Source organism: Mizuhopecten yessoensis, unplaced genomic scaffold (assembly GCF_002113885.1).
Source record: "Mizuhopecten yessoensis strain PY_sf001 unplaced genomic scaffold, ASM211388v2 scaffold4839, whole genome shotgun sequence".
Classification (NCBI taxonomy): Eukaryota; Metazoa; Mollusca; class Bivalvia; order Pectinida; family Pectinidae; genus Mizuhopecten; species Mizuhopecten yessoensis.
Window position 1 is genome coordinate 447248 of NW_018405747.1, and position 54792 is coordinate 502039.

General features: G+C 34.8%; 2 protein-coding genes across 4 annotated transcripts in view; one reads left to right on the forward strand and one right to left on the reverse strand.

Moving 5' to 3' along the window:
* The window catches only part of LOC110449904 (probable cytochrome P450 CYP44), a 16092-nt gene extending 3120 nt beyond the window's left edge, over positions 1–12972 (forward strand). Inside the window, exons 2-10 of the mRNA XM_021497059.1 lie at positions 3759–4000; positions 4217–4442; positions 5020–5198; positions 5431–5629; positions 5814–5973; positions 6319–6485; positions 7136–7217; positions 8169–8375; positions 11614–12972. Of these exons, the coding sequence (XP_021352734.1) occupies positions 3759–4000; positions 4217–4442; positions 5020–5198; positions 5431–5629; positions 5814–5973; positions 6319–6485; positions 7136–7217; positions 8169–8375; positions 11614–11727 (1576 nt within the window). The 3' untranslated portion in view covers positions 11728–12972. The remainder of the gene's footprint in view (positions 1–3758; positions 4001–4216; positions 4443–5019; positions 5199–5430; positions 5630–5813; positions 5974–6318; positions 6486–7135; positions 7218–8168; positions 8376–11613) is intronic.
* A 1397-nt stretch (positions 12973–14369) lies between these two features.
* LOC110449905 (probable cytochrome P450 49a1) lies at positions 14370–48102 on the reverse strand. 3 transcript variants are annotated; one of them, XM_021497060.1, is made up of 11 exons: positions 47847–48102; positions 30674–30717; positions 29844–30022; positions 27863–28091; positions 26618–26796; positions 23090–23282; positions 19573–19753; positions 18674–18843; positions 17200–17281; positions 15905–16123; positions 14370–15206 (listed from the first exon to the last, which is right to left on the reverse strand). In XM_021497060.1, exons 2-11 carry the CDS (start codon positions 30688–30690, stop codon positions 15084–15086), a joined length of 1572 nt encoding a protein of 523 aa, XP_021352735.1. In that variant the 5' UTR covers positions 30691–30717; positions 47847–48102; the 3' UTR covers positions 14370–15083. The 3 variants fall into 3 exon arrangements, with proteins under 3 accessions (XP_021352735.1, XP_021352736.1, XP_021352737.1); XM_021497061.1 differs by lacking the exon at positions 47847–48102 and adding an exon at positions 42250–42276; XM_021497062.1 differs by lacking the exon at positions 47847–48102 and adding an exon at positions 34282–34300.
* Between the last annotated feature and the right edge of the window lie 6690 nt (positions 48103–54792).

Below are 54792 nucleotides of genomic sequence, written 5' to 3' on the forward strand. Positions count from 1 at the left end.
TTTGATAGCAAAATTAAGATCGACGTCTATTACAGCTTTTATGCACTGATATCACAATAACAAAGCCAATATTATGATATAAATAGTACCGTTAAATACATAGAACAATTTCCAAGCTGTGTGCAAAATGTCCTCATATTTATTCATTTTCTTATGGATCATGGTCATATCAATGGAATGTTAATACAACAAATAAGACTTAGATTCAAACCTACAAAACAAGCTTTACAGTTCATTATAATAATTGAATAAATTGAAAAATATACTGTTAAAGGGACATCCCCGAGTGTACACAGGGCCGTAATGATAGATATCGTGTAAAATTGTGTACTTTAAAATATATATATAAAATTCCATGATAGGTGATCTAGATCTAATAACCAATGAAGTATTAAGAAGGATGCATTTATATATAATTTATAATTAAACGTTCAGAAAGAATGTATTGATTTCTAATAAAATAATTAGAAGGATGTATATATATATTAAACAGACCTGGTTACTCATTTTATAGCGGTAGAGCCAAAGCATAAATTCTTTTAAAATAACACATTCACATAGGTGTGAACTCCACGTTGAAGTTGGTTTATTTTTACAAGTCTACATATTGTGTTATAAACATTTATTACGAGACAATGTAACGACAAGGTTTAAGTAAGGTTATGTAAGCACATTGTTCCTACTCATGTTTTGAACTAATTATAGCTCTGTACCTCGGGAGATCTGTGGATCATTTTCAAACAATTCAAAATGAATACTTATTTTATAATTCGATAAAAGAATATATGTTGCTGTATTTTTTAATTAATCTCATTTACAAATTTAAGATTATGAACATGCAGGACTCTCAATTAGTATCACTTCTCAGAAAGATGACTCGGCAAAAATTGTTAAATAAGTAAAATACGATTAATATCTTCATAAAAAATCATTTTATTGTCAATTTTGTTAGATATTTCAAATCTTTACATCACTATCTAGATTTTATGATACCAACAACATCCAAAACACATTGAAAAAATATATGCGTTCCGGAAAAAATCGAATACACCAGCAATAGACAAAATGAAGACGCCAGTCGGGTAAAGGGGGTTGTGAGTTTAACTTATATATTTCACTCCATGAAACCGTGAACCTAGCTGACGAATAAGCTACGACCTGTGCAGGGCATAAGCAGAACCAATAGTGAGCACGTCGATAGTTATTTAATTCAAACAAATTTGAAGTCTTATTACTAGAACTTTGCATAATTGTATTGTCGGCAGCTAAACCCCAGACAACACATGATGTAAAGTTGTATATGTTTGGATGATAAAGACTATTAAACCTAAAACAATATTATTTTAACCCATTTATTTATATGTCCTTTGTAAGAAGGAAACAAAATGTGTCTATGTTAATATGATTATGTTGTTGTTTAATGCTGTAAGATTTTTCTTGTTGATTCTTAACAAAATGTATATCGGTAGATACTAAATCAAATGTAAGTCACGTGATAAAAATGTCTACTGTCATCGTGACATTCTTATGTGCTTCAACATACGTAGTTGCATATAATTATGCGTGATCTGTTTGTGGTCGACTCTGCCGGCGACTGTCATCTCCCGAGGTTGTGTTTAGTCTTATTGTAGCTGTAAGTAAAATCTGGCAGGGTTTGCATGAACAATTGGATTGATTATAACGTATCTGTTGAAGAAAAACGTTGTAAGTGTGCAACGTGACAAAGGGGTGTATTCTACACATAATTTCAACACTTCCTTCGGGCACGAAAATTGAATTCTTTAGACCTTTAATACAACTGATTATACCTAGTTGGACGACCCCTGAAAGTTTGGGGATGATATGCCTATTGTTTCCCACTGCTATCGTTAAAGACGGCAAGTAGGAACCCCTGCAGAATCGGGGGACTTGTATAAAACTAAAAATGTTTTGCTACCCCCATTGCAACATTTGGGGTCTTCATATATTACTCTCTGCTTTCTAACAACCTCTTCCTTTCTAGTGCCTTGCTTCATTCTACTTATAACTACTGTACCGTCCTTAGCTATATCTCACTTTTGTCTTTGATGTTGAACGCTCGCCAAGGTGGGGAAGGCAATTGGTTCGGGCCGATGGCCGGGACATACCAAATACCTGATGAAAATGGTAGTTGTTATTCCCTGCTTGAAGGTAATGGGAACAAACTGTTCACCAGTTGTCAGTATAATGTGACCGGGCGAGTACTGTGCCGAGTGCTTTCGGCATGGTATGTCAGTGAGGAAGCACTGTAAGTCGGCATCAGATCCGCGCTATCGCAAGGGGCAATTACACGAACATACCCTATTTCCGGCATAGATACATTGCACACATGGAGTAGCGTCCTTGTTTACCTTAGCTGTTAATTGGAAGTTAAACTCTAAATTAAATCAAACCCTGCTTAACAGTCAGCACATGGGATAATGGCAACAACTGGTTCACCCATTGTCAGTATCATGCGACCGGGCGGAATGCTGTGCTGGGTGCATTTGACATAGTATTTTATTCAGGCAGCACTTTAATGTCAACATAAGCTACACGCTGTCACAAGGAGGTAATACATCAACATAACATGCCTCAGGCACACATGCACGCATACCAAACACTCGTGGAGGCACGTCATTTAATGACCATAGCTGTTGACAGGACGTTAAACAAATACAAACAATCAATTTGTGTTGAGCGGTCGCCAAAGAGTGGTAGGAAATGGGTTCTGATATTTTCCGATCAGACTCCATTCCAAATTTTGAAATGTGTAAGATTCTTTTTGCACAAACAATTAAAGTAGAGAAGTTTATTGCGATGAAAAATAAATCTCTATTGCCCTTCCAAAATAAATGGGGTCCATTCGAACATTTTTCTAATAATAACGACCTTAATTAATTATTATTTTAAATATTACTGAGATTGCTTTTTTGTTTTTTAAAGAAGTTCTCTCCTTATTGATTTGAAATGATTGCTACCCTCGCATGCTCATTAGTGATGTATCCGGTGCCTAGCTAGCCAATCAGGGGGCTCCCTCCTTCCTGCCTCTTTTGTGTCATGCCTCAGTACATTTACCAAGTATTATATAGTATCTTTGTATATATAATGAATGGGAAAACTTCAAAACTTATGAATGAATAGATGAAATGAGTGAATGAGTGTAAACAAAGAAAGAATTAATGGAGATAATAAATGTATGAATGAATGTAAACAAGGAATAAATGTAAAAGGACGGATGTAATGAAAAGAAATGAATGAATGAATAAGTTAACAATTGAATGAATAATTAAACGACTGAATGAAAGAATGAATGAGAGCCCTCTTGCATGAGGATTTTTTTTGTAAGGATATTGAATCCAGGGCCCCAACCCTGGCAGTATTCCAAAAATGTTGTGGGGCAATAAAACAAACAAAAAAGGAAAAAGAAATGGGTTTTGTCCTTAGGGACGTAACATACCAACGTCCTCAAAATTGGTATTTGCTATTCTGTGCATAAAGTTCAGCATTTAGGGTTATTGCAACAACTAATATTGATATGCTCTTGTTTTTATACCATCTACAATATCAAAACAAGAATTATGGGATTGCAGTATACATGTATATAGTGGTATCAAGATAGGTGTGATATAAATCGCACGAACATAGCCGAATACATTCATTTGCATGAGTGCAACGTTCTGTATTAAAGATAAAAGGTTACATCAAGTTTATATTATTTCAATTGTAAAAATGTAATAAAATATCTAATATTTTCGCAGAAAAATTGCACGTGTACCATCGTCATTGATGTCACACACACGTAAAAGTTCAGCAGCGTCTGTTGTACAGCCTAATACAGCAAAATGCCCATTTGCCGCTGCTCTACCCATTCACGATCCAGATATTGCCTTCCCTTCCATGGCCAGCGACAGTGCTATCAAGCCTTTTGAGGAAATGCCTAGTCCAAGAGGCATTTATGGTATCCCCTATTTAGGAACAGCTCTACAACAATATCCATTCAGTAAGTCTTCTGTAAGGATCCATTCTGTGATATAATTGTCAATGTTGAAATGTTATTACATTATACTTCAACTTTTAGTATTTCTGAAGTAATATTTTACTAGAATTATTTGGTTTACGAAAAGTAATTGAGGTCTTTCAAATCGATATATCATCATAAGTGCTGCGTTGAAATTAACACGGAATAACGTGTTGTCAACTCTGTGTATCATTACAGCTAAGTACCGTACAGAACGTTTTGACGAGAGGGCGGAAGAATGGCGCAGGGAATTTGGCGATATTTGTAGAGTTCGATTGCCAAGCGAGTGGAACGTGTTCGTATTTGATCCCTGTGACGTTGAAACAACTTTTAGGGCCGACAGCAAGTACCCCTTCCGTCGGTCATTGCCGCTGTTTGATGTTTACAACAACAGCAGGAACAGAGAATCTACCATAGGAGAACGGTATGTTCTACAATGTGTGTCAATCTTTTATTTGTTTTTTTTTTATTGAAAAGCGTTGCACATTATTATATGACCCGCAGGTGGACCTTATGGTTTTGGGCGTTCCTAATGCGAAGTTCGGTTTTTTCAGAACATTATTTTCCTTTTTAAACACGAAAAGAATATTAATGTTAACCATCATGCCAAAACCATAATGCACGAACAACAAATAATTCCCCAATATCATTCGAAAAGACCAAGAAATGAAAAAAACGGTTGCGAGATAACACTAGTTACCAATTTTAGACGACGCCTGCTAGCATAACTTTATCTCGTTAATGATATATTTGTAATATGTTCCTTCTTTGTACGTTTTGATAAAAAAAAAATGCAATGACAATAGAATAGCACAGCCATCTGGCGTTGTTGCTGTTTGATCTCTTACATTTTACTAGGGAGTTATAGGTCCTTTCAATAACAAATGATAAAAATGCCGTGGTTCTCGGTACGGCATCTACACTGCGTAGGTTTATACAGTACTAGTTTTAGTTCATCGTATAGTCGTGCTGATTCTGTTTTACTTATTTTTTTAATACAGTAACGGCAAGAATTGGTGGGAGTTGAGGAGTCCAGCTCAGAAGGGCATCGGTCGGCCTAAAACCCTGTCAAAACTTTTACCCAAACTGAGTGTGGTAGCAGATGACTTTGTAAATAACTGTAGAGAGACAGGCAGACTCGAAAACCTTCCATACCCATTCTTTGAGTACGCATCAGAGGGTAAGATGATTATTAACATGTAACTAAAACGCTTTCGTTACTAATAGGTAATACTCATAACGGTGTTAGTATTAGTGTTATTCATTGAGCAATTTTCTTTTTCTTTCTTGAAAATCACTCGATTCTGACATTTAATCCTACGTTTTTTATACTTTGGTTTTGGTTAATGAACGTGTATTCAAATAATGTGATTAAATTAACTCCTTATCTTATCTGCCCTTTTATCTTGCAGGAGCAGGATTACTGTGCTTCAACAAAAGACTTGGTATCGTATCATCGCCAGGTTCACCAGTTAACAGAGAGTTTATGGAGTTTGTGGATAACTACTTTGACTACTTCGGAGAACAACTGCTAGCGCCAATTCACTGGTTCAAATGGTTCAGAACCCCTGGCTATCGCAAATTCGAAAATGCGTCTGATATTTTAATGAGGTGAACATAAAATATCTTTATTTATTAACTAAGACGAAATATTCATGTTCTCTGTTACCAGTGTTGAAATATAGAAAATATAGAAATGCATTATAAGCATGGCCATCCACGTTGGTGGTGATTTGTTTTGTCGGTGTTACATAAGGTTTTATCAATGCAATTGAAATGTATCCTTTTATCACAGTTACACAGACAAGCATACAGAAATAGCAGTAAAAAATCTAAAAAAAACACCGGACTCGAATGAATTCAACCTACTTCACTTCCTACTAACGACTCCGGGTATGACACCAGCTAAGGTATCGTCCCTAATCGTCGACGTTTTCCGGGGAGGTATTGATTCCGTAAGTCATTTTCATTTACATTGACATTTTTGGCTTGAACAGTATTGCAATAAATTCAATAACATGATTGACATCAACTCTTTTGTATCTGTTTTAAACATATATTTTTTTATTTAGCATTATGTTTGCATGGAAAACAGTAATATTGTATGATCACAGACACTGTACCAGTTAAATCAAGCACAAAAATGAATGGTGATAAAGGATCATTACTGCATTATTAAAAATATATATATACAAGAACACAATGACACAATGACATTGCCAATTTCCTAATCTGGCGTTTTCAACATTGTAACGCTTCAAAACAGAGCATATTTTAATACTTATGTATGTTACTTTCAGACGGCAAATGCAATGACCTTCATGCTTTATCACCTTGCAAAATATCCTGATATACAAGAAAAATTGTATGAGGAGTTAGCTCCACGGATACCGGCAGAAGGCCCTATTGGTCAGGATGGCTTCAAGGATCTGCATTACCTGAAGGCTTGTCTTAAGGAATCATTCAGGTGTTCAATCAATACCTCAGTAACAAATATGAATACTAATTACTATTTTGTTTTCAATAAATTACTCTTTTCTATCTACTTTCTCTTCCTGGTGGTGTTTTCCTTGGCGCCCGTTCTTACTTGACCCAGGGTGTTGTGAGTACGTTAAACCTCAAACAAACAAGAAAACCATCTGTGATATGAGACGCGGTAAACTAGTGGTAGGACGCCGGGCTTGTGACCGAAGGGTTGCGGGTTCGAGTCACGCCACGGCACTGTGTTGTTGTATCTTTGAGCAAGATACTCTACTCCGCTTGTTCCAGTCTACTCAGCTGTACATGAGTACTTGGCTGGGTAGTGCTAGAATTGTTGAATGCTAGCTGTGAGCGCCGAAATGGCAGCACCGACTGAATGCTCCCCAGGGAGTTTAGAAAGATATTGGCTGGTTGCAAAGGCCCTATAACCACGGATAATAATTTGTGAACTGCTTTGAGACGACCTAAGCGGTTGTGATAAAGCGGTATATAAGAACCTGGAATTATTATTATTAAAATATGAACAATATATCGATATATATATATATAAATTAAAAAAACTCAGAACTCACGCAAATATAGGTGTCATACCTTTATAGAAATTTAGAAATTAAACATTTGTATCTTTTTGTTCAGATTCGTTTATCCCGTGATCATGGGTACCCAGAGAGTGTTGGACAGAGATGTTGTGCTTTCTAACTACGCAGTTCCGGCGGGGGTATGTATACCATATATAGAATCTAGGGGGCAGGAAACACTCTTAGATATTAGTCCAACTTTCAAAATATCAATTGTATAACAAAAAGCAATACCGAGTTGGTAACATATTTCATGAACATGACGTTTTGATATTGCAATGGAGAATATTAAACATTGGTGCGCATTATCATATTCCATAGAAGTGGTATATATATAGATCATACGGATCACAAATATGGATACGAGAATAAAATGCTACACTGCACTTTACCAAGTGTTATTAGAGATTTGCACTTGTTATCTTCCTGTACATTTAAATATAAGCATGTCCTAAAGAGTCTTCATAGCTTGACTTAACGTGGTACTTTTGATATGTAAAGAAATGCCAAAATGACGTCATCCAAGACATTATACGTGTATGTTGAATTAGAAGTAAAAGATAAGTAGGTTGTGGGTAGTTAGCATGTCTCCTTCACAACATGTTGGTTCAATATCATATTCCAAGGAAGCGGTGACTACAGATCATACCTTTACAAATTTCGTCAAATGGTGTCTCATTAATCTAGGATTTAATTCAGCTTTTTATATCATACAGACTATATCGAGACACAAGTAAAAGAGTATCACAGCGTGTTTCGTTGTACCCAAGTAGGTTCGGGAAAGAATTAGCCTGCTGCATCTCATTGTAAGTAATTGCTGGAGATTTCGGGGTTTTCTCGCTGTCTTATGCTAAGCGAGCAGGGAAGAAAGCCTAAATGATATGCTGTCGATATAATAGCACTCATACGTCGGCATTAGACCTGGACTATTACAAGCAGACAATTTCAACATCATACCGCGCACACACAAACAAATACTAGTAAACAGACTAATTTATTGCATGCAAAATGGTCTGTATCACTATTACAGTAAGGTTACATGAACGGAAATGACACAAAAAACACCGATGCTTATCTTTATTTCTTTTCAGACAACAATCAATCTGTGTATAACTTCAATGTGCAAAAATGAAAAGTATTTCGCTAATCCGGACAAGTTCTTGCCTGAACGTTGGTTGAGGAGTAACCCATACCGGGAAAAATCCCATCCATTCGCACACATTCCATTTGGATACGGAACACGGAACTGTGTAGGACAGAGATTCGCGGAGCAGGAGATATACGTCAGTGTTTCTAAAGTGAGTTCGTTTTAACCATATACAGTATATAAAATATATTATCTAGATCCGGTTATGTCAGTCGAGGGTTAAGATTCTGTAACAAAATCCCAACCGCGGATGAATACATCGCAGTGTAAAATGTCCGCGAATTCCACGTAAAGGTGCCAGACAGATCGGACGAGATAGAAAATTTAGCATAGGGTATGACGTGGGATATCCCTGTCTGAGGTGCGAGAATATTTTAGTAGGTTACTGCGTTAGTTGCGTTACACTCGATATACTTGTTTGTTACGTTTTATACACTAGTTGTATACTTCGGAAACAAAAGCAATTTGTGTTGCACTGGTTATGCTAAGTGTTACATTGAAGACGATATCTAGCTGTGTTAAGCTCAGTATGCTTAATGTTTCGCGTAGAAGTTTTCTCCTCAATTCCCTAGATGATTTGCCGGAAAAAAATTCTAGCTGTGTTAATCTATATAATATGCTACAAAATGTGATGCATGCAACAGTTGTGTTATACTGTCTGTGGTAGATTATTTGTTATATGCAATGATTATTGATTTTCTACCAATATTATAGTCAAGGTATCTTACATACCTTGGACCAGTTAACTGCATCTACACCGCACGTGTCAGAGGTAGGGCTCGAGCAAAGGGTCATTAGTAATGTTGATCGAAAGGTCATTTGATAATGGAAACTATAGAGGATAAAAACAAGGCCAAATAATTTCACATTTTTCAGCTTTCAATAACAAATGTGAACGTCGGTAGGTCATGGCCTGGATATTGATTGGTCAATAGTATGAAATGCTTGACCTTTCCTTTTGCGTTGACCATGAGTGTACTTAATGACATGAAACATGTATACATATCAAGTTGATCGAATTTAGAAACTGATAAGAAGTATTCCTATCAATGACGCGTAAACATGTATCATTTGTTTGTTTGGCCATTCCTGTAATAGTACTTATTTTTTGGTGGGGTTTCAGCTTTATATAAATTAATTTTACTGACTCTCAACACGATATTTCACCATGCAACATCAGTTAACATGTATTTAGATCGTGTACCCATGTGCAACTATTTCAGGTGCTTATTCTTATGCACTTTTGTTGCAAACATGCTTACAGCTAGAAAGTTCACGAATTCGGCTATTTAGTGGAATAGTGATCCCGGGGCTGTATATATGTGTAAATCTTAACTCGGATACATTCATCGTTTCGAATTCCCGATTTCGACATATCGTGAGTCGATTGTACATTAACATTATGACAACTTGACCTTATGATATAAGTCACAACTCACTATTCTAGTCTTTCAGTATGTTATAGATAACGACAAATGTAGAATCATTTATTTTCGTGGGATAAAAAAATCGTGGTTTTCATTTACTAGCCTGTTTCAGGACATTATATTTCGCTGATATTTATTTTCCCCTATCATACCATATATATCTTTTCGTGGGGATTTAATTTCCTGGTTTTTTGCTATTCACGAAATAAACGAAATTTAATGTCCCATGAACATTCCTGATTTTATAGTAAAAACCATTTATACATGTAATCGATGACTATTCTATTGCTTTCTTTTTATATTACGCATTCATATATTTATAGTTTACTTAAAATGTTTTACCCTCAGTAAATTATGAATTATTTCTAGATATTCTTTCAATCATGTCTTTATACCGTGTCCTTCTTCTATCCCAATTTCTCTCTAAAACGTACAAAGACAAGGCCTGATAAGTTAACATATTAAAAAATTCAATAAAACGTTCACTCCGTGTTATGTTGTTGAATAATTTAGTACAAACGGTGTGGGTTTCTTAGCGAAGTAGTTTAATTGTCAAATCTTTTTGTGGTATAATTAAATACCCTAACAGTTTATAATATCTACATATCAAGTATATCATTATCACATTTTTATCTTCTCCCTACATATCCCCTAAATACGATACAGTGAGTCGGCAACTATTCCTTTTGTTCTGCCGTCCGTTTCTCGGTTCCTATATTTTGTCTGCCTACTAACCTCTCCAGCACATGCCGGTTATCCTGTAATCAATAATAAGTAGGTGGACTGTGTGCTAATATTGTATCCGTTACTACCATCAAGATAACTTGTCGGACGATGTAGCGCGTGTGACTGACAGGCCAGTAAACAATTAAAGTACACACTCATAGCTGATAGATATTTGTCAGGTCAGTGATTTAATGTATCCCTTCCTCACACTTTACTTATTTTATTTTCTCGTACAGCTTATTAAAAACATGAGAATCTTAACTGTTAACAAAACTAGGGCAAAATATGAGACAGAAAGGATGTCATGGAAACGTTAAGGGTAAAAAATACTAGTTTTTCGAAAGAATAAATGTTTTTTGCTTACCATAAAAATAGGTTTACTCATATAGCTCACCATACAATGTCAAACGATGTCTTTGTCTGTTTTGTTCGTCGGATGATCCTTTAAACTTCCCTTCCTTGAATTTTTTTTTTTTTTTTTTTATCTTATTTTGGTTTGAAGCATACATCGTGTAAATGAATACGATATTCTTTCAATAATGATTATGCTTTCAAGGATGCCATAAATTAAAAACAATAACAAATTGACGTAAACCACCCAGATCACACACAAATCGACGATTGTTGACATCAATGCAAAGAGGAAACGACAAAGTCCATGAAACTGTAGTGATTATGGTTGGTTTCTAATTGGATTTAATGTTCGATTATGAGTACATAACAAAAACAGTTTTCCGGGTTTTTTTTATATTTCAATTTCATAAAAAATAAGAATATTTTATCTGAACTCAGTATTTATTCTTTAAATGCAATGACCGTGTATGTTGGTTAAAAAAAATTGAAACGATTGTGTCAAGAATCCAACCATGACAGTCATAACTTAAGACATTTGATGTTCATAAACGATTCGTTTTAAAAGCAAGTAACCGAGTAAGATGATAGGGTTTTTTCGTACCGTTACTCGATCTTCAAGATTTTTATGACGGTGTGTATTAAAACATGCACCGTTACACATTCGTATAAAACAAATTACATTTAAGGAAATGACTTCTAAGCTATGGTAATTCATATATCCAAAATCGATAAAATGGAGTCAATGAATTTCCGTTAATAAGCGCGTGTAAGTTTGTAATATATTAGTTAGGCCAGACACAGATAAGTAAGCACCATTTATGCAGGAAAGAAATGTTAAATATACTAATAAGATGATGCATTTTTTTCCTTTCTATATTTTAGATTGTAAAAAACTTCAAGATATCCCTTCCGAAGGGTCAGGATGATGTGCAATTTGTCTACTCAACCTTCGCTACTCCTAAACATAAGTTCACACTGAATTTGAAGCCCCGATGAGCCGGCGATTGCAATGATAGATTGTCCAACCGTTCAGGAATTGCCTGTCACGAGAGATGCCGATGTCAGGTCAGGGATACCTTCAATAGGTGGTGTCTAAGGTGTTAGAACTGGAAACTGGACAGCGACCGTACTATTGATTATTGTAGTTATGTCAGTTGTTTGAATGATATTTACTGATGCGTTTTTGTGATAATTTGTATCTATTAGCGACGCTGACGTCAGTAGTAATATTGATCAACTGTGTGACGTGCCTAATCAGTGTACATGGAAGTGCTGTACTTTAAATGTGTGACGTACCGAATTAGCGTACTTGTAACAATTATACTTAACTGTGATCATTAACAAAATAGCGTCACTGTGATATGTAGCTTGAGAGTCACCTTCCTGAGTACACACGAGTAGTTCATGTCAAGTTCATGACGATACCATACTACATATGAAATGCTTGTATACTTTATACACGCTCACATGTAACTAGGGTGTATGATGTGTTGTGTACTGATATTCGCTCTCACAAGTTGGCCCGCATGGTGACGGGTAAAAAATGTGAAAATTGAAATTCAGCGAAAAATTCCCAGTGTTTGTTATACGCATGACAATTTATAACATATATGTTTCCTGTCTATCTGCGACTCGAACTCCCCGACACCATATATATCTAGCCGAGATGTATCCACACTTCTGACCGTCATACCAATACAAAATCCATCTACTGAGCTAGGCGATGTGTCGTGTACACTAGTGTAAGTCGATTGGAAGGTTTAAGATATGAACTACCTGTCGTAGTTGTACTTTGGTTTGATTTGTTTGACGTCCTTTTAATAGCTAATGTCAGTTAAGTACGTGCCTCCTTGCGTGTATGTGTGCCGGAGACAGGGTATGTCAGTGTACGTGCCTCCTTGCGTGTATGTGTGCCGGAGACAGGGTATGTTAGTGTACTTGCCTCCTTGTGATGACGCGGATCGGGTACCGACTTTATAGTGATATTTCACTGAAAAAACATGCCGAAAGCACCCATCACAAAACTCCGCCCGGTCACATTATACTGATAACGGTTGAACCAGTTGTTGCCATTATCCTAAATGCTGAACGTTAAGAAGGGAGTAACAACTACCATTTTGAAGGGCTTTGGAATGTACCGGCCTTGGAACAGAACCCTTTGCCTTCCTCACCTGGGCGAACGCTCAACATTAAAGCCAGCAGTAAGGTATTGCCAAGCAAGACGCTAGGAAATGAAAGGTAGTTAGAAGGAGAAAGAAAGATAAATATCCCAAATAGTGCTATGGCCGCAGCAGGTTTATTTTGGTCGCTTTGTGTCCCCGAGTAGAGGGCACAAAAACAAATCTCCAATTCTGCAGGGGCTTAAACATTAGTCGCCTCTGAAGTTTTTCTTTTCTCGAATGAACGACATCAAAACTACGATATACAGTATTTTTTTGTTATTCGTATTCATGTATATTTCTATACGTTGCAGTCTAGGTATCATCAATAGACGATATTTTTGCGATCTAGTTATCAGCAATAGACGATATGTATGCATCTGAAAAGCTAATACAATGAAAACGTAAGTGCGAAATCGTTTTTGTCATTTAAACCTTTTTACACATTTTATACATATGTATCAAATGTTGTGAATCTTCAAATTTCTTTTTTGATTGAATTGGAAGCAATATTTCCTTCATGTCTGCTTTTCTCATATCCTTAATATGAAATCTGGCATATAACATTTTTACAATACTAGATATGAAATGTGTTCTGAATAGGTTGGTGATATTCACATTGAATTATTTTATAATGCATTTTGATTGATTTACGTTTACAAATATCTCGCTGGCGAGAAATTGTTTAAATATTTTATTTCTATTATACTTACCATGTACAGAAAGGTTGAAATTAACAGAAACATAGCATCAATGCCGAAGTACTGTCATTCTTGAGCAATGTAGAGTTCCTGTGACACTGTTTTATTGCTGATCTTAGGTACTGTGGTATTATGTTATATTAAAAATATATGTACATTTCTCCAGAATGTATTTTATTGTAATTTTTTTATAACAACATATTTAACAGCACAGTTTTAACAAGAACAATTTTAACCGAAGTGGTATCAATGAAAACATTGGCATCAATGACAATGACGCAAGAATGTTCAACTACAGACACTACGTCATATAAAAATTTAAAAAAAAACCCACAAAACCAATGTTTACAAAGCAAAATAATTAATCACGAGTTGTTCGGTCATTTAGAAATGAAGATACCCGCTGACCTTTCATAAGAAGCGAAGCCTGCAGAATTGTGAATATCCTTTAGTGCCCTTTTCTATGGCTACCAAATGGAACTACCATTTCGCTGGTCATGTTATGCCTTGATTATATTGCTGTGAGTTCGAATCATGGTTTTGTTAACACTTCAGTATTTTGTTATACTGCTTCTTTGTCGACACAAACAAACAACAAAACACATTACGTCAGATAATGCGTTTTGTTTAATTCATGACGAGTAAACGATAATACATATGAATTAAATGTTCATATTTATGTCGGTGTGAGTAGCCGAGACCAACACACGTTTACCATATATAGCTAAAACCCACACATTGACCAAGTAAGTCCCGACATTTCACACAAATATAATACTTGAAATTTAAAAATACTTTATTATTCCTCCCTAAATCTAAGAGGTAATCCCATGCTTTTCAAGATATGTTTTAATTGAACATTTCAAACAAACGCCACTTTTATATGGTTTAAACATCAAAACACCATATATAGCAGAAACATCAAAACACCATATACAGGAGAAACATCAATACACGATATATAGCAGAAACATCAATACACGATATAAAGCAGAAACATCAATACACGATACATAGCAGAAACATCAAATAAACTATATATAGCAGAAACATCAATACACGATAGATAGCAGAAACATCAATACACGATACATAGCAGAAACATCAAAACGTGATATATAGCAAAAACATCAATACACGATATATAGCAGAAACATCAATACACGATATATAGAAGAAACATCAATACACGATATATAGCAGAAACATCAATACACGATACATAGCAGAAACATCAATACACGATATATAGAAGAAACATCAATACACGATACATAGCAGAAACATCAACACACGATATATAGAAGAAACATCAATACACGATATATAGAAGAAACATCAATACACGATATATAGAAGAAACATCAATACACGATATATTACAGAAACAAACTGTATTAAAGTATTTCACCGGAATGCGTGGTTAGTTGTTTCGTTATTTGTAAAAAAGAATCTTCCGTGAGTTGTCTTCATTTTCCGGACAGTTGTCACTTCAAGTTTGGTCCCGCTGGTCCAGATTGAGGGTGAGTTTACCCCTTGGGGTGGCAAACACTCGGTACTCCCACGACACGTTGGTGTTTCCGCGGGGTACAGACAAAACAAAGTTTTGGATCAACTGCAAAGCAAAAAACATATTTCACATAGTCACCGAAATAAAGATAAAATAAAAAATCCTTATGGAGAAGCTGAGGGACTCATGTTGCTATTTTAAGTAATGTCACTAAAGCTTCATAAACCTTGAATTACGTAAAATAAAAATAGCGTCAAAAAATACACCAGGACGAATCTGTTCTTAAAGATTATACAAAAAGACAACAACACTAGTCGTATTTTGACGCTGTATACCCCAGAAGTGCAATGAATGGAATGCAAATTTTAGAGATTTTTTTTATATCAATCTTTAACAGCCTTTCCGGAAGAGTGGAAATCTGATGATTAATTAGTGAAAATTCACATATTGTCAACGATTTTGGAGGAATTTTAGAGAAACGTCATTTCGATTGCTGTTACACGTTTACGCTTGATGATTTGGCTGACACATGATTAAAGCGAGTTAAAAGAATGTTGGTTTTGGCAAAGAATACATACTTGAGCATGAGAACAGTTTCACGAATATGGGACCTGATCTCTAGGAAAGATGAGGGTCATTTGTTTTATCAACAACGTTCGCCATATAAATATATGTCAAATCCTTTTGGAAGTGTCACTAAAAAAAAAAAAAAAAAAAAAAAAAAAAAAAAAAAAAATGAACATATGACCTTATCCGTTTCAAAATTTGGACGTTATAGTGTTATACAATAACAACATTCGAACCTTGGTGATGCCGATATGGAGCTCCCTCTCAGCAAACCTCTGCCCGAGACAGCTTCTCTTTCCAAACCCGAACGGCAGAAATGCAAAAGTGTTGAGTGTCTTGTATGAATCCGAGTCGACGATGTCTGACCGCATCCATCTCTCCGGAAGATATTGGTCACTGTTCTCGAAAAAGCGGTCGTCCTGGACCATTGTCGGACATGCCACCATCAACAGGGTCTATAACAGTAAGTCCAAATAACAGAAATATGTATTTTACGCCTGATTATTTGGATCAATTCATTGTTAACATAAAAAAGGTGTAAAAGTGTGCTTTGGTGTATTTAAAAACAAATATGAACATATCGCAGCCTCTCAAAACACACACGCATACACTACACGCATGTATCTTGCACACAGGAAAGGCCGTCCTTAAATGACCATAGCTGTTGGAAGGACGATTAACAATACTAAACCAAATCAAACCGAACCAAAAGCAAATATGCTTTTGCTTAACTTACAATGTTTGAACGAAACAGCAGCTGTGTCAATTCATGATATATGAAATAATATTGCATATATTAATTGAGCTTATTTTTTTCTAAACAAAAATAAAGCGTTTAAAAACACTCAAGATGTGTATTGGCATATAATAAACAGCATAATTTCTCGCTGACTGTAAGCAATATCTCATATTCAGGAATGATAAGTAGATTTATTCTTTTTTATAAGGAATATTGTGATTTTGTGCTACCAGTATCTCTCACGTGGAGCAATATTGTAATTTAGCACTAAATGTACCAGTATGTGGAAATATCTTGATTTAGCGCTGCAGCTACAGCCTCCATCGAGAGTAGCAATACCGTGATAAATCGCTACGGTGATATTTAGCGGTTGTCATAATTCAGCATTTCTGATATGCATGAAAAGCACTAAAATCAGGTTCGGGTAAACAATAGGCCTGTTGTATCCCTCTGAACTTATTTGGAGCGCCTTGCATCTAATAAGGAGACAATGAAAAAATCAAGAAGAGACATGCTGTGCCACTGCACATGTTTCGTTAAAGGCGACTAATGTGGGGTCCCCTGCAGAATCGGGAGTTTCCTTCCTCGCCTCTACAAAGAGGACATGAAGAGACCAAAATTGATCTGCTGCCCCCATTGCGACACTTCGGAATAAAAAATTTTCGTTTTCTTCTTTTCCTGTCTTTTCTCTCTCTTATCTCTATTTTTTATCCGTAGACATCCATCCTCATTAACCCTGACTGTTGCGAGAATGTTAACCCCCAAATATACAATATTTCTGTTTCAACTTACTTTTTCTGGTATTTTGTATTGTCCAACCACTATTTCTGACTGGGCAGCCGTTATATAGCCTCCAGATATAGGAAAATGGAGTCTGTAATAGATTACGAGTTTATATTGTTACATGTACACTAATACAATATTCAAACATATTGGTATACTTTTTCATATAAACATATCAGTTTCCCCTCTTGATAAAGGCACTGTGAAACGTCTCGCACAACCTCATCCGGGGTACTCACTTCGTCAACCTTAAGGGCACAAAACGTGATTATCGAGTAGGGTATATCACTAAACGCTTCAGGACAAGAGGCATTTCAAGCTTTTTGTCGTCTCTCCTCCGTTTTTGACCTCCATGTCCGTAGTAAAATTATTTCAAGGGCGACAAAAGTGATGTTGCTCTCTTACCTTCTTTATTCTTTATAATTATGTTAAATTGGACTTAAAGCCTACAATATTTCAGCCTGCTTTAGTCCATGGATATCAAGTTGAAGGTAGTCTTCATGATCTCAATGTAAAATTTACTTATTTAAATTTCATTTAATGCGTACTGTATCTTTGACAAAATATAAGGTGTAATCACCTATGTGTGTCTCAGAAGGATGCTACGCTTCGAACAACGATAAAACGTGGCGGGATGATATAAGGGGGAAATCTACGTCATATTCAATAACATATTGCTCTTAATTTAGTAACCTTCATTGTAATATCATTAGACATTTACAGACTACATCAAACATCACAATGTTAAATTTCGTTAAAAAGGCATCATCTCGGACATACAAACTCACGAATTAATCGTTTCATTTTCAGCTACCTGTTGATACGTTTGGATTATTGCAGATAGGTTCGGGTTCTTACAGACAACAACATTCATGGTCTACACAGTGGACTGCCATCTTAGCTGTATTATCGCAAAACGAGGTTCCACAAACAGTCGGTACATGTAATATTAGGAATGATAAACTAACGGAACGCAATCATCAACACTACCCAAGACAGTTCATTACAGTTCCAGATCTATCAAAATAGATCATAAGAGTCAGATTAACACCAATGCATAAAGAATCGCTACCGAAATATAACCAATAAACCTATGACGGAATATAGCAACATAAAAAGTTATCACCCTTTTTGTCTAGTGTTAAACATAAGGCCGGGTCATACAAAAGTCCGTAAAAAGGAAGTTGTTATTCTGTGCTTAATGTTAAGCATTAAGAGTAATCGCGAAAGATGATTTATCCGTTGTCAGTATAATATTACCGGGTTGAATACTATGATTGGTGCCTTCGGCATGCTATTTAAGCAATGCAGCACTCTTAAAGTCGGCATCGGATCCACGCTATCGCATGGAGACAAATACAACGGCCTATCTGGCCTCGAGTACACATACACACATGCACCCATACATTGCACACATGAAGGCTCATACTTAAATGACGTAAGCTGTTAATAGCACGTTTAACAAGATAAACCGATATCTCACCTCATTGACTCTTTTATGCATGCCTTCAAATAGGACATTGATTTTAATATGTCATTCGTTAGAGGTTGTCCATCGGTCAGTCCATGTGCTCGTATCTCTTGGTATAGCTTTTCCTGTTTGTCTTGGTGAATTGCCAGTCTATTGAGGACCAAACTCATGGTTTTTGCCGTCTGCGGGATACAATTCACAACTCATTTTGTACTGTGATATATACGATTTATAAAACATCAATCGCAAATGTACTGACATTTTGAATTGGGATATTAACATTTGACAATACGTGCTCGTGCATGTTTCCCCTAATAAATCCTACAAAGCCTATCGAGTGGCTTTCCTCGTATAGCAATTGTAATCAAACATGCCGTGATCGATTGGCTTCGGACGAATATCCTTACCTCAGTAAAGACAAACACGTGCATGTATAGATATGAACGTTTCCATACACACCCATTTTAAACTGGAACCGTTGTCAGCGGGCTGTAACGTCAAAACATCAGCTGTGGCACAGACTTTGCTGGTGAAACTATTGAGGCCACACGTGAAACATATTTGCGCTTAGAATAGTCTGATTGAAATAATGAGATCATCTAAGTCACGTTGTTTTATAGACGCTACAGATACTTAGTAACTCAGTAATCTTCTTATAATTGTTGTTGTCATTAATGATAATATTGCAGAATACATAGTATTTAATTATATAAAAATGCAAATTAGTACAGCTCTGTACCCATTTGTTTATGTTATTTAACTTCAAATACTTAAATAGCGAGCGTAGTTAACAACTTCTGATTATTAGCTGAGTTAACACCTCAAAAACTGAGAATCAAGTATGGGGCTTCATCGTCCGTAGAGGAGAATTCAAAGTTAAATGACGCCTGTCTCTAAGTCTGTCAACTTACCGAATCTATACCACTGAGGAAAAGGTCGATGATGAATGAATTAATCTGCTCAACCGTCAACTTCCCTCCTGACAATAGGTTATGGACCAGACAATGGGTATCCTGTATGGCTCCTGGATCCCCCTCGGTCTGGTGGGTGTGGTACAGAGAGATACAGTCATCCACTTCCGGCTGTAGTATACTGCCCAATCATATAAACCGAAATTCTTTTTAACTACAACTTTACTGTAAACAATTTTTAAACTACATGAAGACGAATGCTTTTGATATTGTCTGGTAGTTATAATAATAAAATAATAATTCGGGGTTCTTATATACCGCTTTATCATAACCTAGTTCGTAGGTCGTCTCAAAGCGATTCAAATTATTATCCGTGGTGATAGGGCCTTTGCAACCAGCCAATAACTTTCTCATCTCCTTGGGGAACATACAGCCGGTGCTGCCATTTCGGCGCTTACAGCTAACATTCTACAATTCTAGCACTGCCCAACCACGTACTTATTTACAGCTGAATAGACTGGAACAAGCGGAGTAAAGTATCTTACTCAATGATACAACACAGTATCGATCACGAGCCCGGCGTTCTACCACTAGATTACCGTGTCTCTTTATTACTTATAAAGAGATCGACAATATTTCTTGGTATTTTAAAGTCTAGTTCTAAATGGGAAAAATGAAACTAAACATCTGACATTTACGTGTGATAAGGAACTGTTGCAACTTGCGATTTATACATGCTTAGGGACTGCTCAAACGAACGTTTAAGGGCTATCGAGGGACTGCTCAAACGGACGTTAAAGGGCTGCTGAGGGACTGCTCAAACGAACGTTTAAGGGCTGCTGAGGGTCTGCTCAAACGAACGTTAAAGGGCTGCTGAGGGACTACTCAAACGAACGTTTAAGGGCTATCGAGGGACTGCTCAAACGAACGTTAAAGGGCTGATTAGGAACTGCTCAAACAAAAGTTTAAGGGCTGTTGAGGGACTGCTCAAACTAACGTTAAAGGGCTGCTGTGGGACTGCTCAAACGAACGTTTAAGATCTGTTGAGGGACTGCTCAAACGAACGTTTAAGGGCTGCTGAGGGTCTGCTCAAACGAACGTTAAAGGGCTGTTGAGGGACTGCTCAAACGAACGTTTAATGTCTGTTGAGGGACTGCTCAAACGAACTTTAAGGTCTGTTGAGGGACTGCTCAAACGAACGTTTAATGTCTGTTGAGGGACTGCTCAAACGAACGTTAAAGGGCTGCTGAGGGACTGCTCAAACGAACGTTTAAGGTCTGTTGAGGGACTGCTCAAACGAACGTTTAATGTCTGTTGAGGGACTGCTCAAACGAACTTTAAGGTCTGTTGAGGGACTGCTCAAACGAACGTTTAATGTCTGTTGAGAGACTGCTCAAACGAACGTTAAAGGGCTGCTGAGGGACTGCTCAAACGAACGTTTAAGGGCTGTTGAGGGACTGCTCAAACGAACGTTTAATGTCTGTTGAGGGACTGCTCAAACGAACTTTAAGGTCTGTTGAAGGACTGCACAAACGAACGTTTAATGTCTGTTGAGAGACTGCTCAAACGAACGTTAAAGGGCTGCTGAGGGACTGCTCAAACGAACGTTTAAGGGCTGTTGAGAGACTGCTCAAACAAACGTTTAAGGTCAGTTGAGGGACTACTCAAACAAACGTTAAAGGGCTGGTGAGGGACTACTCAATCGAACGTTTAAGGGCTGTTGAGGGACTGCTCAAACGAACGTTTAATGTCTGTTGAGGGACTGCTCAAACGAACTTTAAGGTCTGTTGAGGGACTGCTCAAACGAACGTTTAATGTCTGTTGAGGGACTGCTCAAACGAACGTTAAAGGGCTGCTGAGGGACTGCTCAAACGAACGTTTAAGGGCTGTTGAGAGACTGCTCAAACGAACGTTTAATGTCTGTTGAGGGACTGCTCAAACGAACTTTAAGGTCTGCTGAGGGACTGCTCAAACAAACGTTTAATGTCTGTTGAGGGACTGCTCAAACGAACGTTAAAGGGCTGCTGAGGGACTGCTCAAACGAACGTTTAAGGGCTATCGAGGGACTGCTCAAACGAACGTTTAAGGGCTGTTGAGAGACTGCTCAAACGAACGTTTAAGGGCTGTTGAGGGACTGCTCAAACAAACATTTAAGGGCTGTTGAGGGACTGCTCAAACGAACGTTTAATGTCTGTTGAGGGACTGCTCAAACGAACGTTGAAGGGCTGCTGAGGGACTGCTCAAACGAACGTTTAAGGGCTATCGAGGGACTGCTCAAACGAACGTTAAAGGGCTGCTGAGGAACTGCTCAAAGAAAAGTTTAAGGGCTGCTGAGGGACTGCTCAAACTAACGTTAAAGGGCTGCTGAGGGACTGCTCAAACGAACGTTTAAGGTCTGCTGAGGGACTGCTCAAACGAACGTTTAAGGTCTGTTAAGGGACTGCTCAAACGAACGTTTAAGGTCTGTTGAGGGACTACTCAAACGAACGTTTAAGGGCTATCGAGGGACTGCTCAAACGAACGATTAAGGGCTATCGAGGGACTGCTCAAACGAACGTTTAAGGTCTGTTGAGGGACTGCTCAAACAAAAGTTTAAGGTCTGTTGAGGGACTACTCAAACAAACGTTAAAGGGCTGCTGAGGGACTACTCAAACGAACGTTTAAGGGCTGTTGAGGGACTGCTCAAACAAACATTTAAGGTCTGTTGAGGGACTGCTCAAACAAAAGTTTAAGGTCTGTTGAGGGACTACTCAAACAAACGTTAAAGGGCTGCTGAGGGACTGCTCAAACGAACGTTTAAGGGCTGTTGAGGGACTGCTCAAACGAACGTTTAAGGGCTGTTGAGGGACTGCTCAAACAAACGTTAAAGGTCTGTTGAGGGACTGCTCAAACGAACGTTTAAGGTCTGTTGAGGGACTGCACAAACGAACGTTTAAGGGCTGCTGAGGGACTACTCAAACAAACGTTTAAAGGCTGTTGAGGGACTACTCAAACGAACGTTTAAGGGCTATCGAGGGACTGCTCAAACGAACGTTTAAGGGCTATCGAGGGTCTGCTCAAACGAACTTTAAGGTATGTTGAGGGACTACTCAAACAAACGTTTAAGGTCTGTTGAGGGACTGCTCAAACGAACTTTAAGGTCTGTTGAGGGACTACTCAAACAAACGTTTAAGGTCTGTTGAGGGACTGCTCAAACAAACGTTTAAGAGCTATCGAGGGTCTGCTTAAACGAACGTTAAAGGGCTGCTGAGGGACTACTCAAACAAACGTTTAAGGGCTATCGAGGGACTGCTCAAGCGAACGTTTAAGGGCTGCTGAGGAACTGCTCAAACTAACCTTTGAAGGGCGTTGAACACTGCTGAAAACTATGTTTTAAGGAGTTGATGAACACCATAAAAATGTTACTTCTAAACGGACATTTGAGCGTGTGAGGAAGATGATTAAATCATATGATTTATTGGTGTTGGGAATTATTCAGACTTTCGTTAAATTGTGCTGAGAGACAGTTCAAACTTACCTCCTGAGGGTGTTTAGGGACTGTTCAAACTTGTTGTAAAATGGCGTCCTGAAGTATCTGTACCAGCGAAAGGATGAACGTATGTCAACCTCCAGAGCATGAAACACAAACACCACATTTCTGACAATGTCGTCTGCTGTCTTTCCGCCGTCTAGACAGCCTAGACGACTATTAAAAAACAGCATACCTATATCTGAAATTGTTATCAGTTAGACAGGAATAGTTATATAGACACATAGTTATTAGAAATGATCATTTGTTCGGTAGGTTTTTACATTCAGACATTCAGACATTTTCATCACATTTCTCGTTGAAGGATTTTAAGTTGATGATGTATTGGTATTGATGGAATATTGAATGAATGTTTTTTAGTTGGTAAATATCTACTGTTACCGGTATTAGGTAATCTTTTAACAATATATTGAACTCCAGCTGTTTCCCGTCCGAATAGTACATAGGTGTTATAACACCAGTACTCAAAAAAGGGGATAAATCTAAACGGATAATTTCAGAGGTATTAGCTTAGTCAGTTGTCTCGGTAAACTTTTCACGTCAGTATTGAACTCACGATTGATCAAATGGTCAGAAACATATGACGTAATAACCGATGCTCAATTTGGATTTCGACCCGGACCCACAATGGGGCATATTTTTGCTCTTAATTCAATTATCACTAAATCACTTAGTAACAATTAAACGTCTATATTGTTGTTTCGTTGATTTCCGAAAGGCTTTTGACTATGTTGATGGAATAAATTTATGGTACAAATTGTCCAAGCTAGGGGTGAGAGGCAAACTGTTAACTGTAATTAAGTTAATATATACTAAATTTATATCTTGTGTCAAGTTCAAAGGAAGTTTGTCGGACTTCTTTGACTAGCTATAGGGGTTTAATGCATTCGGAGATTTTATCGCCGATACTTTTTTCTATGTATTTTAACGACTTTGAATCGTTTTTTTTATCTTCTAATGTAAAAACCACTATGAATTTGAAGAACTGAGTCTGCTTTTAATGCTATATGCGGACGACTTAGTGCTATGCTCTGAATCTATTGAAGGATTGCAAGAATTACTCGATAATCTAGTAAACTATTCAAAGAATGGAATATGACTTTTAATACGGACAAAACAAACATTGTGGTGTTCCGTAAAGGCGGAAAAGTGAGAAATAATGAACTGTGGTAACGAAATGGTGAAGTTGTCTCAATAGTGAAAAACTTCACATATCTAGGTATTAAATTTTAGTTCAATAATAAATTTAGTTGCATGCAAAAACACTTACCAGCAAAGTATGGGGAGCCAGTAAATGCCTAGACATTGAAAAGGTGCATTTACATTTTGGTAAACAGATCCGGAAAGTAAAAGATTCTACTGGGAGTGAATAAACATTCTTATTAGGCAACACTACTGGCACATGCTTTAACTGGGTAAACCAAGTCAAGCGGTTACTAATCGAACTGGGTCTCGATGACAAGTGGTTGAGACAATGGACAATTAATTATAAAAATGTCTTAAAGCTTATACATCAAAGAATATTCGACCATGCACTGCAAGATTTAAGGGGTCTGTTAGAGTCGTCGTCTAAGTGCCTGTTATACAATCGTATTGTAAAATCATTTTTCGATTCAATATTATTTAAGCAAGTACACTCCGATGAAGTATATAATTTCTTTAACAAAATTACGCTTGTCTGTCCATACTTTAGCAAACGAGACAGGTAGACATAGAAATATAGACAGACACGATAGACTCTGCACGTTTTGTGATTTAAGCGAAATCAAAGATTAATATAACTTTATCTTGAAATATAATTTGATATAATAATTTAAGAAAACGCTTCATAAAACAATACTTCTGAAAAAAGCCATCGGTGTATAAACGTATACAGTTGTTGAGTGTTGAAAATACCAAAGAACTATGCATGTTAGGTAAATTTATATACGAGGCTAATAAACTTAGATTGAATTAATTTCATTAGTTTTATCAAATCTTGTATTTCTGTACAACATATCCAGGCTCGACTCGAGTGGTTTATCCGAGGAAACCTTCGTAGGTAGGGGTTGTCCCAATCACTTGGAATCCTTGGGTAGCCACTCGCGTCAGTGCTGGTATTTGCCGCATTCGTAATTCTATATTATCATATTATCATTTGGTATTTCTATATGAAATTAATTATGTACTGCATTGGAAAATCTATATTCGCGGTAAAAGAATAATTTGAATTTACCGTATACAATTATTTCAATTCAATCCAATGTTTATTTATTATAATAACGTTGACTTTAGTGGTATATTCATGGACACCTCGTCGGGGGGGGGGGGGGGGGGGTGAGGATTTATATACGAGGCTACGAGGCTAATACACTTAGATTGAATTAATTTCATTATTTTTATTAAATCTTGTATTTCTGTTCGACATATCCAGGGTCGTCTCGAGTGGTATATGCGGGAAAACCACTTGTATAATTACTACATACGTAACAGTTTGTATGTATATAATATGTATTATTGTATACGGCATTTACGTCAATATGTTTCTGAAGTAAAAAAAAAAAAAATGCATTTGAATTTACTGTATTCAATCCATTTAATATGTTGACCTGAGTGGTATACATATCCAAGGAAACTTTGTCGGTAGGGATTGGCCCAACCACTTTGAATCCCTGGGTAGCCACCCGCGTCGATTATTCATATTCCACGTATTCAAAATATGATATTTTCATGTAGTAGATATTCATTTTATAAGTCTGTGCCTGGAATATAACATCTCCACTATCAAATGTACATGTTCATATATGTTGTAAATGTATGGCTATCTCATCATCCTATATATGCAATGTTATTGTTAATAAATGTATTAAGTATGTGAACTTATTGGCCGTAAGGTCTAAAGTAATAAAAACAATTTGAATTTGAATATTTTTTATCATGCACTTTTTAAGGTGAAAAGTAGCATTAAACAAGCGATTGTATATCATTTAAAGTAAATAATGATTTTGTGATAAAATAAACACAGGACTATCTATAAAGGTAGCTTTCATTTTGAGTTTGCTTTTGTGCCTTAACAACTCCTCAAACTAACCAATTTATGTACAACATGTACCCTTTTATGATTGATGTTCTTTACTGAGTTGTTTATGAAATCTCGATGTAATATTAATTCAAGAAAACCTGAGGTACAGTCGAAAAGATAAAAATGTTTGAAGGGAAACTACTACATTTTCTACTTAGTACCTTCCTATAAGTGGCACAGATTGACTGTGAACTGTCTAAAATTACCTTATATTTTCAGGATGTTCGATTGGATGTTCTGAACTTAACATACGATAAACTTTACATCACATTATTGCTGGAATTGTTATTAAAATATAAAATGCATGTTATTTTGTGAAACTGATTAGATTGGCTTTCGTAACAGCACAATTTGGTTTTCCATAAAGTTTATATATGCTGTGCATATTATCGAAGGCGAAGCTATGCAATGTGGGGATTATATTTTATGTCGAGGTTGTGCGGCGTGAAACATACTTTCTATAGCGTAGTTATACAGTGTGAGGAGCGTGTCATCAATGGTATCCTGCTCCCTGAGTCTCGTCACCATATCGTCTGCTACCAAGTTGATTTTGGGAGAGTACGACGCCAAACTTGTGGGCCTGAGTATCTCGTGCTGGGTTGGTTTACGGATGGCCTCCCACCTCTCACCATTACTTCAAAGAAAGGAAAAAGGAAATGTCAATATAACATGTCATGATAAAACAATGTATCATTTAAGATGTCTACTTCTCGGTTATTTTATTCGAACTTGAAACCAATGAAATATTGATATGGGAACCGAATATTTTATTGTAATCGGCACACTGCCAAAACACAAGGAAGACAACTAAATTTGAAGTAAATACAAAAAGACAATAACATAAATAGGGGAGACACCAAAGCAAAATGAACAATGAGCCCCGACCAAACATGAGGTACTGGGGCATGTTAACTGCACACACTTTGATGTCTGCCGTCAAATACTGGAAATGTATGTGCAGCACTAGCAACGATCAACGATATAGTTTAACATTTGTAATCTTGATAGATGTTTGGTTTAGTATTGTTTAACGTCCTATCAGCAGCTATTGGCATTTAAGGACGGCCTCCCCTGTGTGCAAGATACATGTGTGGAGTGCATGCGTGTAGTGCATTCGTGTGTGTTTTGGGAGACTGCGATATGTTCGTGGTTGTCTACTTGTGATAGCGCCGACTTTATAGTGCTACCTCACTGAAACATAGTGCCGAATACACCCAGCAGAACAACCCACCCGGTCACATAATACTGGCAACGGGCGAATCATTCGTCCCACTCCTAAATTGCTGAGCGTTAAGCAGGAGTAGAAATTACAATTTTCACAGACTTTGGTATGTCTTGACCAGTGGTCAGAACCCAAAGCCTTCCTGACAAGGGCGAACGCTCAACTAAAGGCCAAAAGTGAGGCATTGTCAAGGGAGGTAATAGGAAGAAGGAAGTTAGAAAGAAGAGCAAAGATAAGTTACCAAATTTAGTCGCCTCTTACGATCATGCAATGGGGGCAGCAGGTAAAATTCTTACGCCCTACCTGCAGGGACTTTTGATAGAGACTTTAACAGAAACCAGGTAATGTTGGTGACCGTAAACACATCGTTATTGAAACCATTTGGGAAGAAAACCCTGGCAAAGTAGATCATTTTGGATTATCATGATTATAACACATTCAGCTTTCTCCTTATGAAAACGTTTCTGTCATAACTTACACGGTGCCCATGCCCTCCTCTATCCCCATCCGCTCGGCGTACTTCCGCAGGATCCACACAGGGAATCGGATGGGAAAGCGTGGCTGTGTTAGCTGAAGAGCCTCGCGGCAGAGGTCGGGATGGAATAATCCAACGATCCACTCGCCTCCCATCCGGAACCTTAATATGTCTCCATACTGCGTATGGAGCCTCTTCTGTAGTAGAGTGATATCCAGAGCGGGTATATCAGCTGTGGTGAAACCGTTATAACAAAGTGAGTAAAACTGAGTAGCAGACACCGGGTAATTCCCACTGACAAGAAACATGACAAAAATTAAGATTTCCAGAGGACATAACAATTAAAACCGTATTTTTACAACTAAAAGTACATTATCAATCTATTGAAAGTGATATTTTGCCATGCAGGGAAGATGATGGCCAAGTTTTATATTAGCTCCTGTTCCCATTGAGAAATATTGTGTTATCTTGCGCGATGTGGATATTGACATATATCAGTGTTCATTAGTGTACTATGTGGTTTCGTCGTCATAACCGTGGTTCTTAGTATTTTTGTGAAAATGACATTACTTGGATTTGACGGAAATTTGCATGACAACTTGCCGATAAGAACAGATTAGTGAGTGCTGAGGGAAAGAAAACTTTGTTCACAGAAATGATGACATTATCAGTAAAATACACACTTATCTCAGCACTGGATCTGCCGCAAAAATATGTATATAGGATTTCTTTAGGATTTAAAATGTTATCAACAAAACAATCATACATTACCCATTATCATTTATTGAAAAGTAATTTAATCTTGCTTGTAACAAGCATTTTCATTAGTTTTAAAATATATGTTATCAACCCATAACGTTAAAAAATGAGGTCGCCGTTTGTAACGTCGCTTTTGATTGGCTGATACAGCGGCGTGATAATTTCTAAGAGAAAAGAGTCCATCAATAAAAGTGGATTTCCAAAGGGATTGTGTATAGTAGATTGAATTGTAAGGATTGACTTGAATATGTTTTTATGTTATGGTGCTATAACACACAAAAAAACAGAGTGTACTCTCATCACTCCGGGTTTTTTTGTGTATAGCTCCATAACATGAAAAATATATTCAAGTTAGTCCTTAAATGAAGACCAGTCTCAGTGCATAGCGTGTCGGAAACAATTTACACTTGTCATTAGATTGTGTCGACCTTCAGTCAACTCGAGAAATTATCTATAATATTGTTACATGTCTTAAATCTCTTTTAGGAATATTAACTCTCAACAATTTTAGGTTATCTGAAAGCTGTTGGTCTTTTTAATAAAATATGAGTCACCATAGTCACCTTTAATATTCAAATGAACTTGTCTTTAACATTCAAGTTTGTTTGATGTTTTTATTTTGCATTTGTTTTTGTCGACCATTTGTTGGCCCTAATTGTCTATCCTGTGTTAATGCGCTGTTAAGCAAATAATAAAAATTCTAATGTGTTTTAACTTTAATATCACTTATATTTTATTTGTTGGAAGAATACTCCGATATTTTTCCCTCGTCAAAATATAATGATTTTATGTCATACGAGGTGTGTAATATATATGGTATTCATGGTAAAAAATAGTAATACCGTGTAATTTATGTGTTGCAAATGAATAAAAAAAAAAAAACAGAAGAAGCTTTCGACTAAACATAACCAGTATTGTATGTGGATCAGACATTAGCATTTATTAATAAGATTGGTAAGACAACTCTTGAATTATATTTTGATTTATTGTATAAAACGTGGATGTTTCATGCTCACTAACTAAGGTAGAAATTATCATCGGGCCTAGAGCACAAGAAATGATTAATGGTAAACTGAATCACCTTTCACAAAAGTATTTATCGGTATCACTTAAGTAATTGTCAAGTGCCTTTGTGTTGCCTATTTTCTACCTTCTTTATTGTTTTGTTATTTCATTACTGTTATATTTCAAACGTCATTTGTGTTTTATGAATATACACACTTACTGAACGGTTTAAAGTGGAACGTGGTTCCAATGTATGGCACCGAATATATGCCATTTGGGCCGGGGATGTTGTTGAATGGCTTGATGTTATTTATGTCTGGAGACCCACTGGTTTCCGATAAACATCGTATGCTGACGAAAGGACCGACCAACTGAGCTTCCGACCTCACAGCGACGCATCTAAACGACAATAGATAAAACAAAACTCACATCGACGTTACTGAACCACAATAGATACAATAAACTCACAGCGACGCATCTAAAACACATTTGAAAAAAACCCTCACAGCGCCGCATTTATAGCAAAAGCCCGAAGGTCTTCAAACTCACAGCAAACAATTTACATCGCAATAGACTTTAAAAAAATAACTCACAACGACACATCTGTAACACAACCGACAGTCACGTTCAACCTTTCATGGACATCTTCAACGCATATACAACACAGATTATAGACTAACACCAACATGTGAAATACAACAGGCGTTCAACCTTATATTAAAACCTACATCAGATTGGATGTACTAATTAAGCTTTACAACTACAACACAACATACGTACAATTATATATCAAACGAGGACAGCTCAACAGACAATATATTTACACAAACATGCCATACACAAGACATTACATGAAAAACAACAGAACAAACTTCAACTTTACATCTAAAACACAACAGATGTACAAGTTTACATCAACAACACAAGACGTTCGTACAATTTTACATCAAATATTTAAAACACAATACAGATACTACTTTAGATCTAACATCTTAAACAAACAGACGTACAACTTTATTCAACACATTTAAAAGAACACATGTTCCATACCTGATTACTGAAAGCATGGCATTGACCTCAGACGATTGTCACAGCTGTGATAAAAAAAAAAGACATGATCGAATTAGTGTCGGGTCATTTTCCTAATTAGCATAAGGACAGTATCGTATTATTATGGTAAATGACCCTTAACAAGCTATGGTTTATCATATATAAGAGTCATTTCATACATGTATTCCTCTGGACAACGAGAGTGCGAAGTAATTATCATACACGCGGTAGTGTAGCGGACATTGACGTGACTATAAGACACTGGTATAGAATTACATTACCTGTATCATTATTTATACTTCAGTATATACCATATGTATTTATACTGCTATCTAATGGTAGTCAACTTCAGGTAGGCTCTCTACAAGTAACAGTCCTATATCATCATATCTGTACTGAGGTTAGAATTTACTAACAAGACGTTGCTAGGTTATGACGTCATCTTTAAGGCTTTCCATTCTACGAATGAGCCAGATTTTCTTTTTTGTTCTTTTTTGTAAAATCGACTTTTGAATCGTTTTTAATAAAAGATATTCTTTGTAACAACAAAACACATTGCCATCTTACACGTGTAAACATTCTAATTTGAAAATAATCTTAAATGACATTCAAATTTCGTTCCAACACGCCACATTCCTAATTCGTTCTCACAAACATTATGTCTTATGTCATCTTTTCTGGTGTCACACAGCTAGATTATACTATATATGTATGTTAATTTATTAAAATTTAAAGCAGCCGCTAACTTTCACTCTTCTTTCTTACCAACAGGATAAAACTTTGACAAACTTGGCATACATCTTCTGCTATAACGATAGTTTTTGGTTAATGGAGACGTTAAGTCGATGAACATTACTTGTGAGTGCGTAAATATTACCTCTGACCATCTCGAACACAAATTCGCAATTCGTTTGATTCTGATTTCGTGACAACCCGTGAATTCCCTTATGCATGATAATAACGCATACAGTTGAACTTCGTTATCTCGAACTCTTTTAAATCGAAGACCCCGTTTATCTCGAAGCATTTTCTTCTTTATCTTTGTAAATAAAACTCTGATAATTCGAACCCTGAAAAGTCGAAAAACTCGGATACCTCGAAGTAAGATATTGGTTTCAATAGCGTAAATCTAACATCAAAACTTCGTCTACTTTATAGTTTCGAATTTCATTGTGTCACTTATTAATTCTTTGATACAAATAAAACGCAAAAGTACGACATATATTGCTTCAACCTTGTATCTGGTGAGATAAGTAGCAGTCGGGAAAAGACTTCCCACTCTTATACTTGACACAAATTTAGGCAAATGGAATTTAAATTCTTTGAAATCTCGTCAGGGAACAGCGTGGACAACGAGAAAGCAAAAAAGACAAAAAGAAAAATGTAAGCTCTCGGAAAGATCCTAAGTCAACATAGATGCAACTCCCAAAGTATCCGTCAGGATCTTTCAGACTATACATCACAAGCTTTCGGCATCATTCTAGTGTATTTATTAAGTTCAATGACACTTGACGCATGACTTACGATAGTCATCGTCAAATAAATGATAAAATCCACAGAAGTTTGTCGAGAACTCATAGTAAAAGCCTCCATTATGGTTTTGGGTTTGGCAATGCATCTCAGTGACTTTCCCCTCCTCGTCACTTGCTGATATTTTCATCACAGGGAGATTCCGTTCGATCATAATCTATCTGAGTAAGACATCAATTTGTCAAATACCTTGTACTCGTAAAAACAGTACCTTAACTTGTGTAGTGTGACGGTGTGGAATGCTGTGCTGTGTGCCTTCGGCATGGTATTTTAGTGAGATAGCATCAGATCCTCGCTATCACAAGAAGGCAATAACAACAACATACCTGCCTCCTGCATACACGCACGCAAGCGCGTACACACTACACACAAACAAAATTAAACCAAACCAAACCTTAACATGGAAATAATTGTTTTCCTCGCCAGCTGTTACAGAATCGAAAAATTGATAAACGACACAAAATATATCGAACAATTGAAACTAGATAGATAAAGATGTACTAAATAATGACATTGCAAACCTCCTCCGCCGAAATGAACTATAATTTTGGCATAATCAGTTCAAAATCAATATGCACGCACCCGTTTTAGGGTTTTTTCTGCGATGAACGGGATACATTATATGTTGTCATAAACCCCACAAATGGTACCAAGGTAGGCAATGGAGACATTTCCAGAAATCAAAATGTCAACATCAGTACACGGTACATTTTCGTCTCCGTTCCTCAATGCAAGCGATGAGTGATACGGGAAGGTGACATGGGACTAGCATTCTTGTCGGTCGTGACAAACAAGCACCTTCACAATCACAACGCTGCTGCCGTCAAGTCTGTCCCTCGGAGGACATAATATAAACTGTTTTGAAAGTAAAATTAGGACCTTGAGTAGTTGTGATGCCTTCATGTCACTTACTGGGTTTTCCCAAAACTATTCAACTTTAAAATGAAATTGAATTTTTTTTTTTTTTTTTTGTTCAACCTATATATTTTTATTACAGCTAACACATTTGCACGAATTTTTCTCTATGATCTACATATACCACATTCAGCATTATTCGTGAAACAGTTTTTTTTTCAAATATTTAGTAATTGGTAGATAATTTTAATCCTGTATTTAAACAATTGCCTGCTGGGTTTTTTGCTGTTGTGTTTATTTTTAGTAGATATATAGAATTACACACTATATACTGAAATTTAGAATTAGTTTTCCACTCATTTTTTTGTCAGTGTAATAATAAGATAATGGGATAAGCTTTTGGTGACATTTTAAACATCAAGCAGTGTACGACCAGAGTAAACATTATACTTTCGCCCTGTATACCCCGGGATAAATTATGAGGTGACTACACTAAGCATGTGACCCGGGGTGTTTTAATATCGCACCGTTTATGGTAGACTGTTGGTGTCGACAGCCGAGGATGGCATGTAATGTCAGAATTTGTAACTCGTATTACACCTTTTTTGTGCTGGTTTTTAAAATAATTGAACTGATTGTTTATCACAAATTTAAGTTAGCATTGTGCCATAAAAATATGATTAGCTGTCCATTTTGGCTTTCGATTTAGTTTTGTTTGGTTGTTGTATTCATGCATTTGAAACGGTTTTCAAGAATACATCATCAAGATATTTTCAAATAATTTTAAAAGAAAAATATTCGAACCAAATTTCAAGTTGAAATATATTTTCTATTCGCTATCATCTGCTAATGTTTTCTTACCTTAGTTGATTTCAGGAAAACGTCACTTTTTCTATATGCAACATTTATTTTGCTTTATCAAAGTGTTGGATATATTTTTTGTATGTGTCGTTGCAATGTATTTTTAATTCAAAATCGCTGTTCAATATTTTGATATGAGTTTTGTTGTGAGGTGTTTGTGGATTTGGCAAAGTCATTAAAAGGTCATTTTTTCTTATACATAAATAATTTTAGAATAAGTTCTACTGTCGATTGGAATGTTTATTTCAAAATACTGTTGGATTATGATAAAACCTATGGCAAATAATGGGAGATACCAGAACATACTACATTGGATTCATTGTAAGAGTGAAATCCATAGGGTACACTATTTAAAGACATACCGTTGCCTGAGGACAATGTTGATTCTGAAGAGCTTGAACAAGTTTTTGATCCGTCTAGAACATTCTCCTCTCACAAATGTTTCTGCAATAAAAACTTGTCACTTTTCCCAAACAAGATTACAATACCTCATACCAAGCAGGAAGAGCTCACACGTTCTCTTATTATAGTTAATTTTCCTTTTTACACCCATTTGGACAGCGATATAAGTATATTGTTAAAACAACACGCATTTTTTTAACATGTTTTATGAAAACCACGACAAAGACCAAGACGAAAAATGCTGAGCATGAAATCGTGAAATTACTGTTTTCCTGGTTTCCAAAGTTTTTATAAACTCGAGTTCCCTTGGGAAAATAAGGCTACATTTATCGTAGAGGTTATCCACGTCGATCGTAAATATACATTCCTTGACTTGAAATCGATTATATCAAATATAGCTGATGAAGTACTCTTCTAGAGTGTACTAATAAAATGTCTGACATATACAGTTGGGAATAAATATACAATTGAAACGACATTTCAAGGAAGATATCCTTCTTCAATAATGTTCATGTAAATAAATATTGTTATACTGTATGTAGCTATTAATCCAATACAGGTACACGCAGCATTTTGATAAATTGATAAAACATTATTACGTTGCCCATGTATATATTTATTACCGCTGATAACAGTTTTATGTATCTGCCTTAGATATCAGTATTATGTGTCATGAATGTTAAATATCCATAAATTGCAGAACAGGCAGTGTCTTCTAGGCCATTTATAGACTAGACAATAGTTGACATCAGTTTGCAATGCTTATGTCATCGTATTATTTTCAGACCTGAAGAGATGTGTTTAACATGGCGTGCAGACTTAAAATGTCGAGCAAAAATGACACGCTATGTTAAACACACCTCTTCATGTCGTACCAACCAGTTTCGCCTGAATCAAATAGCCAAATACATATTTATGATATGGTAAAATATATCTAAATAAATGACCCACATTCAGAAAATAATACGATAACATAAGCATAAGCATATGATATCTAAGGCAAATACATACAAATTTTATCAGCGGAAATAAATATACATGTGCAACGTGATAATGTTGCATCAATTTATCAAAATGCTGCATGTACATTGTACCTGTATTGGATATTATATCTACATACAGTATAACAGGCGCAAATTCAGGATTTTGTGATCCCCCTTGGATATACTATTGATGCGTGTTTTACATTGGTAGTTAAAAAAGAGATGATTGCCCTGATAATAAGAAAGTCTGATTAAATGTAAATGCATAGAAAGGAAACATGATTATTGCAATATTGAATAACACAGGGTTAGCAATAAAAGGTGTTATTATCTTGTTTTTAAAATTTGGAATAGAATTATAATTGTGATGTGAAATATTAAATTCTTTATTAAAAAAAATATGGAATGTTTTCTGTTGCAAGCTGTTAATAAATTTTCCAATAATAGGACACTATTAAATTTAATGTTATATGGAAATCAAGACGGGGTCAAGCCAGCAGTCGCCTTTTTCCCTTTTTTGTGAACAAAACAATGTGTGGAGCTTAAGAGTTTGGCGATTTAGTTTTCGATTTCAATTGAATATTGAAACTTTATTTACTTTATTAAAAACAAATAGTATGAAAGAGTTTAAAATAAGATACATCTTACCTTTACAACTAATGTCATTATATATATATATATATATATATACCTACAAGTTAATGTTCCCAACAATGGGTTATGTCATCATTGCACAAACGATAGGTCATTACCACTTAGCTAGTTGTATATTGGCCTATTGGATTATTGCCTAGCTGGTGAGGAGAACACCGTAGGACAGGTTGTGAATCTTTTCGTCATTTTCCTAAAACTGAGCAAATATGGATTAACAAATTCACATTCATTACATATCGTTAGCTTCACCAACTTTTAATCTGTATATGCCATGATATGCCTTCTATTACCCTGTTTTAATATTATTATTATGTATATCATAAATAGTTTTGTGAGACCAATTTGTTCATATACATACAGTCAGAATTAAAAACACTTTTTTCACATCCACATTTTTATAAGCAGAATGATCATACAAGAGAAAATGCAACACTACAATAATAAAATGAAACTTACCTAAGTTAATCCAAGTGTTTTATTCTATTTTCAAAAAGTGATCTGCCCAATGGATTATTCATTAATATCAATATGTTCTTTGATAAACCGGCACATTAAAGACCTGTTAGTGTTTTCAAATAATAAAGGTTAAGACTGTGATTTGCACTCTTAATAACTCACAAAATAATTTTATTCAATTCCTGTTTTTGTTCAAAACAAACTAAGGAGTATAACACTGTTTGCATTCGGTTTGCTACTAACTTTAAACGCTATTTCATAAATCGAATTCAACTAAATAAAACCTGAAGAGGTGTGTTTAACATGGCGTGCAGACTTAAAATGTCGAGCAAAAATGACACGCTATGTTAAACACACCTCTTCATGTCGTACCAACCAGTTTCGCCTGAATCAAATAGCCAAATACATATTTATGATATGGTAATATATCTCTAAATAAATGACCCACATTCAGAAAATAATACGATAACATAAGCATAAGCATATGATATCTAAGGCAAATACATACAAATTTTATCAGCGGAAATAAATATACATGTGCAACGTGATAATGTTGCATCAATTTATCAAAATGCTGCATGTACATTGTACCTGTATTGGATATTATATCTACATACAATATAACAGGCGCAAATTCAGGATTTTGTGATCCCCCTTGGATATACTATTGATGCGTGTTTTACATTTGTAGTTAAAAAAGAGATGATTGCCCTGATAATAAGAAAGTCTGATTAAATGTAAATGCATAGAAAGGAAACATGATTATTGCAATATTGAATAACACAGGGTTAGCAATAAAAGGTGTTATTATCTTGTTTTTAAAATTTGGAATAGAATTATAATTGTGATGTGAAATATTAATTTATTTATTTTTTTAAATATGGAATGTTTTCTGTTGCAAGCTGTTTATAAATTTTCCAATAATAGGACACTATTAAATTTAATGTTATATGGAAATCAAGACGGGGTCAAGCCAGCAGTCGCCTTTTTCCCTTTTTTTTTGTGAACAAAACAATGTGTGGAGCTTAAGAGTTTGGCGATTTAGTTTTCGATTTCAATTGGATATTGAAACTTTATTTACTTTATTAAAAACAAATAGTATGAAAGAGTTTAAAATAAGATACATCTTACCTTTACAACTAATGTCATTATATATATATATATAATCCGCCTGAAGAAGCCCTAGAAGGCAGAAAGACCTAGCGGACGATCTAAAAAAAATGTTTTTATTCTATATATATACCTACAAGTTAATGTTCCCAACAATTGGTTATGTCATCATTGCACAAACGATAGGTCATTACCACTTAGCTAGTTGTATATTGGCCTATTAGATTATTGCCTAGCTGGTGAGGAGAACACCGTAGGACAGGTTGGATGGTTGTGAATCTTTTCGTCATTTTCCTAAAACTAAGCAAATATGGATTAACAAATTCACATTCATTACATATCGTTAGCTTCACCAACTTTTAATCTGTATATGCCATGATATGCCTTCTATTACCCTGTTTTAATGTTATTATTATGTATATCATAAATAGTTTTGTGAGACCAATTTGTTCATATGCATACAGTCAGAATTAAAAACACTTTTTTCACATCCACATTTTTATAAGCAGAATGATCATACAAGAGAAAATGCAACACTACAATAATAAAATGAAACTTACCTAAGTTAATCCAAGTGTTTTATTCTATTTTCAAAAAGTGATCTGCCCAATGGATTATTAATTAATATTAATATGTTCTTTGATAAACCGGCACATTAAAGACCTGTTAGTGTTTTCAAATTATAAAGGTTAAGACTGTGATTTGCACTCTTAATAACTCACAAAATAATTTTATTCAATTCCTGTTTTTGCTCAAAACAAACTAAGGAGTATAACACTGTTTGCATTCGGTTTGCTACTAACTTTAAACGCTATTTCATAAATCGAATTCAACAATGCAATAAGTCCCAAGTTCTTTCCAAAATGTCTTGGATTTCTGTTTTATATGATATGTTATGACTTTTTTCATTACAAATTTTCAGTATGATAGTTAATTGCTTATATAAGCGAATGTAGGATTAGTCTGTACCTATAAAGACATTAGATATAGAGTTATTGATTTCAGTAATACAACATTATCCAAGTGAGTATCTGTAATTTGTTTTAAATATCTGAAATTTAATAGCACTTGAGGTCTTTTAAAGGAAAGAAATCGCATTGCCTTACACTCGCTCTGTGACAGACTCAGACCTGATGCCCCAACACCAAACCAAGACTTAGCATAAATACTGTTTTTAAATGTGCATTGTTTAACTCAAGAACATAGTTGATACATTTTAGATATGTACAGCATTTACAAGAATTAAAAATTCCATAGAAAGCAAGTCGTAGGTACATACATTACATGATAATTTGTTTACGGTGTGCAAATTTTAAATAAGCAAGACTTGGAATGATTTTTAATTATTGGAAAACGAAGTCCAGAAAATATTTATTTACCAAACCCACTGTTTTATATTATTTCAAATCGTCTCCAGAAGTGTAGTCTTAATTTCATCAATAGATTTGTGACGTAATGCGTCAGGGTATTTTATTTTTTCTCATAATCCTTGTCTTTGGTTGTTGTGTAAAGATCATTCGAAGAATCAATATTCCATTCTATTGTATTATATAATATTGTTAAATTCTCTATTGCATTATATCATATATATTTATGCAATCTCATTAAACAATATATCTTTAAAATACTTAAAGTGATAATATTTACTTATAAAATCACATCTATGTAATGCAGTATATAATAGTTTTCGTTTAGTATTCTATTGTAATATATTTTTTATTTATATCATAAAATATTACAAAAACAATGCTGTCTTTTGTATGGTATCATATATTATAAATGTATTCTATAATATGATTTAATATTGTAATAAAACCTATGATATATTATAAAATACATGATATTGCACAAAATCAACTTGGTTTTCTTGTCAATGAAAAAGTCGATGTAGAAATATATGTACTAGATACATTCTTTAAGTGTCAAAATGTTTTGATATGATGTGTATTTGGTTTTACTGGCTTCCTAACTGGCAAATAAAGCAAAGCTTTCGGTGGCTGTGATATTGTTGTTAGATTTTGTTTAATACTTGTGAGCCTCATGAAAAAGTGCTAATACTTGCGAATCTCCTCCAATAGTGTTAATACATGTGAACCTCCTGCAATAGTGTTAATACTTGTGAACCTCCTGCAATAGTGTTAATACTTGTGAATCTCCTGCAATAGTGTTAATACTTGTGAACCTCCTGCAGTAGTGTTAATATTTGTGAACCTCCTGCAATAGTGTTAATACTTGTGAACCTCCTGCAATAGTGTTAATACTTCTGAACTTCCTGCAAAGGTGTCAAATGTTTCTTTTATGTAATGTGATAGAATGCAGCGTTTAGTATTTAGATGCACAGTGTGTTTTTTCATGTGAGACTATAATGGCCTTATCGTTGTGCCTCCTCAGTTCCTATTATGTCCATATCGATTTTATGTTCCGAGTGTTCCCTGTGTTATGGTATTTATTGAGAACATCATATTTTGCTATCATACACATTTCTTTAATAAAAGTATTTGTTTCCTCTTAATGTCAGCTACCAAGATTCTGTATTCGATAATAAGCGAAGTGTTTTGCCGTCCTTAATATATATATTTTTTCATGCAATATTTTCTCTGATTTCAATAACTTGATCCTGCATGAATCTCCTGGTTTAATTCAATTTTTATTTATTTTATATAAATTATTCACCCATTTAATTTATTTTTTATTTATTTTTATATAAATTATTCACCCGTTTGATTTCGATTTTTATTTATTTTTATATAAATTATTCACCCGTTTAATTATTTTTTTATTTATTTTTATATAAATTATTCACCCGTTTGATTTCGATTTTTATTTATTTTTATATAAATTATTCACCCGTTTGATTTCAATTTTATTTGTTTTTATATAAGTTATTCACCCGTTTAATTAAATTTTTATTTATTTTTATATAAATTATTCACCCGTTTGATTTCGATTTTTATTTATTTTTATATAAATTATTCACCCGTTTGATTTCAATTTTTATATAAATTATTCACCCGTTTGATTTGATTTTTTATATATATATATATATAAATAATTAACCTGGTTGATTTTAAAAAAATATATAAATTATTCACCCGTTTGATTTCAATTTTTTAAGTTTATCATTTGCTATCAACTCTTTGATAATTTTACTTTTCACTCGAACTTTCTTTTCTGATCAAAATATCTGAAATAACGTATAAATTTATTTTATTATTGAAATTTGTAGGGTTTTTTTCTGTTTTCGGGACATATTGATTACAGAAAAAATGTTTTGTTTTCAATTTTGATTCCTCAATATAAATGTTAAGTGTTTAGCGATTGTTATCATACACTTAATAATGTTAGTTCTCCTCGGACAACTTTGCGTGTGAAAATAGTTCAAGTAATTCATTTCAATTGATAACATTTCTGATAAAAATGATACTTTGTTTTTGGTACAATCGATATGGCTATGTTTGCAGTATGTATAATTTTAAAACCACACATAAAAATCTGAACTCGAAGTCTAATATGTTGTAAACTCGAACTAATCTCTCAATCGTTAATTCAAGTGATATGAATGAAAAATAATTATAACCACAGCCTTAGGGAAACTTGTTACGTGTTATAACAAACTGCATAAACATGGATAATAAAAATCAATAACGTAATCATGCTTGTATCAAGCATTTTCATTGGCTTAAAAAAAAAGGTTATCAGTCCATAACGTAAAACATTGACGTCGCCGTTTGTAACATCGCTTTTGATTGGCTGATACAGCGGCGTAATTATTTCGAAGATAAAAGAGTCCATCAATAAAAGTGGATTTCCACAGGGATTGTGTATAGTAAATTAAATTATAAGGATTGACTTGAATATATTTTTCAAGTTATGGAGCTATAACACAAAAAAACGGAGTGTACTCCCATCATAAACCGCTTCGCGGTTTATTTAGAGTACACTCCGTTTTTTTGTGTTATATCTCCATAACATGAAAAATATATTCCAAGTTAATGCTTAAATATTTAGATGTTATGTTAAACATTTGAAGTTTGTGTTTTATCATACGATGCAGTTCTTCAGTAAACCATCACATACATTTGTGATAAGAAACATTAACATACCGCTGGGTATTACGTCACGGGTAACAGTAAGATGTTGTGGTAATTCATAGTGAGGATTAAAATCATCCAATAATTCTAATACCAAAGTTTTACTTTCTTGAGGCATAGCTTGACAAAGGGACTAGTCGGTCCCAATATATTGCGACACGTTTATGACGTACATCGTTTGTGTATGAATTAAACTTTTGATATAACATTTTTCCAAACTGATGCATCTAATTGAAGACGCCACATAATGGTTTTAATATGTTACAATGCCAAGTTCGATTAAACTTTTAATTACAAGAATCGTTTAAAACTATCATTACGAACCATAAATATGATATAGGAGTTTTACGTCTATCACGTTCAAATTTATATTAAAACAAGTCTTTTTATAATCAAAGCGTACATATAATATAACGCCCCGTGTAAGGAGAATCCAGTATATCAACACTAACTGAGCAAATACGACATCTGCGCAATAGACAACTACAATATATACTTGATAGTACACCGTAAAGGTGTCGGAATCTAACCATTGTAGCAGAAACAACAAATGACTCCATTTACTATCTGTAATAAAAACGATCGCAAAAACAATGGAAAATATGTCCAGTATGACAAGAAATGTATACATTACCCCGCCGGTGTATATTTTAAACAATTAGTCATCCCCCATGACTCCTATCTGCCTATTACATTAAGTATACTGTGATGTATCCGACATATTTGGTGAATGTCTGATTTATATTCAGAGTTGTTCTCCTTAATAACACCACATGACGTTTTATCTACTAGCTTATCTATTATTTCCGTTTGATTTGGTGTCTACTGGACATCTCTTTGTATCGACATTGATTTTTACTGTATTTTATTGTCTATGCTGTGGTATGTATTTCTATTTTAGATTTTAAACAAAGAAACTGAAACATGTGTAATACATACACGGTAGACCATGCTCGTGTATATATTAGTTTCCATTAGATCATGCACGCACAACCGTCTTCTAAAAAACATCCCCCGTATTGCAAATGTAAATCAGAGAGCCGTGGGAAGGATTTCGTTCGTTAAATGAGGGTACACGCATTTAGTTTTGTAAGTATATTTGAAGATTTGCATTTTTAACCTCTAGATCTACTATAAAAATGTCAAACTCATGGTAAGAATGATTTGCCGGACTTAATATGAGGGTGACTTGAAATTATGTTTGTAAATCTGCCAGGTGTGTTTTTCATTTGTGGACAAGTAATTTCCATACATTGATGATTGATTGATTGATTGATTGAAATAAACATCTGATATAGAGACTTGATTGTTAATCATCTATTGACCAAATAACGACTGAAAACAAAGCTTGTTGGTATTTCAGCCCAAACAGGTGATATGAGGTTCCAGATTTACGTTTGGTTTACTCAGGATGAACAGTTGAGTTTAGACAGCGCGCACTTCATTGGCTCTTATGGTTTTACGTACATTTACGATAAATCATAAACAAAATATGGGGCATATGATCTGTCCTAATTATACCCATGTAAAACAGGGAAAAGACAACTAGTGTCAGAATTGTAAACACTCGCAGCGTAATTTAAATGTGTACGTCACCTTTCATAGTAGCCGAAGCGGCCTTTGTTATTTATTGGTTCAAACATTTTCTCATTCTCGTTAAATATTCCACAATAATACACACATAAGTTGACTATTTCTAAAATTCGGATAACATACCTATATTACAAATGTATAGTATATAGGTCACGACATCAAGTGATGTTTAGTCATGTTTCACTATAACAACCTGAACAAGACATTTAACAATTTCTTTGGGTCTTTTTGACTTTCATTTGTGAGACGTGATTTAAAAAAAAAAATCTTGTGCTGTTTCTAGTATATTTTAAAAAAAAATGATACAAAATAATTTAAAATATTATTTAAAACTTCATTAATGCTACTTATATCGTGTCTTTAATTACAGACGCAACTCATTACCAAATTAAAAATTAAAAATAAAATAAAAATGGATGTGATTTATTTCAAAATACATATCAACACATTTTACAGTTAATCATATTGCAAGCTATTCACAAATGAATGCTGATTCGAAATCGTCTGATTTGTACATGTATTACAGGGCGATATTGTATACTAGACGAAAGTCTAAATATCTTACGGTGTCTAAATAAAATATTTTATCATGGCATTACATTGCCTTGTGATAGAGAGAAAAATAGCTTTTGAATCAACGTTTTTTGTGGAAGTAACGTAAAGCAGTCGGAATGAAAAACGAATGAGCCATATAATATATAATTTTAATACATTTGTTATGATGTAAGTGTGTGTTGTCCATTTATACACAATAGAACACAATAAGAAAATAGACGGTATAACTTAATCAGTTTCGAGAATGAAAATCTGTTTTTATATTTTATCATGTTTTGATTTTATCTTAATTTATTCATTAATAGATATGCAATATTATCTAAAGCGGTAAATAGCAAGTTTGCAATTTTTACTTCGTTCTGATACATATCTATTACACACAATTGTTTATCAATATGAATCAGCGAATAAATTGCGCGGCCTATTCCACCGCGTCTAGTTTAATTTATAGCTGATTAAACCGCAAAAGCGCAAATATTTGTTTTTGTACTAATACAAAGCAGTAAAAGCAATTTGTAACTATGATACAATGCTGTGAGCAAAAATGAATCGGGCACGATGAACAAATATATACTTTTACTGTATGCTGAAACCACAACATTGATGGCTTAGTTAGTGTGTATTCAATTTATAGTTGTATATACAATGGCAACAACCCCGTATGAAGTAGAAGTAAAATAACGTTAGATAGAATGTAAATGTAATTTGTGGTTAAAGACCGAGACATTTTTCAAGTATATGAATATATCCGATAAAACAACCACAAGGTGAAAAAGTTGGGTTAAACTGTCAAAACATTACCCAATATTTTGATGCTATTAAATTCGTCGCTTTTTTGCGGTTGAAAAGATAACAAATTAAGGGAGTTTTATTTTATTTTCATTTCTAATTGAAGAGTTTATGTCTTTAAATGGACAGCACAACCACTTAAATAAGGCCTTGTGATGAAAGCACAACATTTTAATATTATGTGCTTAACACATTGCGCCCCATATCATATTCATTAAATACATGTATGATAAATTTAATTTAACTGAAAAAAAACACACGACAATATGGTACATTTTCGAAAGTTTAACATAAGTAACATAATTTTCAAAAAGACAAAACAATAAAGTAAAAACACTTAATCGATAGTAAGGTAGCGGGAGGAAATGCTGTGTTCTACTAGAAGGATTTACCTACTGAAATAAATGGATGTTTATGATCATATCAATCATACAAACTACAAAAATTTAATGTGACAAAGTGACAGAGAATTACTCCGTATGTAACTTCACTAGTTTTTATTTTTATTTTATCACATACGGTGACAACCCTATAAAATATTTTAAAAATCTATATCGTATACGTACTGTCGAAGCGCATCACACATATCAATGTTCTGATAGAGTTAAATATAAAAATATACCATGGCATGAAAATATTTCACACGTATTTATAAAACAAGAAAATAATGGATAAATATAATCTAATGAAATACAATAGTTGTATACACATCAATAATCTTGTCGAGAAAATGATACGGAAAATGTTCGACAGAGTCAAAACATAACATAATTTTCAATTCTCTTGTTGCGTGAAAATAATAGAGTAATGATTATATGTATCCATGTATCAAGAGTTTATTAAACAAGACCTTATTTACCATATTTCTTATTTACTTTACACAAAAATAAGATTTCCAAAACAAAAACAAAAAAACAAAAAAACAATTTTTGTCATATTCAGGTTTTATTTTTGCAAAGTTTAATATTTATGTAAAAGTAGAATATATATGTTTCTTCCATTTGATTGATACTTAGCTATTGCTGTAATAAATCAAAATTGATCAAATTGTTAATGTTTTTCTATAACAAAATATGTTTGTACGTGTTACTTTAACTAATTATTTACTAGTTCTCATTAATTCAGTCAGCAAGTATGAATTCAGAGAGAATCTGGTACTGTATGATTTTGATTATCAATAAATCCATAAATGATTATATAAAGCAAAACAAAATCTTAAATAAGCAGAGAAGTAATAACGGCAATGCTGACATTGAAATCTGTCATTAAGCACCTTTTGTCAAGACAAGAACATTAAAACAAGAATAGCTACTTATTTTATTTTCTTGTGTTGATAAATTAACATTCTCCCGTATGATGATTGAAAACTATTTATAATGAATACTCCATCCATTAGTCAATGACCATGTAAAAAACTATGAACAATTTAATTTATGTGAAAGAATGAACGCTGATAGGGACTTCTCTCGCTTCACTCTTTTACATAATAAGATACAACCGTATGCTATATGGAAACTTGATTTACGCTTTCCACAATACAGTCAATGTTTTAAGAAAGTTGTTAAACTTTGTGTTGAAATGCGCGATAATGAAAATATAAATTTGTGTCATTACTGTGGATCTATGCACAAAGATACTATTATGCATAGTGTACTCGAATGCTCACACACAGAGCTATTACGTGACCAGCTCTGGTGTGTACTCATTACTGTAAAAGATATAGATTTTGTGTTTAATCTTAATGTAATGTCTAATTACCATCTACTTCATGTTCTTCTTGGTGGTATTTTCAATCATGACTTGTCTCCATATGAACTGGAGGACTTAAGAATAAAATCCATTGTTATTATTAATAAAATTCTTCAATACAGTGGTATTATGGAATTTATCCTTAGATATTGGAATGTTGTATACTGAGTAATATGATCACTAATTTACTTGTGTGTACCTCACGCTTCAGCAAGATTAATATATGAAATACATATATTTTTGTATTCATATTAGTAGGCAAGCATTTCCTACTTCTTTCCTGTTGATTAGTGCAACTTACTATCATTCATAATATTATTTGTATTGTATGAATTAATCTTGTGATATGTATTACTACAACTGAAATCATTACATGGTTGCACTGTTTCTTCAAGTTAATTATTATATTGTATGTTGTGTATTTCACACCACTGTATGACTGTATTGTATGACTTCGTGCAACAGGTTCTACTCAATGTATGATTGTATTGTAAGACTTCTGTAACAGTAATACTGTCTATAATAATGCTGTATAATTTATAGTGTGATGCTTGTAATACTGTTTATTACAATGTTGTATGATTGCTTAGTACGAGAAGAGTATTACTGTCTATACTATTATATGATAATGTAGTCTGAGGAGTGTAAATATGTCTATTATATCAATGTGTGATGTAATGTATGATTAGTGTTATACTGTCGATCATCATAATTATCACCATAATTATTACCGTATAATGACTGTAATAGTGCCTATTAAATCATTGTGTTGTGTTTATAGTACTTTATGGAACTATTATTTTTCTCTTATGTGTGTGTCTGTCCATGTGCATGTGTGTGTCACTATGTAAGGGTGTGACCATGATTGTGAATGCCTTTTCTTCTCTTTCAATAGTGTTGAATTGTACGTGTATTGTTCGTTATTTCTGTAACTCTTCATTTCCGGAGGAAATAAAGGAAATAATACTAATAATAATAATAATAATAATAATAATAATAGATGTATATATAAAGCAAAACAAAATCTTAAATAAGCAGAGAAGTAATAACGGCAATGCTGACATTGAAATATGTCATTAAGCACCTTTTGTCAAGACAAGAACATTAAAAAAATAGCTACTTATTTTGTTTTCTTGTGTTGATAAATTAACATTCTCCCGTATGATGATTGAAAACTATTTATAATGAATACTCCATCCATAAGTGGAACATCAAAGTAACGAAAACGGAAATTTGGAATAAACAGAACGTAACCTGAAAAATAATATATTACTGTTTATAATTATGAGTGTATTTGCATGTGTGTGTGTTTATAGGTGTGTATAAATGTATATATATTGTGTGTGAGTGTGGGTGGGTGGGTGCATATGTGTGTATGTTTAATGTGTTATGTGTGTGTGCAGGCACTTGTGGAATTGAAATTTATGAAGTGAATATGAAAAGCAGACTAGTTAGAAACATAGAAGATCAACATCGATGTAACAGTTCAATGTAGCAATTACAATAATGACAACAATTACAGTGAGCAAATATATAAAACGCTACCTTTATAGGTGACGTGGCAATAATCCAATAATCTTCCGAGGTCACACATCAGTTGATGATATGTCTGGTTTTGGTTCTATTATCCGTTTGATACACAGATCCGCAAATATACTATTTTAAGTCTATATGACATTATTTAAATACTGTATGGTCTTTCGATGTTATGGCAACTTAACACACCACTGGAAACTGTTGAAACAGCGAACCAGGTGATGTAAGACCAGTGGTAACCAGTACAGCCTGACCCAGTAATCGGTACGTGTGCACTATAAAAAAACAGCAACGTCAAGTTCAAGGTCATTACACAGATATTTTGGATGAAGGTTTATGAGGAAACCTAATTTATTTAGAACGACGTGACCGGAATAGGTTATGTTATATAGTCATCTACGTTTTATGTGTGTTCCAGCTGTGTCAACAGTTTTACTTATTGGAGAATTATCGTTTATTTATGTCTATAAGGCTGTCTTATATATGAACGGTAATTTGAATAGAGGTTTTGTGGTGTATCTTGCATAATGTGTTAAATCACAGTTAATAGTTTGATACATTACAATAGTCATGTTTTCTTCTCTTGTCTAGAATAATTTTCTAGCTTCATACTGGATACGGTTTTTTTGGGATTTTTTTACGGTCCCCCTCTTTACCCTAAAACTAGAGTTAAATCAGAGGTTAAGTTGCAAAGATGTTAACGTTATTTTGTTTTGTCAAAATATATTTACTCGATACTACATCTGAACATCATACGTGAGGTATGATAAATGAAAGATAAATTGTTCCGAGGTATCCCTTTCCAATTTATGCATCTATAAATCTCTAAAATAATCATTCTATTGTAAACTTAGTCGGTAATATTATATTCATACTGTATCAATTAACCATTAGTACTGATTTTTTTCTCTAAGGATTAAGTCCATCAGAACATTTATCAAAGTGCAAACTGAGAGTTTTTTTTTATCAAATTACAGTCATCTTTTCAGCACACAATTAAGGCTAGGAGAAAAATGGAAAAAGATGCATTAAATCAATAGTTTCTACTCTAAATTATCATGCTATGAATAGGAACAGAGTAATCATATTTAAATTGAGGTAAAAAAAAATAACATTCTTTATCAGTAACGCAAAAGGACAAGTGGGAAATACCTGTACACAAATGTCGCTACGAAAAAGATAACCAACAGGAATTGAGGAGACACAAAGACAAAGGAAAGACAACCACAATAATTCAGAAGACATCAGGACAAAGGAAAAACATCAACAATGTCTGAGGAGGCACCAAGCCAAATACAGACAACAACAAGAATTGAGGAAACACCAGGACAACAGAAAGACAACAATCCGAAGTGAGGAGAAACCATGACAAAGACAAGACAACAACAAGAGTTGAGGAGACAACTACAATCAACGCCAATAATTCAGAAGACACAATGACAAAGGAAAGACATCAACAATGTCTAAGGAGCCAACAAACCAAATGAAAGACAACAAGGATTGAGCAGACACTAGAACAAAGGAACCATGATTGTGAATGCCTTTTCTTCTCTTTCAATAGTGTAAAGACAACAAAAAGAATTGAAGAGACACTGGGGCAAAGGAAAGAAAACAACAAGAGTTGAGGAGACAAATGACAAAATAGAGACAACTACAATCAACGCCAATAATTCAGAAGACACAATGACAAAGGGAAGACATCAACAATGCCTAAGGAGTCAACAAACCAAATAAAAGACAACAAGGATTGAGCAGACACCAGAACAAAGGAAAGACAACAACAAGAAATGCAGGAGACACCAGGACACAGGAAAGACAACAACAAGAGTTGAGGAGACAAATGACAAAAGAGAGACAACTACAATCAACGCCAATAATTCAGAGGACACAATGACAAAGGAAAGACATCAACAATGTCTAAGGAGCCAACAAGCCAAATGAAAGACAACAAGGATTGAGCAGACACTAGAACAAAGGAAAGACAACAACAAGAAATGCAGGAGACACCAGGACACAGGAAAGACAACAACAAGAGTTGAGGAGACAAATGACAAAAGAGAGACAACTACAATCAACGCCAATAATTCAGAGGACACAATGACAAAGGAAAGACATCAACAATGTCTAAGGAGCCAACAAGCCAAATGAAAGACAACAAGGATTGAGCAGACACCAGAGCAAAGGAAAGACAACAACAAGAAATGCAGGAGACACCGGGACAAAGTAAAGACAACAAAAAGAATTGAAGAGACACTGGGACAAAGGAAAGACAACAACAAGAGTTGAGGAGACAAATGACAAAATAGAGACAACTACAATCAACGCCAATAATTCAGAAGACACAATGACAAAGGAAAGACATCAACAATGTCTAAGGAGTCAACAAACCAAATGAAAGACAACAAGGATTGAGCAGACACCAGAACAAAGGAAAGACAACAACAAGAAATGCAGGAGACACCAGGACAAAGGAAAGACAACAAAAAGAATTGAAGAGACACTGGGGCAAAGGAAAGACAACAACAAGAATTGAAGAGACACTGGGACAAAGGAAAGACAACAAAAAGAATTGAGGAGAGACCAGGACAAGGAACGACAACAAAAAGAATTGAGGAGAGACACCGGGACAAAGGAAAGATAACAAAAAGAATTGAGGAGAGACACCGGGACAAAGGAGCGACAACAAAAAGAGTTGTACTGTCGAGCTACTACTTTAGGTTCGAGAAAAGAATTTCAATACCAAGTGTATAATCATATTAGACGACTAGTGTGACCTCCTCAGTTTCAGTCCTCTTCTGTATAGTACGAGTAAGGATCATTGTAAAAATCAAATTTGATTTGCTGAAACAATTATCATACCCGATATATATCTGTTTTCTATTCCTGTTTATAATTCATCTATGTCTTTCTTGGCATTCCCATCTACATTTGTAATCTGCATCCGAATCGCACTGACGATTTTTTGAGCCGTTATCGGACAAAGAAAACAGCCCATTGGTAACGGTGTCTACTGAATTTGCTTTCAATCCAGCATATCAGTATCTACAATGATAAGGTTTAGAAACAAGTCTTTTAACTCACCAAAACCCTTTTAGCACACATTTGTAATGGTTTTGTATCTGGTAGAGTCTTTATAAGCGGCTGTACAGTGGCACGCCTGAGGTAACTGGTTCATGAGTGTCCTCTCTTAAAATCAGGTTAAATTATTGTGGGAAATCATGGTATTATTTTTTTTATTTACAGCTGGGACATATTCCGTCTCTGCGTATTGCAGAGTTATCTTCTCTTGAGAGCAGGTATTGATTGTTACGTCATTGGTTTGTGAGAGTAACGTCATCAATCTTTGAGAAAACAACGTAATTTTCTCACACAAACTAATGACGTAACAATCAATGCCTGCTCTCAAGAGAAGATAACTCTGCAATATGCAAAGACGGAATAGTCTCGTCCAATTTATACATCTATAAATCTTTAAAATCATCATTCTATTGTAGACTTAATCGGTAATGTTATATTCGTACTGTATCAATGTACCGTTAGTACTGATTTTTTTCTCTAAGGATAAGTCCATCAGAGTCGCAAAAACGATGTCATATAGCAAAACAAGACATAACGATAACGCTTAACAGTGGAAGATAACAGACCAGAGACAAGTTGTCAATTATTTCGTGACAGTACGGATTAACGGACAGGAATAACGTCACATAGGAAAATCAAAATGATAAACCCCTTATCATTAAAGGATATAGACCAGAGACGATTGGTCTAAGGAAAATCCTTCTTTCACATGTATAGGGATGGTTAACAAGAAAGAAAAAAGACCTTAGAGCTATTTTATTATTATTATTATTCACAACTCTACATGGATAACCTGTCACTGTACATGTTTAAGAGGTATGTCATTTGATGCAGAAATACCGGTCTACATTTAAAGGGAGATAACCACTACATAATACTCGATTAAAGATTGCAAAATAGTACCAACATCACAGCAGAAAACCGAGATGTCCTACATACTAACTATGAATATGAATTATGGATGGATAATTATGGAGAATACATTTTACGTTCATATTTGAGGTTTTAAAAGAAAAATTATCCATCTTTCCAACGGTACTAAGCATTCCCGTAGATCAACTAGAAATGTTGTTTTTGATGCAAGAAAATTAGGTGGGGTCGACATTTCGACATCTACAGCTTTCCTACCTATATGATCGACCAAAACCCCTAAAACATGTAAAATTACTCTGAGCACCTTAGTTTAAGTCTAAATATAGCTGTAACAAATTATCAGGTAATTGTGATGTGATCTAGTTCTTGTTATCAGACCAGACCAGACCAGATCAGACCAGACCAGACCAAATCGGAGAAAACCAGACCGGATCAGAATAGACCAGACCAGACCAGAACCAATCGGTTCAAACCAGACCGGATCAGATCAGACCAGACCGGACCAGACCAGACCAGACCACAGACCAGACCAGACCAAACCGGATCATACCTGATCAGACCAGAACAGAACAGACCAAACAAGACATGGCCGTGGTTTGATATGGTCGCAAATCAAAGCTGACAGTGGCGTTTATGTTATGTAAATTCATAAGTGTTTCTTTGGACTGAAGTGATAATGTAAATGTTGATATCAGTTGATTGTTATCTGTAGTCAGAGCTTCTTTATGTGCCATTTACCCAACATATGTGAGAGCAGGACATCTGTCCATGCATTCTATTGTTTGTAGTGTAATGCATGCAATACAAAATATGGTAGAGCAAATTGATATTTTAAAAATATTCATATTTTTTTTAATCTGAAATCTGAAAATCAGAATGTGTAATATATTATCATTTTCCTATACGTCATAGCCTACATTAAAATGTACATCGCCACGTTACACAACCAAAGTTTGTACGGTATCCTTTTTCTAAAATATGCTGTGAAGAAAGTCTTTAAAACGAACAAAACTTGGACAGAGATATCAATGAAAGACGTGAGAACACAATGCAATAAAGTCACATAAAACTGAAACATAAAATAGAGCGCGGGCTGGTCCGGTCCGGTCCGGTCCGGTCTGGTCTGGTCTGGTCTAATCCGGTCTGGTTTGATCCGATTTGGTCTGGTCTGGTCCGGTCGCATTGGTCTGATCTCAAATTCTGGTCTGGTGTTGCCCGGTCTAATGGTTCAGAGACCTAAACAATTTTAATTTTTTTTTCGTTTCTTTTATAGCACTTGCTATGGTATCGATTAGTAAATTTCAATACATCAATCTCTTCCTCGATTCATTGGCTAATTTGTCGATGTCTTATAAATGAAGTTATTAATCAATGTAGTGAATCTAAAACGTATACACTGTTAAAACATGTATCATAATTTAAAACTATTCCTGTCACGTCTACAAATATGACTGCTCCGCTCTTCACGTCCCGACGGGAAGGTTGGGTTTAACTTTGTTCTTATTTAGAGTAGATATTTCAATGAAACCCTAACAAATGGTTGCATAACTTTCCACATATGGCATTGCTTAGCGTTCAGGGTAAAATGTGAATGTAACAGGGTTTATTGATGTGGTGATTTGTATCAATGATAAGTATTTTTGATACAGCTGTCACTCACTCCCCCGATAATTGATTCAGTTGAGGCTACATATAGTCATTTAAAAAAATCATTCATGCATTGATATTTACTTATCGATACAATATCAAGTGCTATGAAAGGAAATGCAATAACAAATGGAAGACAAGATCAATGAAGCGAGGTCAGACCGAAATTTGATACCAGATCAGTCCAGTCCAGACCAGACTATGTTTTATAGTATTCTAGTTTTGTCTAATACTAAACAAAAATAGACGGTAAATAACACATACCAGAAAGTTACGCCTGGCAGTTTCTCAAAGTTTCTTGCCGAGGGCCCGAATGTCCTAACGCAAGCTACGTGTGTTCTTCATATTTTCAACTTTTGTTAACAATAATTATGTTTTCATATTCAGAAATATAGAATTATGGTAATTATTTATCTCCAACGTCTTTTTTATTGTGTTCATACAAGTGTAAGTATATCAGGTAATTAAACTACCTCTAGACTCTGTACAATAAGGCGTCAATATGAATCACGAATACTAACTGCCAACTCTTTGACAGAGGCGGTGGTTTTAAGTAACAATAGTTATCTTTCATTTCCTCAGTTATAACATATGTCCACCTTCTCTCCCGTAAATTTGGAGTTAATCTGTGATTTTTCTTCTACACGCCCTTGTGGTCAGAATGTATGTATATGAGCTTTGTTAACTTATGAACTACTTAAATAAAACGACAAGAAAAACAAAAACTGTATTCAGACGCACGATGGAGTACGTGTCCGTATAGCTTAATGTGTAGCTGTTGATTTTAGTTGAATTCATTTAACCACATACACGTCATATTATCGATACTCACATTTCAGAGCATGTGATTCGGCTCTCAATATTCAACGAATAGATTTGAGAGAGATATGTATCATATTTCCCCCACTTGGACAATGTCTATATATTAAACAAAAAAAGCATAAAAATAAAGCACACATTTTTTACCATGAAAAACATTGTAAAATCCTGTTACTCTTCCATACCAAGTATCAGTTCAAGCTTTATGGTGCTATACTGCATCCTCGGAATTGCAGGGTTACGCTCACTTCCGTTCCCTGGAATATAATGTCATGGACGAAATCGAAGGCTACCTTGTGGATTATGCAAATAGACTAGTTTGATCCTTTGATATAAATCAAAATATTTGCACGGCACTTTAACGGTAAATTAGAGGGGCTTTTACGTCAGATGTTGCTCTTAACTTGTCACCTGAAACTAATCAAAAAGCTAGCCGCATGCCTTCGATTTAATCATGTCATATTCCAGGGATGCAGAGTTAGTAATTAAGCGAACCAGTGGCGGATCCAGAGGGGTTTTTTGGGCTTCAGGAACCCCC

Coding starts and splice junctions, on each gene's coding strand:
- LOC110449905 (XM_021497060.1), bottom strand. Junction 18,844..19,572: donor TCCTCAGTGGTATAGATTCG/GTAAGTTGACAG, acceptor TGTATCCCGCAG/ACGGCAAAAACCATGAGTTT. Junction 17,282..18,673: donor TGCATAAAAGAGTCAATGAG/GTGAGATATCGG, acceptor AATCTATTACAG/ACTCCATTTTCCTATATCTG.